The sequence below is a fragment of the Aulonocara sp. 'chitande type north' Nkhata Bay genome, linkage group LG12 (genome assembly GCF_057382095.1).
Source record: "Aulonocara sp. 'chitande type north' Nkhata Bay isolate Kocher_YH1m ecotype deep benthic linkage group LG12, A_spYH_male_GT1.1, whole genome shotgun sequence".
Classification (NCBI taxonomy): domain Eukaryota; kingdom Metazoa; phylum Chordata; class Actinopteri; order Cichliformes; family Cichlidae; genus Aulonocara; species Aulonocara sp. 'chitande type north' Nkhata Bay.
This window is the reverse complement of record NC_141355.1, coordinates 5,935,781-6,007,260: the sequence shown is the minus strand read 5'-3', so window position 1 is coordinate 6,007,260 and position 71,480 is coordinate 5,935,781. Positions and strand designations below refer to the sequence as shown.

At 41.0% G+C, this 71,480-nt stretch overlaps 3 protein-coding genes and 2 pseudogenes across 6 annotated transcripts; 2 read left to right on the top strand and 3 right to left on the bottom strand.

Annotated features, from left to right (window-relative positions):
• Nucleotides 1–10,998: 10,998 nt before the first annotated feature.
• On the bottom strand, nt 10,999–26,771 carry LOC147316806 (glutathione hydrolase 5 proenzyme-like). The gene is made up of 12 exons (XM_086313352.1): nt 25,860–26,771; nt 24,875–25,002; nt 24,693–24,800; nt 18,622–18,799; nt 18,373–18,533; nt 17,998–18,144; nt 17,733–17,863; nt 16,684–16,859; nt 16,426–16,517; nt 13,150–13,256; nt 12,870–12,980; nt 10,999–12,783 (listed from the first exon to the last, which is right to left on the bottom strand). Exons 1-12 carry the CDS (start codon nt 26,057–26,059, stop codon nt 12,646–12,648), a joined length of 1,677 nt encoding a protein of 558 aa, XP_086169478.1. The 5' UTR covers nt 26,060–26,771; the 3' UTR covers nt 10,999–12,645.
• Nucleotides 26,772–29,495: 2,724 nt separating this feature from the next.
• Nucleotides 29,496–31,249, top strand: LOC147316805 (ribosomal biogenesis protein LAS1L-like; annotated as a pseudogene).
• A 2,480-nt stretch (nt 31,250–33,729) lies between these two features.
• On the top strand, nt 33,730–41,031 carry LOC147316804 (uncharacterized). Of its 2 annotated transcripts, none has more exons than XM_086313345.1 (7): nt 33,730–34,088; nt 35,803–35,921; nt 36,004–36,192; nt 36,791–36,943; nt 38,386–38,544; nt 38,989–39,084; nt 39,163–41,031. In XM_086313345.1, the coding sequence occupies exons 4-7, from the start codon at nt 36,821–36,823 to the stop codon at nt 39,481–39,483; spliced, it is 699 nt and encodes a 232-aa protein (XP_086169471.1). In that variant the 5' UTR covers nt 33,730–34,088; nt 35,803–35,921; nt 36,004–36,192; nt 36,791–36,820; the 3' UTR covers nt 39,484–41,031. The 2 variants fall into 2 exon arrangements, with proteins under 2 accessions (XP_086169471.1, XP_086169472.1); XM_086313346.1 differs by lacking the exon at nt 33,730–34,088 and adding an exon at nt 34,109–34,810.
• Nucleotides 41,032–41,148: 117 nt separating this feature from the next.
• Nucleotides 41,149–47,259, bottom strand: LOC147316803 (uncharacterized). Of its 3 annotated transcripts, none has more exons than XM_086313341.1 (7): nt 46,901–47,259; nt 45,068–45,186; nt 44,797–44,985; nt 44,046–44,198; nt 42,445–42,603; nt 41,905–42,000; nt 41,149–41,826 (listed from the first exon to the last, which is right to left on the bottom strand). In XM_086313341.1, exons 4-7 carry the CDS (start codon nt 44,166–44,168, stop codon nt 41,506–41,508), a joined length of 699 nt encoding a protein of 232 aa, XP_086169467.1. In that variant the 5' UTR covers nt 44,169–44,198; nt 44,797–44,985; nt 45,068–45,186; nt 46,901–47,259; the 3' UTR covers nt 41,149–41,505. The 3 variants fall into 3 exon arrangements, with proteins under 3 accessions (XP_086169467.1, XP_086169469.1, XP_086169468.1); XM_086313343.1 differs by lacking the exon at nt 46,901–47,259 and adding an exon at nt 46,179–46,884; XM_086313342.1 differs by lacking the exon at nt 46,901–47,259 and having other exon boundaries at nt 45,068–45,717.
• Nucleotides 47,260–49,265: 2,006 nt separating this feature from the next.
• LOC147316802 (ribosomal biogenesis protein LAS1L-like) lies at nt 49,266–51,365 on the bottom strand (annotated as a pseudogene).
• Between the last annotated feature and the right edge of the window lie 20,115 nt (nt 51,366–71,480).

Here is a 71,480-nt window from a genome sequence, read left to right as displayed (position 1 = left end):
ATGGTGGTCAATGATCACACCAAGAAATTTTATTTCATTTACTCTTTCTAAATATACATTGTCAACACATATTTCTACTTCGATATTTTTCTTATGGTTTCCAAATAACATAAATTAGCTTTTATCTAGATTTAATGATAATTTATTTATATCAAACCACTTCTTTAATATCTTTAATCCCTGTGTGATCACCTCCAAAACCTGTGGCAATTCCACACCTGAACAAAATATATTTGTGTCATCTGCAAATATTACAAACTTTAGAATCTTCGATACTTGGCAAATATAATTTTTATACATAATAAACCTTCTGCCCCCCAGGCAGGAGGCTCAGGAGCATTAAATGCAAAACCACCAGACAGAGAAACAGCTTCATTCCAGAAACTGTGAGACTTCTCAGTCAATAATGGACAAGAACTGTTATTGTAGCATCTAATCACTACTGACATCGTCACTTTATCAATGCTAGACATCATGCCATTTGCTGCTAAAGTATTTATACCTACATTTCTATATCTATACTCCATACTGGTACTCAGGTTGTTGCACTCTATTTATTTTATTTGTATTATTTTAATACTTGCATTTATAATACTCAGGTTGCTGCACTTAATTTATTTGAAATACTTATTACTTGTTATTCTGTTTTCTTTTTATTCTGTTTCTTCGTTACTCTGTTTCTTTCGCTCCGGGACCACGTGCACGTAATTTTCGTTACACCTCATGTAAACATGTGATGCGAATGACAATAAAGAATCCATGAATTCTTTTGGACCTAATACTGATCTTTGAGGTATGTCACAAGCAACATCCATCAATTTAGATTCCTACTCATTTATTTGTACATATTGTTGCATATTCACTACATAGCTTTTTATCACTCCAAAACCACTCCCCTAAACCCATACTTTCCATTTTTTTTATTAGAATTTCATGACTGACAGTATCGAATAGGGCTGCCACAAACGTTTATTTTGATAGTCGACTAGTCACCGATTATTTTTGCGATTAGTCCACTAATCAGATCATGCAACACAGAGCTTACTGCACCAGCATGCATCTGCTCCAATATAACTATCATTAGCTTACAGCTTTAAGTGTATGTGCTAACTAAAAAATAAAGACAAGATGATAGTTTATTAAATTTTAATTAAATTTGCAGATTGTTTCGGTGAAGTTTAATAAACTCAGCCGTCTGCTCCTTGCTATCTAAAATATAACAGGGCACCGGAGTAAATTCTCAAGCATCTCACACTTCTGATGATCAGCTGTCTGCTTGACGTTTATTCAGCTGTGTAAAAACTATAACTTTAATCTCAGCCAAACCAATTTACTCAGGAACAAATAAAATACTGAAAAAAGCCAAACAATAACATTTTTAAGTTATCTAAGTGACTTGGATATCATGTTTAACCTGAGTAGCGAAAGACGGCGGTGGGTTTGAAAATGGTTTGCCAGGAGTCTGGTGTTCTCACCGGCTCTAGCGAGCCTTGAACCCCGGCTAGCTATCGAGCTAGTGGGTAACAGACGTCTCCGAAAATGTCGGGGCGCTTTTGAAAATATGTGGTGTCTTGATAAACTGAGCACATATTTGAAGTTTACACAGCTACATTCTCTCCTGAAATATGTTAAACATTTATTTTGTGACCCAGAAAGAATAATAAGAGTAATATTAAAACTAACTAGCTGCTGCCATTTTTGGAATCTTCTGTTTCAGTCCGTTATTACACTCTTAAATCCTACTACTTATTCCTGTGTCTTTTGGGATCTTACAAAGCTTCAAACGACGTGTCGACTATTAAATTAGTCTTCGACGATTTTGATAGTCGATGTAATCGTGACTAGTCGACTAATCGTGGCAGCCCTGGTATTGAACAGTTTTTTTTAATTTAAAAAAACTCCAAGTGTGTACTTCTTATTATGTAGGCAATTCACATTTGTCCACAAAACTGTCAAATCTTTTTATAAATTTTTATAAACTTTTTATAAATAGTCACTGGTCTATAATTTGCAAAGTGATGCTTTTTACCTGTTTTGTAAATTGGAATAACTTGAACAACTTTCATTTTTTCAGGAAAAAAACCTTTTTGAAAAGACAAGTTGAAAACGTATTTTAACGGTTTTCCAATACCATAAATAATCAGCAACTCTCTTACTGTTACAACATCAATGTCATTCCAATCTGTACTGGTTTTGTTCTTAAGTCCTCTAACGATGTCATATATTTCATTCTCTTCCACTGCTCTTAGAAACACTGAGCTTCTATTCCTTTCAATATTTTCACCAGTGTTCCTTTCTATTCCATCGGCCTTTATTTCCTCTGCCAGTTTTGGCCCCATATTTACGAAGAATTCATTAAAACCATTTGCTTTCTCTTTCATTTTGTTAATGCTTTTTGTCCCTTCTATAAAGTACCCAGGGTAATCATTGTTCCTTGATTCATTTTTGATTGTACTGTTTATGACATTCCATATACCTTTTGTGTTTTCTTTATTGTGTTCTAACCTTTTAATAAAATATTATATATATATATAAGATATAGGGTGTTCTTTTTTTCCTGGCATTTTGCAGTCCTTTAGTCATCCATGGTCTTCCTGCATAGTTGTGTTTCCTGTTGATTTCAATCACCTGGCAGTTTTTACCAAGTAATGTGTTACTAATGTGTGTTTAATGTGTTCTTAAAAATGCTTCATAAGGTTTATTAACTTCTTCGTGTTCATAAACATGAACATGAAGAAGTTTCTTGCTTTAAAAGTTAATTTTTAAGACAGTTAAATGTCTTCTCTGTTCGAATTCTTTTGTAAATAATCTTGTGTTCATTTCTGTTAATTTTATAATGGCAATTATAAGATGCAAAGACTGGTAAATGGTCACTTATATCATTGATTATCATTGATTGATTATCATCTCCTTACAGGAAATAAAACTTACTTCCTAGCTTTCAGAAAAAAACATCTCCGATTGGCTTAGAGTATCAAAGATAATACAGCACTTAAAAAACACATAGAATTTACACTACACTTAACTAACGATTAGCTTGCTATGCTAACGTAGTGAGTCAACTCACCGGAAATGAACAGGGATCATAAAAGAGGTACATCGGCATCAACCAAAAATGTCCGCATTTCCCAACAAGCGGAAGAGTAAAATCCTTTTTTTTTTTTTACAAGAAATAGGGAAAAATTCCTGGTGAGTTGCTCCGACCAGCATTTGTAGCCTTAACGTTGTTCTCCTTCGCGATAACGATTCAAGTTCACAAGCACTACACAATCTCAGAGTGCCACCTACTGACATTCTTTGGGAACTGCAGTTAATTTCATGATGCAATTTTAGGTGGGTTACATAGTTCATGCATTTATTACTTCTAGGCTGGACGACTGTAATTCATTATTATCAGGATGTCCTAAAACTCCCTGACAAGCCTTCAGTTAATCCAAAATGCTGCAGCAAGAGTACTGGCAGGGACTAGAAAGAGAGAGCAAATTTCTCCGATATTGGCTTCCCTCCATTGACTCCCTGTTAAATCCAGAATTGAATTCAAAATCCTGCTTTTTGCATACAAGGTCTTAAATAATAAGGCCCCATCTTATCTTAATGACCTTATAGTACCGAATCACCCCATTAGAACACTTCCCTCTCGCATTGCAAGCTTACTTTTTGTTCCTAGAGTATTTAAAAGTAGAATGGGAGGGAGAGTTCTTCAGTTTTCAGGCCCCTCTTCCATGGAACCAGCTTCCAGTTTGGATTTGGGAGACAGACACTATCTCTATTTTAAGATTAGTCTTAAAACTTTCCTTTCTGAAGCATATAGTTAGAGCTGGATCAGGTGACCCTGAATCCTCCCTTAGTTATGCTGCAATAGGTGTAGGCTGCTAAGGGATTCCCATGATGCACTGAGTGTTTCTTCTTCAGATTCACATGGACCAAATTCAAATTCAAATTCAAATTTTTATTTGTCACGTACACAGTCATACACAGTACGATATGTAGTGAAATGCTTTGACAACTGCTCGTGACCTAAAGAAAACAAAAAAGGAAAAGGCTATGAATAAGATAGGAAATAAATATGAAAAATTAAAAAGGGTAAATTTAACTAGGAAGGAATAAAATATAAATTAAGGTTAAAAATGAAATAACTGTACAACACACTGGGAAAGAATAAGATAAAATATATAAATTAAATTGAAAATAAAATAACTGTACAACAAAATACACAATATAGAACTATATAAGAATGTATGAACAAAATACACAAGAAGTATAAATAAATATATACACAATAACAGCAGCAGTGATTTAAGTGATGAAGTGAAAACAATGTCCAGAATGTCCAGTGTGTGTGTAAGAACTATATGTGTGGGTCAGTACTGTGTGGTGGTGTGATTGAGAGACCGTATCGCCTGCGGGAAGAAGCTCCTCCTCAGTCTCTCTGTGTTGGTCTTCAGGGAGCGGAATCGCTTTCCTGACCTCAACAGAGAGAACAGTCCGTTGTTGGGATGGCTGAGGTCCTTCACGATCTTCCTGGCCTTGGTCCAGCACCGCCTGCTGTAGATTGAGTGCAGGTCAGGGAGCTCGGAGCGGATGGTGCGCTCAGCTGATCGCACAACCCTCTGTAGAGCTCGTCTGTCCTGCATGGTGCTGTTCCCGAACCAGGTTAAGATGTTTCCCGTCAGGATGCTCTCTATGGTGCACGAGTAAAAGTTCCTGAGCACCTTGGAGGGCAGTTGGAAGTCTCTCAAGCGTCTGAGGTGGTAGAGACGCTGACGGGCCTTTTTCACCACGGAGTTGATGTGACAGGACCATGACAGGTCCTGCGTGATGTGAACTCCGAGGTATTTGAAGCTGTCCACTCTCTCCACTGGGCACTCGTTGATGACGGGGGTCTGGTAGTTCCTCTCCTGCTTAGTGCTGAAGTCCACTATCAGCTCCTTTGTCTTACTGACGTTTAGAAGGAGGTTGTTCCTCTGGCACCAGTTCTCCAGATTCCTAATCTCCTTCAGGTAGGCCGTCTCGTTGTTATCAGAGATCAGGCCCACCACGACGGTGTCGTCAGCAAACTTGATGATGGTGGTGGAGCTGGTAGTGGCCACGCAGTCATATGTGTACAGAGAGTACAGCAGGGGGCTCAGAACACACCCCTGGGGGGCTCCAGTGCTGAGAGTGGTGGAGGCTGAGACATGTCCGCCCATCCTTACTGCCTGTGGTCTGCCAGTTAGGAAGTTGGAGATCCACTGACACATAGATGAGCTGAGTCCCAGATGCTCCAGCTTGGTGGTGAGTGTGGAGGGAATTATGGTGTTAAATGCAGAGCTGTAGTCTATGAAGAGCATTTTAACATAATTCCCCCTTCTAGTGTCCAAGTGAGTGAGTGATGTGTGGAGGAGATGAGAGATGGCATCGTCTGTGGAACGATTTGGACGGTAAGCGAACTGTAGTGGGTCCAGTGTGTCTGGTAGTGAAGAAATGATGAAGTCTCTGACCAGGCGTTCAAAACACTTCATCACTACTGAGGTGAGGGCTACAGGGCGATAGTCACCAGATTGGACACCAGGGATCAGACATCAGTTATAACAGCATCTGTCACCAGATTGAAGAGGGTCTCAAAGAACAGTTTAATGATGCCGAAATTGTGATGTCTGTCATGATATAAAACCTGGTAATTTCAAAGACGTGCTAATGAACAATGATGAAATGACTGTAGAGGACAGTAGAAAGTAGAGCTCAAAGTGTCATGGTCTGGAGTCTGGTGACTCCATGTTCATGTTTTGTGTTTATTAATATTTAGAGTTTTCAGGTTTGTTGTTGTTTTTTCCAGTGTTTAGGTGTTCTCTGTGCTTCCTTTGTGTTTCTTGTGTTCATCTCATTTTACTTTGACGGTCCCGTGTCTCATGTCAGCGTGTCTAGTTTTGTTTTCCCTTGAATGTTATGTCTTATTACTCCCAGCGGTGCTCCTAGCCCTGGGTTTCTCTCTATCAGTGTCGCGTCGTCCCCTCACCACTCCTATGTGTATGCGTTTTTCCTTCCGAGTTCCCTAGCTCTGTTAGCATTTAGTTTCGAGTTTTGGTTTGTTTTTTGCAAGTGTTTTTTCATGGTGTTTTGCAAGTGCAATAAAGCAGCCTCCTTTGGTTAACACTTTGAGTTCGAGTCCTGCATTTGGGTCTACATCCTGCCTGCCACACAGCCGTATCATGACAGAACAATGTGACCAAACAATGGACCCAAAAGTGGCTGGATCATCCTGAGGAGAAGTATTGCTTGGTTTCCGGTCTCCCCTGGCTACTGAGTTCCCTTCATCCGCTTATACAGGATTTTCTCCTTAACACTTTGCATCTTCACTCACCAACTGCAACCAATCACCTGCCACCTCCGCCGGAGGATTTGCTGCCTGGCCTGCCGGAGGACTTGCTGCATGAACTGCTGGACGTAATGTTACCATTAGCAACTTTGACATAGAGGCATGTGGCTCAAGTCACTTCCATTAATATTTATGTGGCGGGGTGTGGTCAGTGGTGCAGCTGCGGCAAGGTGGACACACCTGAGTAGCATCAGTGATCATCTGTATTAAAAGGCTGTATTGGGTCTTGAGTGTTGTTGTTAGTAGTGTGTATGTTCGGCTGCAAGCTGAAAGGCTGCAGCCGTGTCTCTAAAAACACCAGCCACCAGCCAGGTGATAGTACCTGATACCTGGTACTTTTTTAGTACCTACTCCGTCAGGGTTCCAAGAGATTTGAGGTGATGCCCAACAGTGTGAGCATTCATCCATCCACCTATCATCCAGTAGAGTTAGAAGTCTCGCCTGTATGGGCAGTTAGCTGCCAGTGTCCATCCCAATTATCAGACTCAAGCACCCACCAACCATCTGGGACCAGCACCATTCTTTAGCAGCACAAAAACCCATCATAACATCATTCCAGTATTTTTTTTTTTAAATTTATTTATTTGATTAGCATTCAAATCTCTCAATGAATACAGAATAAAGATCTACCACAAAGTAAGAATGCACGAGATGAGGCTAATCAAAAAGGTACTGGCTGAAGCACATGCTTATTATGCCAAGCCTTTTAACAAAAGATCATTTAGCATGCAGCTCATGTAGATAGAGCTCGAAGCAAAAGAGTAAAACAAAACAAACAAACAAAAGAACAAAACAAAACAAGTATAAACCTCATTCCTCCCTTGCATACCAGCCATCATACATAACTGCACAAAAGAGAATGTAAAACTCCTTCTATTCCAGCCCCACCAGTTAAACTCACAGAAAGATTGCAAGTGTCATGGATGCACCAGATATCCGTCGTGGGGATGTGGGGACTTTTGCGAATTTTGTGCTGCAGATTTGTGCTCTTGTTGGTATACTGAAGACCCTTGGTCTGGATGGTTAAGTGAAACTGATTTGCGGTTCTCACATGTCATGACTCCTTAGTAAGCTGCCAGCTGAAATGAGGTTTGAGTTTTGGAGACACATGTGACTGGTTGAAGCTGAAAACATGGAAACATTTAGATACTTGGTAAGTTTATAGCAAAAGGACAGAGAGAGGACCATCCAGAAATCAGCACCTGAAAGAGTCAAAGCCAGTAACACGCACAGCCACTATACTCCATGGCACAGAGAATCTGCTGGCAAAGCAGTCTATTGAGCTACTGAACTGCAAATCGTCTGCTCAGAGCAAGAAAGGCCCACTGAAAGCCTACTGTCCATACTGCAATACAGAGGACTAACATTCAAATCCTTTGATAAGGTTCAAATCATAGACTGGGTTAAGACAAACCAACATTGCTGGTGATGTGAAAGATCACATCTAGCAGTACAGTGCAACCTGAAGAAAGTGTGCACCATACATCAAGTCAAACATCTCGGGATCCTACAGGAGGTCAACATCAAGAGTGTGAAGGAAGGTACTTTCCTGGTGAGCTCTGCCACCGAAGTCCTCCAACTAGACAAACCTTCAGACCTCTCCTGTGTTCTGCTTAAAGTGATCAAAGTCCTACTGAAACATGGAGACATGACACTGGACACTTATGCTGTCTTGCATGATGGCTCTGACTGCACCATGCTACGTTCATCTTCAGCTTAGCAGCTAGGATTAACAGGCACTCCTGAGGACCTTTCCATGAGAACTAGCAAATATTTCATGCCTTCACTACTTAGCGTTTTGATTTAGCTCAACATTCATATCCAGCTACTTTCCTCAAGCAATCTACAGACTTCTCGAGTATTTACGCCTACAAACCTTCAGCCAAGTTTCGCAGCTGCACCTTATAAACCCTGCAGAACCTGTGCACTTTGAATCACTAGGGGGGACAGCTGCAAGGGTTGGACACTGCAAGACACAGCAAAGACTCTTGAGTCACAGCTAGAGCTGCAACTGTGCCTCCTGCAGCCCCCTATCTGTTGAGCTTCAGAGGCGTGTTGAAAAACAGTGGCAAGTTGACATTCTACCATAAAAAAGTGAAAAGGAGGTAACAATGTCCAAGGAGGATCAGAAAGCCCTTTAGATACTGCCAAACCCTTGTTGAGGAGAAAGGATATGCCATTTTTCCAAGCAACCCAAGAGGCAATATTGCCAAACTATAAGAGTATAGAGAAACATCTAAGCAATGGGTGCTGCAAACAATGCAGAAATTGAAAAACTGGTAAGCTGTGGTGTTGTAGCCAAACTGCAACCGGATGTTACCTCCCAAGAGCAAAGGGAGATGGTAAATACTTCATCACATGGTCCAGCGCAATGGCAAAAATAGAATGGTCTTGAACTGCTCCTTTCATTACAAGGAACTTAATTTGAACAAGACTCTATTGCCTGTCTTGAGTCCTTCCCCGGTTGGAGTGCGCTTCAAGGAGCACAGCATCAGTGATGTAGGGGCATGTTTCACCAGGTGTGCCTACTCTCCAAAGACAAACAATTCTTGAGGTTTCTTTGGTGCATAAACAGAGATGAGCCCCCATCCATACATGGATAGCAGGTCCTTCCATTTGGGAGTACCTGTAGACCATGTTGTGCATCTTTTGCTTTTCAACCTGCTATCAACATGTCGTCCTACACAGCAAACCCACAGAGGATGTAAGGTTTTTAATCCATCAGACAGTGATTCTATGTAGACAATTATCTGAAAAACTGTTTCATCAGTTAAAACTGGGGTGAAGCGCACCAAAGGGTTGGATTTAGTTGTGATCATGTGATCTGTGTGTTTTGAAAGGCATTCTTTTCTATAAGCTTCTGCCGCTTCATAAAGTTTCCTACGGAGCCCCGCAGGGGACATGGGAGAAAAAAAAATTAAGACGGACTTTTGCGAGATCTCGCAAAACAAACTCGGGATCTCGCAAAACTTTTAGCCGCATTCTAAAAGGTGTTCCACCCGGCTGTAGTTGGTCGAGACCTACTACAGCCGGGTGGAACACCGCTTTCCTGGCACATCGTGCCTCGACCTCCTGGTTGGCTTCGAGCCGGCGTCCGAAGAATGCGGCTAAAAGTTTTGCGAGATCTCGCCGGAGTTTGTTTTGCGAGATTTCGCAAAAGTTTTGCGAGATCTCGCAAAAGTCCGTCTTAATTTTTTTTTCTCCCATGTCCCCTGCGGGGCTCCGTAGTTTCCGACTTGTGATTTCCATAAGGGAAATTTGGATGCAATCCAACAATAAAAACAAGGCAGACATTAAAAACTGAAGAAAAGAATTTATTGTACACAAAGCTGACAGTTTCAAAACAAAACATATCCAGTTTAAGTCCAGGTTATCTATTCCTATCAGTAAAACACATAAAACAACTAAAAAGTTCAAGGTCAAATTTATTTATATAGCACATTTCCATTGATTACTGTGGATATATTTCATGGAGCCTCTCGACAATGGTGAAGCCCAAACTTAAGAAGAACGACGCGAGCGATGTAGGCCTCGAAGCCTCTTCAGACTCTGGTCTGGTGTGCCCCCCCGCCTGCACTGGAAAAGGATGAATGCGAGCCGTCGAATAAAGCGCTACTAACCGCTATAACTAGCTTACGTTCAGAGATAAATTCCATCAAGTCTGAATTGTGCGCTACACTGGACACTCGCAGATTAGAGATTTCTACCACCATAAGAGGCGAGATATCATCCTTGAACCAGAGCATCCAGGCCTCAATTTCGGACATAAAAAGCGATGTGGCCAGGCATGATAACACTTTAACTGAACTGCAGGCCTGTGCCTCAAACCACTCTGACACCATCGCCACTCTCAAGGCCACTGTGGAGCGTTTGTCTACAGAGTTAAAGAAGTTAGATGAGAAATGTGAAGATCTTGAGGCACGCTCCAGGAGGAATAATGTAAGAATCGCGGGAATACCAGAGGGCACAGAGGGAGTTTGTTTCACAACTTTTGGCGGAGGCGCTACCTCTCCAGGAGAAGCTACTTATCGATCGAGCACAACGTGTATCGACGAGTGAATCGCCAACGTCCCAAACAAAGTGATCCTCCTCGGCCCATCATCTTGAGATTGCTCTACTACAGGGGTCGGCAAGCCTGGGCACACATGCCACGGCTGGGTTAACTGATAGCACGACCATAGCTGGACTGGCCAGCGGGCATTTATTTGCCCGGTGGGCCGATGTGATATTTAATTTTTATGGGCCGATGATTTTTTTTTTTTTTTTTTTTGTAACGGTATAAACAATGAAAGGTGGTGGATTGGCCAGATGCTGGTCGTTGTGTAAAAATAACCCAGGATATACAGGAGGAGGAGAGACCCAAGGCGGTGAACTGAACTTCAGGTAAGAAGTTATGAACTGCAGTCTATCTGGGTCAGATATAATCCAAGTTTAGATGTTGTTTATTTTCGTTGTGCTGACTTTTTACAGTCAGTTACAATCAGTAGCGGTTTTAGATAAGGAGCGACACGGGCAGTTGCCCGGGGCGGCATCGTGGTGGGGGGCGGCATCACGGGCATCGGCAAAAAAAAAAAAAAATTCTCGTACTCATGCTGCCCCGACGTCAGCCAGCGCATATTGGGAATGGTACAGGCACCGATCGGTTTTCTATCGCCCATTTGCTGGGAGTAAGGGCGCCCTCCGTTTGCGAGGTGCGCCTGCTGCTTGCGGCGCAGAGAGGAGAGGGCGGGGCGGCGGGGGATTTTCTGACCGGCTGGAGCAGCATCTAATAACCATCTCGCAAAGTAAAACAAAATAAAAACAAACCAACAAACACAAACACACCAGACATCATGATACAGATTTATAATTTGCGCCTGCTCGCTGCTGAAGTCAAAGTAAACTTTATTGTCATCTCCGCTACATACAGTCCAGTATATAGAGAGACGAGACGACAAGGCTCCAGTTACAGCAGTGCAAGTAAACAAACAATATATATAAGAAGAGTAAGAAAACAAATGTACACTTTAGGACCAGGGGTAAAGGGATCAATAACAATTTAAAATTTATAGTTTGATGATTTAAAGTCTCACACACAAGCCGTCGAAAGGGGAGGGGGGCCGGCTGCTTCCAAATAGAGCACATTTCATTTATAATGTTGTAAATCCAAGCCCATTATGTATTCATGATTTGAATCCTGGGTTGTGTGAAATCTCAGAAATGCACCCTAGACAAAGTGAATCTGTGAACTAAGGTGTAGGTGTGTTAGATCATGTTGTGGTGATCCTTGGGTTGGGGGAAGGGTGTTCATATTGGAGTGCAAAATTAAAACCAATGGAAGATGGACAAGAAAAGTTCAAAGCCATCAGGTCCTCAGTTTAGAAAAAAGAGAAAAGAAGAGGAGGAGAAACGAGCAAAAGATGCAGGTAAGCAGATGTGTCATTGAATAATGGCAGGTCATCCTGAAACAATCAGAATCAGAATACTTTATTAATCATAAACAGACAGGAGCTCAGACAGATACTGAGGTAAAAAGAAAACCTGCCTCACAAACTGCTTGTCAGATTAACTTTTACCCTGAGCACATCAGCAGAATTACCCACACTTTATAAGAGCAAAAACATAGCAGGATTAATGAAGCTCAAAATCTTAATATGAAAACTAAATATAAAAACATAATAATAAAAAACATTGGGTGGGGGCTGGGGGGTTAAACTACAAATCAATTGATAGATAACTTAGGGCTGCCCTAAAGTGTACCCTACTTTATCTCCCTTCTGGACTATCCAGTGGGCTAAAACCTACAAAGTAAACATGAATTTGATGAGACTTGAAAATATGAATTGTTTACTATAACCAAAGATTTCTGCAGTCAGTCTCAACCTGCTGGCCTGCTTTTTAGAAAGAATGCAGGTCAAAGAAACAGGCATGGGCTTCACATTTTGACCTGAAAGCTGTTTCCTTGTTTAGTCAATTCTATATGTATCAAAACCCAAAATAAACAAATATTTAGAAGGTCATATTGATTGTAAAAAAATTGAGGCGGATATCAACAGCAATCTCTACTTTTTAAAAAAATTACATTTCTAGTTTTTACAGTGCTATCTTTGCACATTTTTGCATGAAATTTGGGATTTAACTGATCTGATCGTTGCATTATGTTTTCAATATTACAAACTTTTTATACACATGAGCAAAGCATGAATGATCTATCAGTTAACAGACGAATATAGATTTACCAATGTTGTAGCTACAGCAGTGTCCATAACCTTAAGACCATGCTGTATAACTGACATCACTGACTCTTGGTCTCAGTAACCAGCAGCTTTGCCTTTTTTCCTTTCATCAGACCATGCAGAGATACAGCTGCCCGCCTTTTCCACAGCGTTAACTGTGTTGTAGAATTTTGCTATTTTATGTCCCAGAGCTTCAAGACCATCAACTACATCCTGCAGGGCAAAGAGGAGAGAGACTCAGATGGAACAAGAGAAGTAGAACTTATTAATTTATCATTTAAATACATTGAATAAATTACCTTTTCAAGCTTGGGTTCAGGTTTTACTTCACTTTTAGAGTCTACAAGAACAACAGGCGTAATAATTGCCTCCTTAAGGCTCTTTCCAAACCAAAGGTGGTTCATGAGCGCCTTGGAGAGAAAAAAAAATGAGATGAGAAAGTGATGATTACAGGATAAATTAGGGTGAAGAATCTTGTTGCTATGATGCAAGCTTTAACAGCAAAGACCAGCATCAGTCCACATCAATTTATTTTATTTAATATGTAACGGCACCTTTGTGTGTACCATGCATACATACCGAGGCCACAGCCGGTGGAATCGTTTCAGAACCAGACCCTCCAATCACCAGCGTCTTCGACGGAGACTTCAGCACAGAAGGGGCCATATTGGAGGGAGGCCGCTCCCCTGAGAAATACAACAAAGACCTTGAATGACAAAACTAGAAAACAGAAATCAGTCTGTACACACATATCTGTGCATAAATCATTTACACAAATGTTTCATACACGAATCAGTTACTGTATTTTCATGCAGTATTTTCATACCTGAATTTTTTATACTCTACAACAGGGGTGTCAAACTCCAGGCCTCAAGGGCCGGTGTCCTGCAGGTTTTAGATAAGACTCTGGGAGAACACACCTGAATCAAATGATTAGTTCATTACCAGGCTTCTGGAGAACTCCAAGACATGTTGGCTGTATCCCAATTCAGGGTCTGCAGCCTTAAAGGCCGCATTTCAAGGCCGATTATGTTAAAGTGAATTGTTAAATGTTTGTCATTTTTATGCTTACCATCTCTACATTGTTTTAACTCTGTGATGAAAGAAATTATTTCTTCCCCCCTCCCCAGATTCTCGAGGTTCTGGGTGGGGGCTGTAGTGTTTTATCACAGGCACATCCTTGTGAAGGTCTGTTTGATGTTGGTAAACTTCCTCCCCTTTGTATGGCTTCACTTTGTTATCTAGGGTGAACCATGAATTGGGTGTGGGGGAGACTACCCTCTTTATGACCAAGGATGTTGCTCCTGCTTTTATGCTTTTATGACCCTTTTTGGTCAGCAGGAGAACACACACATACAGTGCCTTGTCTTTGTAACCAAGGGGGGTTATGAGGGGAGGTGTTTGTAAACTATTGTTTATTGTGTGAACGTTTTCAATAAAAGGCAGCGAGAGGAGGCCATCATCGGGGTCACTCGTAAGGAGATTCGAAGTGCGTTTCTGAGATACCGACGAGGCCTCCCTTGCAAGTAAATTGATTGATCGCTGTTGCCTTGTTTTTCTTTCACGGGAATAAGTCCTGGATACAGCAGGGTCTGAGTTTAGACCCAACAGATTACGTCACAGCGACGCGACGAAGGCTGTCCCAATTCAAAGGCTGCTCGAAATGCTGCCCTCAAATGCGTCCTTCATTTCCCTGAATTTTAAGGATGTAGCAGTGTAGACTTCGTGGCCCAACATATCCCATAATGCATAGCATGGCGGTGGGTGTCGATAATTTTGCCAAAAAAAAAAAAAAAAACGGCGGATGAGGGGCGCCCGAAGAGTAAACTTTAAGTAAGTACTGAATATTATGTCACTTATTTATGTGCAAATGTTTAATAACGAAGAACATTAAACATTACTGTTGGCCACATGTCGGCAAAGTTATGTGACATTAGTGACGTTTGTGCTAACTTGGTTTTAAAGCCTTTACTTTAAAATATACGCCGTTCAATAGCTGAGCTTAATCTCACAGAGAATGATCAAAGCTCATGTAGAAACAAACAAACAAATGAACAAAAAGGTTTCTCCTTCATTCCTGTCAAACAAAGCTGTATGAAACGTTTCCAGCTGTTAGTATCATGGTTGCTAGGCAACCTGGGCAGCGCGACGGAGGCTAGACCGTCCCATTTCACAAGCCTCGCACTCCCAGCCTCAGCGGTCTTTGATTACGCGGCCCTTGTGGACCGTTAAGGCTGCGTACTTTAAGGCTGCAGACCCTGAATTGGGATACAGCCGCTGAGGAGGTAATTTATCTGTGTTTGATCAAGGACACATGTAAAATCTGCAGGACACTGGCCCTCAAAGCCTGGAGTTCGACACCTGTGCTCTACAAACAAGTTTAGAATTGCATCCGCCCATGCTTATCAACAAATGATGAAAGTGCACACACAACAAGTGAGTTATCTCTACTGAATCTGTATCAAACTAAAGTGAAATGTCTTTCAAAGTGCAGCTATTACTGAGACTCTGTCAGTGTGTTAGATTAATGTTTGAATGATGCTATGTCCAAACTGAATTATACAGAACCTTGAACACACTTGAATCAATATTATAGATCTATATATAGATTCATCCATCGATTATCTTCAGCTTATCCTTCTCAGGGTTGCAGGGGTGGTGGAGCCAATCCTAGCTACCATAGGGCGAGAGGCAGGGTAAACCGAGGTCAGGTCGCTAGCCGGATGCAGCGCTAACACAGAGAGACACTCGCATTCACACCTATGGGCAATTTAGATTCACCAATTAGCCTAACCCTACTAACTGCATGTCTTTGGACTGTGGGAGGATGCTGCAGTACCCAGAGAGAACTCACACAAACATGGGGAGAACATGCAAGCTCCACACAAGTGGGATCAAACTCAGGGCCTTCTTGCTATAAGGCAGGGGTGTCAAACTCAAATACACAGTGGGCCAAAATTCAAAACTGGAACAAAGTCGCGGGCTAACATTAATATTTATTGAAATATATTTATTCCTCCAGATATAAGAATGAATCTTTTCTTATGGACTCAAACACGTTTTGCTGAAAAACTGAATATGGAACAAGCAAAGCTTAATACTAAACAATATATCTATTAGCTGTATAATACCAGTAGGCCAGCTCTAATAGTAATTTGGTATGGCTTTGCGGGCCAAATGTAATTAGGCTCCGGGCCAAATTTGGCCCGCGGGCCAGAGTTTGACACCTATGCTATAAGGCAACACCGTGCCAGTGTGCTGTCCTCTATATAATTTTAAATGAATATAAATATCCATATACCGTCAAATCACAATGGTACATTTATATCATAAGGTTAACCCACTTCAGTAGAGAGAAACCCCCAACAATAAGAAGAGCCCCTTATGAGCAAGTACTTGGTGACAGTGTGAAGGAAAAACTTCACACAACAACACGTTGACATGGAAACAGATTTTACTACAGCAGTAGTAAAACTGTGCCTGTTCTTGAACATTCAAACATTTTAGCAGGCTATGGTATTAAACAGAAAATGCAATTTTAGTCCAAATTCACATGATGTGTTTCAGTTTGGCAAAACATCGTGGAAATGATCAACAAGTTTAGTTTTTCCATGATCAACAAAATATGATGCATCACAATGAATTATGAAATGCCATTTTCTCCTCTCATTTCCTCAATGGCACTATTTTGCCATTAATAGAAATTACTTAAAGAAATATGTCCTGTCAGGAAAATAATTTAAGGAAAAAAATTTAACTCTTTGTGGTATTAGTTTTGAAATAATCCACCTTCCTCGTCTGATTACTTGTATTTCATAAATAATAAATGTAAAAAGCATCCTACTGATCTCTTACCAGGAGAGAAGCTATCAGCTCTACCACAGAAGTCAGACAGCTGGTTGTTGAGAATGATTCCAGTGCTTGGAGAGAGGACCCCGGAGCCGAATCTGTAAACAAAAAAACTAAATTAACTACAAAGCCAAGACACTCTTTGTAGTATAGAAATAGTCTAAAAATAAGTTCCTCCATAATCTCTTAAATCTTCAGTTTCAAGAAAGAAAAATATCTGATAGCTGGTTTCTAGCAGTGAAACAGAATGATGCAGGTACTGACTCATCGTTGATGCTGCTGGTGACAGACACAGCAGATCCATCTTCAGCCAGCACAGATACATGTGTGGTGCCGATGCTGTCCAGATACAAGTTGATGCCAGGATCACGAGTCTTGTCGCTGCTGATCAAGCTTCGTTTGCTGTCTGCAAAGCTATCCTGTGTCAGTTTCTTTGCCATCTGTGTGAAATACAGAGAATTAATAAAATGAATTAATAAAACTAAATACATTGCAGAAAATACATTGCTGTCAAGAAATTTATAAAATTGGAGCCAAATGTTAACAGAATTTTGATCATTGATCCATCACTGATGTAAGATGAATGAATGAATGAATGAATACTAGAGGTTATAATATTGGTTAGTGATCAAGCTCAACATATGACTGCCAAAGATAGAGTCTCTGAAATTCAGTCATCTGTGTGAACTACAGAGTATCTGAAAACACCACATTACACAAAATTATACTTATATTTAAATACTAAGATAATAATAACAATAATATATACATACTAAATTAAAGACAAATATTAAGCCAATTTAGGTTTATGTGCTTTTAAAACTTGTATTTATATGTATATGTTTTAAAAGCTACATCACTGCTCAGAATGATGCTGAAATGAAAATGCTGAGACTCAAAGAAATTCTTACAGCACTCTACTGGTTTTCTACACCCTTAGTGCTTCTATAAGAACTTTAATTGTAAGTAGCAGCCAGGTACTGATAATCAAATGCCCCTGATTGATCATTAACAAAGGTGAACACTTCTGTAAAAGCACTTTGTTAACACAAAGTCACAATCTCAACCCAACAAATTAACCTAAAGTCCAACTGTGCAAAACTCAGAGATATTACAAAAAAACCTCAACTCATTATCAGTGTGCATAAACTGACTGTGGTGGGGTGTAGTTTGTGGATGAGCTGCAGGCAAGGGGCGGTTTGTTTTGTGTTTTGTGATGTGGTATTGTTACTTTTAATTGTTTAGTCACTTAAATAGAATCATTCTTTATGCAACAAAGCAGGTGCAAATCTGTAGGATTTTGAGATACTTACTTCATCTGAGCTGAAGTTTGGATCGCTGATATTTGTCTTTAATTCATTGGCAAATTTTAAAGCTTCAATATAACGGTGATAAAACAAAATCTTTTCATCAGTCGTCTTAGGTTCTGATTCCATTTTGTATCCTAAAAATATTTTAAAAAAAATATTTTTTTGGATTGAAAACATCAATTCTTAGTGTATCACATTTGTAAAGATTGATAAGGATCATTTTCCTATATGAATCAAACTCTACATGCTAGAAGCAACAATCAGGAACCTTTCATGATGTTGAGGATGAGGCTGAGGATGGCTCCTCCTGCAGGGGGCGGAGGGAAGTACAGTTTATACTCTCCCAAAGAAATATTCCACGCATCAGTCACTTTAGCTTCATACAATTCCAAGTCCTCCCGTGTGAGGTTTCCTCCTGAGCACGAACAGTGAAACAAATGATTCTGCTGAGCAAAAATGAACACAATGAATTTCATAATCAAGAGTTTGAATGGATCGAGACAGATCACAGTGTAGCCTGTGAGGGATCATGTTACAGTTTTCCAAAACCAATAGATTTTTGTAATTTGTAATTAGAACATTGTGCCTGGCAGACATAGAAAACGGTCAGAAAGAGAGCAGGATGAAACCCATCTGATAATACCTTCATTCTGTATGTCACTGGTTAAATTCTTTGCTATTGTTCCGTTGTAAAACACATCTGGTCCCTCGTTTGCGATCATCTCCAAAGTGTCAGCCAGTTTCTCAAATTTCACAGTATCACCGGTCTTAAGCAGGTTCCCATTTTTATCTAAATATAACTTCCTGAAAGACAAAGACAGCGAAATAAAGCTGAAACATTCATTGTTTGCTCTTTGTATTTTTGAAATCACATTGTGGGTGTTTTTCATACCGTATTGACGTATTATTAATGCGTGGGATGTGTTGACCTTGGTAGTAAGGAATAGGGAATCCTTCTCTGGCTAATTTGATGGTCGGCTGAAAGAGGTCGGCCCACGGCAACTTCCCATAAAGCCGGTGTGCCGCTTCATAACCTCGAATTTCCCCAGGAACCCCAATCCATCTGCTATCTGGTTAGATAGATAATGGATAGTCAGTGCTGGAAAGTCCCACATACATTTGCTCGTGTTTTGAGTAAACTGTAAGGTCCTGACCTTTAATGATCTGAGATGATGTCTGTTATAATTTGGTGCTTTGTAAATACTCTATTCTATTCTGCTCCATTTCAGAGGGAAATGTGTGTGTTTGTAACTGATTATGTTAGAGATAACATTTTGCATCTTACAGTTATTTTAAGTTTATTTCACTATATTTACACTATTTCTGGCTCAAAGAAGCATTTAGCATATCTTATATTTACTTTTCTTACTGTTTATGCAGCCTGTGTGCAGGAGTGTAGCACAGAACTCTGGGCCCCATAAATAAATAGTGTCTGTAGCCCCCTTTCTTTCCTTGATTCATCTTTCTCACACATATTCTAATGTCTAATTTCTTTATTTTTTAATGTCTGCCACAAGTGAACTGCTCCAACTACTCCCAGTTCTTATTGCTGTCCATCCCATACTCAAATGCTGTCAAAAGACGCTTCTTAACAGAGACTATGCTGATTCTACATATGGATCCACAGCTTCCCTTCAAAGTCAACACACTATAGACAATCAGGGAGTAATGCATGAAGGTCATTTGTACTCTGCTGACAGGAACATATGGGACAGGGACATGTGCATCCACAGCAGCCTGTGTCTCTGGCCCCACTTTAGCATCTCACAACATTTCCAGCTTCACCTCCACAGACAGATAATCTGCCAGGGAACGAGTGGAGATTAGCCAAATTAGAAACAATGACTGATAAAGATGGACTTGTGAGGAGAGTTAAGATTTGTCCTGGGGAGGAATTTACATTAATTGAAGACCAGAAAATGGGAAAGATGGGACAGCATTCTGGCAAGCTGTCTATTGTTGAACAGCCCATTCAGTAACTGATCTTGCTCTTAGAAGCTGTTTAATGCGACGATTATATCTATATCTGGCCACAACCAGGCTCTACCACAGGTCGACTGGGTCTACCTTTTTTTTCCCTGTTAGTCAGCATGTTATCCTTAGTAGCCTTTTTTCCTTTATTGATTTTATTGACAGCTTTTTGTCTACATGAGGTGCAGGAACAGTCTGCAGAACAAGGGAAATCATACTTCTTACTCCTCTCAAAGGGAACAAGGTGGGATTTTACATCTTTTAGAAGCTTCTCAAATGTGATCATCAGCAGAGATCTCATTCCATCTGATTTAACTGATTTATTTATTCCATATCACTGGTTTATTTCCCAATTCTCTCACCACCCAAAGAGATTGAGCTGTAAGAGAAATCAGTCTGTTAAACTACAAAAAAAATCTGTGAAAAGAAAATGTTTTTGTTCTTCTGCTTCTTTTATCTGGAAATACAACCTAATCCTGGTCCAGATTGCAAATGCTTGAGTACTCCTTGTGATTTTAAAGCTTGAACGGGTCTTGGTATCACTCATTTAAATGTCAGAAGTCTTCTTCCCAAACTTGATTTCATGAAAATTTGGATGAAAGAGTTATATACTGATATTCTTACATTATCAGCAAAGTGGCTTACAAAATCGGTTACTGACAAAGACATTGCAATAACGCGCTATAATCTTTTCCGTTGCGACCGCACCAGAAAGGGTGGCGGTGTTGCAATTTACGTAAAAAACAAATTCCATGTTACTGTCCAATCATCAGTATCTGTTTGTAAACAGTTTGAACTTCTTGCCCTCAAGCTCTAACTTTTGAAGGGCTATTTTATTACCATTGTGGGCTGTTATAGACCCCCCTCAGCTAGTAGTGAGGCTTTAGTTTCACTTAGTGAAAAACGATCTACTTTAGATTTTAATGAAATTGTGCTGGCTGGAGATTTCAACTGGGACTGGTTGTCTTAGGGTTAGGGTTAATTAATCTAAACTCGCTTTGTGAAACCGAAAACCCAGAGTTTTCGTTAACTCAGGGTATACTTACTCAGAGTTTGCACTAAACCGGCTTCCTGAAATAGGGCCCAGGGCTCGTCGGGGGAGCTACTTAGGAGAATGTTGGAGCTCCCACTGGCGTGGGATCATTGAGTTATCGTACCAAGTTAGTGTGTGTCAGTATATGTCAGTGCTGTTCGTATATACCTGCCGAGGGTTAGTGTTGACGGCTGCTTCTATGGTTTCCCTGCAGGAGGAAGAGTGGTCCAGAAAGGCAGCACGCACGGGGTGTGCGGAAACACAACAGCAGGGAGCACGAACACAGACGTCGGAGGGAAGCATGCACACGGGGTTCAAGGGAGCAACGGGGAGTTATTGTGTTTACAGCTTTTCACTGTAAATAAAGAGCACTGTTTGCATCGCAGAGTCTGCGTTTTGGGTCCTCCTTTCCCCACATCCCCACGGTCTGCCTGCCAGACCATGACATCAGCTCTCCAGTCTACTCAAAAAAAGGGATGCCAGAAAAACCAAATCTGAAGCGGACTGGCTGATTTTTAGACAGCTCAGAAACCGTTCAACTTCCTTAATTTAAAAGGCCAAATCAGAATTCTATCTTTCAAAAACTACTAAACATCTGAACGATCCTAAGAAATTCTGGAAAATAATAAAATCTTCTTATGGAGACATAACTACAAATGAGATGCCAGCCTTTGTCGTAAAAGACTCCTGCACCTTAATGGAGAAATGTGATATTCTAAACTGCTTTAATGAGCTTTTTCATTCTTCAGGATCTCTATTTGAATCTTTATATCCAGATTTAAAACAGCTTAATCAACAGGAGGCTCTCTCTGCAACCACTCAAACTGAATCTTTGGTCCAACCCTTCAGTTTTTCTCCACTAAATGTTTTTGAGGTCCACAGGGCTTTAAATCTGTTGGATCTAAATAAATCTGCAGGACCAGATCAACTTGATCCTTATTGTCTTAAGTTGGCTGCAGATTTTATAGCAGAACCACTAACTTACATTTTTAATCTTAGCCTCTCGAAAGTGAGATCCCTGTAATACAGAAATCTGCCTGTGTTCTCCCTTTGCTGAAAAGAGGTGATCCTTCAGATGTTAATAACTACAGGCCCATATCGAAATTGTGTGTTCTAGCAAAAGTTCTAGATTCAGAGTTTAGCTGTTCATTAGTGAACAACTGAAAGACTTTTTTGACAAAAATTCAGTTCTTTCCAACATCAGTCAGGATTCAGAAAACAACACAGCACACTAACTGCTGCTATTTAAGTGGTTAATGACATCATTGATTCAATGGACTGCAAACTTCCTCTTTTCTCCCAGTATCCAAGTATCCAAAGAAGTTCCACAGGGCTCCATATTAGAGCCATTGTTCTTTTCGCTTTACATAAACAACCTTTGTGATAATTTGTCAAATGCTGCATTTCATCTTTATGCAGATGATACAATTATCTATTGTTCATCTCCTTCACCAACCCTGCAATTTCTGCAGTCTGCCTTTGATGTTTTTCAGTCCCATTTAACCCAACTTAAGTTGGTGTTAAATCGATAGAAATACAAGTTCGTGTTATCCTCAAATGGCAAAGAGTTGTTAGCTACATCTCCTAAGATTACAACAATTCAAGGAACTGAAATTGAAATGGTCACATCTTACAAGTATCTAGGGATCATTATAAATCAGAATTTGTCATTTAAAACTCAAATTCAAAGGCTTGTGTCGAAGTTAAAACTAAAACTAAGTTTCTTTTTTAGAAATCAATCCTGTTTCTCCCTCCAAATGAGAAAACACTTGATTCATGCAACTTCTTTACCTTTAATGGATTTTGGTGACCTGCTTTTTATTTTTTAATGCATCTGCTCACTACCTAAAGAGGTTGGATACTGTGTACCATTGTGCTTTACTTTTTATTACTGGTTATGGAAATTGTGTACATCATTGTTCTTTGTATGCTGCTGCTAAATGTCCATCTTTCCATATTTGTAGACTCTCCCATTGGTTGATGTTTATCTATAAACCTCTCCTTGGGCTGGTTCCATCTTATTTATGTGTTTATATGTGTAAAAACCACAACCAATACAGCCTTCATTCGCACAATATCATACAATTGATTGGCCCAAAAATCAGAACAGAATTGGAGAAAAAGGCTTTTAATTACGCTGCCCCTGCTTCCTGGAATAATCTGCAGGAGGAACTGAAATGATCAGAATTGGTTACCTTGGGGGAGTTTAAGTCTGTCTTAAAGGAACGAGAGAATAACTCTTTTACTCAGTGTCATTGTATTTAATGTCGCTCTTAATTAGATCTGTTATTGTATATTTCTCACATGTTTGTACGGGATATTGTATTTTTTTAAATGCTATATCCTAATGTGGTACGTCTATTTTGACTTTTGTTGCCATGATGCCATGGCTCTCTTGGAAATGAAATTTTTAATCTCAATGAGATTTTTTACCTGGATAAAATAAAGGACTAATACTGTATGAAGACCTTATGTGTGGACATTCTCTGCAGACTCGATTAGAGTCTATTAGAGTTGGCTGTACCACAGTCACCTTTCATTATTCTCTGGGCTGCAATTGCTTATTAATCCTTTTTTGTCTTTTAACAAATGCATTTAATAAAGGCATTTTAATATTGGAAATTCCCCTAGGTGGCGGTGTTGCATTTTAAACATAAACATGTTGAATGGGCCAAAGCTCATTCAACAAGGACTGAGGCAAAGTGGAAAACTGTTCTAATGTCAGACAAATCAAATTTTTTTTTAGAAAATGTGGATCCTGCATTCTGGGCTAAAGAGTAAAGGGCTTTAACGTTGTTAAGTGCTGCTGTTTTTGCAGCTTGTTATCAACACTCAATTCAAAACCTCTGAAGGTATGTAATTATTTTACTGCCTATAGAATTGGCTGCTTGCACATCTGGCAATGCACCAGTGCTGAAAGGTGTACACAGGCAACTTGTGCTCCCATCGAGTTGACATCTATTTCAGCAAGACCACGCTAAACCGCATGCTGCATCTATTACAATAGCATGGCTTCACAGAAGAAGTACCTGGGTGTTAAAATGGCCTGCCTGCAGTTCAAACCTTTGACCAAGAAAAAACACATCGAGTGCATCATGAAATGACATATATGACAAAAAGGACCCAGGACTGTGGAGCAGCTATCCTTTGGCAAACAAAAATGTGGGTTTTTTGACCCAGTATTTGAATTTCTCTGGTCTTGTTATATATTTCTTTGAAGAGGTATAAGATCATTTAGGTTTTTGTTGCTGACTTTATTATTATTATTTTTTTCCAATAATTATTATTTTCAATAATTAAATAAGAATAGTTGTGCACTCTTTAGTGTATTAGAGTCTTGACTTTAATTCAGTAGATGAGGTTAGAGGTGAGGAGGAGGATGACATTTTAACAAGACACCAATCATGCTGTCTCTTTCCTCCGCTTCTTTGATGACAAGAACCCTCTCAGGTGATAAAACAAAGGTATGATCCTTCATATCTTGAGTTTGACTTGCAGATTAAGGTGCAGAATTTAAAATATATCTCTACAGATAACTGACTACACCTTTAAAACCTTTGTGTTACATCTTGTGTATCATTTGGAGAAAGACCTGTTAAGACCAGTTTGGAGAAAAACCTGACTACTTCAATCTCTCTGGTTGTTTCTGAAACTAAGGAGCATGTATTTCATGGTGTTTATGCTAGATTATTCTGATAGTGTCATATACGACACCGACTCATTGTCTTTAATATCTGCTGACAGCCAAACCCTCTGTAGTGGTTTGCTTTATCTTTTTTCTTTTCTTTTTATAGTATCCCAGTTTTGCTTTTTTGAGGAAAGCTGAATGAGGAATGACTCACAGTGTGCATTAGCAGTGACCTGTACAGAATAAATTAGCTGTGTCATAAAGGTGAGTCCAAGAGCAGATTAGACTAAAACCTTATAAATATTAGCATTATGCCAGATAAACAGCCCACCGTGCGGCCACTCCACGGTCCACTCTGTGGTGTTAGGACACGACTTAAGCAGGTCAGAGGTCACGTTGCTGGGGACAGTCTCTCTGGAGGTGATGATTTTCACTTTACCTTTGAAAAGATGACATATTACTACATTAATCCACAGCAGAGCTGAGCAAAGAGTAGCGAGGGTGTCTTGTTACCGGAGCTGTCCATCACAGTGAATATGACCCCGCCTCCAATCCCCATGCACTGTGGGTGCATGATGGAGGTGCACAGCAGCGCAGCAATGGCAGCATCTACTGCAGAGCCATTTTTCCGAAGAATGTCCCTGAAAGAGTTCATCGTTATCACTTTAGTGTTATTGTTATCATGTGTGCACAATTAATTTAATTTTAATCTTCATCAAAATTGTAATGTCCCACAATTAAATTGTCATGACAGAACAAAAAGAACATGCATACTCTCTGTCATATGGACCTGCATGAATAAACTTTCTGAATCCTTTATCATCCGCAACTGAAAATAGTTGTGGATGATTACTATACCTTTCTAATCTGACGTTGTTGTCCCTGGCTCTCTTTCTCTCTCTCTCCCTCCTGCTCTGTTCCTGTGCTACTGCCAGTGTAACTACCGCCCCTCCCCCCTCATCCCAGCGCAAAGCTCAAATGCTGAATGAAGCAAAAAAAAAGTGCAAGAGGGAGAGAGGGTGAGAGAAAGAAAAAGGTGGCCATGTCATTATGTCATTAGTTTTTCTTCTTTTATACCCTTTCTTGCCAGCCACGCTGTGGAGTACTTGGACTCGTGTGATGGAGCATTGTCCTGCATGAAAATCATGTTTTTCTTGAAGGATGCAGACTTCTTCCTGTACCACTGCTTGAAGAAGGTGTCTTCCAGAAACTGGCAGTAGGACTGGGAGGCTCGCGATAAGGAGCCGGCTTGCGTCGTTCACGTCAAAGACCCGGCTCTAAGAGCCATTTCGTTCACAACTGACACATCACTAAGGCACACACAAATTCTTTTTACACATACAAATCCTGATTTACAAGTACAAAATATTTATGACCACAATTTGAGCCCATATGTTCGCAGTTCTTGGAGATTTTTTAGCGTTTGCATTTGGATCAGTGCATAATCGTATGTGTAATGTGAAAAAAAAATGTATCAGAAGTTTCAAATGTTACTCACTTTCCAATCTCCGAACAATTCTCGGAGTCTGCGGCCACTGCAGCTTTTGAGAAACGGCAATTAGGGTCCTCGTCGTCCGACGGGGCAACCTGACCTTTACTTTTACATAACCATACCCCTAACCAAATACCACCAACTATTGCACAACCAAAAAAAAAAAAAAACAAATCCAGAAGATGGCGTGACCGTTTGGGCTGCATATTTTGGGACACCAAGAGAAGCAAGGTAGTGTCACCATAACCCCCTTGGGGCTATTAGGAGTCGTATTTGCCCCCTCAGTGTTCTTGCTGGTGCGGAAAGTACCACGCTCCTCGTCTGACTCAGACATCGCTGTTTTCTTCTCTGCGTAACCGTCAGTAGTTCACTTCCTCTGAAAGTTTACCGCTTGTTGATGATTCCCCAGACAGCACAGCTACGTGTTGCGCACATATTTCCGCTGTGTGGGCACTGATAGGCGCAGCGTGGCGCAGACGTGTTCATTGGTAAGCAGAGGTATCTGCTACGTCGTTTGACGCTGCTTCTCTCTCTCTGGCCACTCCACACAGAGAGGGGTCCGGTAGCCAGTAGCGGTTTTTGATACGGGCGGTTGCCCGGGGCGGCATCACGGGCATCGGCAAAAAAAATAAAAAAAGAATGGTCGTACTCATGCTGCCCCGACATCAGCCAGCGCATATTGGGAATGGCACAGGCACCGATCGGTTTTCTATCGCCCATTTCCTGGGAATAAGGACGCCCTTCGTTTGCGAGGTGAGCCTGCTGCTTGCGGCGCAGAGAGGAGAGGGCGGGGCGGCGGGGAAGTGTCTGGCTGGCTGGAGCAGCATCTAATAACCAACCAAAATAAAACTAAATAAAAACAAACCAACAAACACGAAAACACCAAACATTATAATACAGATTTATAATTTGCATGTTTTTCCGAAATTCAGGCGCACCGAGTCAAAGTCAAAGTCAAAGCTGCTGAAGTCAAAGTAAACTTTATACCATACCAACTTTATTTCTAAAGCACTTTAACATAAAACCAGAGTTTCACAAAGTGCTGTACATGTTAATAGCATACGTAAAGAAAATTAAAATGAGATAAAATAGATACAATAAATTGAAACATGTTAAAACAAATTGAGTCAACCCCTCTAATCAATGCCAAAGGCTTCAGCGAATAAACAGTGGCGTGTCTAGAAAATTTTTGTTGGGGGGGCCAGGTAGGGGCACAGATTTGGAGAAGGGTGGCAGATTTAATTGGCAGATAATGTTTTAAAAAAAAATTCTACCAACCCTTAACCATAATTCAATAATCCTATAAACCTAATAACCAAATGCACTTTTAACTCTTATTAGAATGAGATTTTAACCACTACGGTGCAAAGTTTTTAGATACTGCGTTGATAAAGTACAAGAGATACAATCAGTGCTTTGTCAGTGTTTACTCAGCATTCAAGGACAGCAATATTTGCATAGTATTTTTACTGACATATACTGCACATATGTTTTGGGCAAAAACATTTTTGAATATTAAAATACGAACATTTGTAGCAAACAATTGACAAATTAGCCATTCCAATGCAAAACTTTCTCTGCCTGTTAAAAAAAGAAGATAATCTTCTCACAAACTGGTGTTTGATTTTGAAACAGGAAAAAAGTGGAGAAACAACTGAAAAGACTAATATTTGAATAAAACCTGAAAGCAAGTAAATACTTTCTATGCTGCCTTATGGTAAACTTTGGTAATATTGATAAAGAACAACACTGGCTGATGATGAAATACATTCAGCTGGCATGGTGACACTGCCAGTATAACCTGCAGGGCTGGACTGGGACAGAAAATCGGGCATTTTGACTACAGACCGACCCACCAGGTATTAAAGCCATAAAGCCTTTGAATGAAAACAAACCCTGTTGTGACAGTGATGTACAGTCTTTTTGGTATATGTATGATTTCTATACATTTTACGCCAGATAAAAACTTTGGTTGTAAGATTTAGATAATTATTTAATAAAAGCTAGATATTTTAAATGAGAATAGGAAAGAAAAGTATTTCTTTGTGCCCCCTTTCCCTGTTAATGCCCTACCTGGCCCCCTGGCAAAACTTTGCTAGACCCGCCCCTGCACAGTTACCAGCTGTCAGCTACATAAAAAAGGATCCTGGTGGGTGGTCTTCACGTTTCCCTCTCACCAGATATCCAAACCGACATCATGACCAGCAGCTTTACAGCTGTGGCTCCAGCAAACATCAGCTGATACTAGAAATTAATATTAAATAAATTCTAACAACAGCCGATCAAGCTTAAACGTGCTGCTGTTGTTTAGCGCGACATCTGCTGGTTTCGTCTTTCTGGCGCAAAGTGGGCGATAAACAAACAAGAGAGAAAAGCCGATCAGCTGATCATCGATCAGTTTCATGATTGAAGTAGCAACAGGAGAGGGAGGATGAGAGAAGAGGCAGCTGTGCAGCGTAAAGACAGAATAAATCCAGCTTTGTGTCTTTTTCCATTCTAGCTGAAGTTCGGGACAAACTGCGTCTCTTCTCAGCTCAACACGAAACGTGTAATATTTTCTCTGATTGAGGGACCATTCCATTTTTTTAAGGAGCCGTTGGCAACTCTACTAACTAACCTTATGAATAAAATAAAGTTCACTATCAGTAACATCATAGCAACCGAACAGCTGTATAAAAACTCCAAGCTGGCTAGAACGCCGTATGAGTTATTGCAACTGACAGTAAAAAGTCAGCACAACGAAAATAAACTCCACCTAAACTTAGTTCATATCTGACCCAGAGAGACTGCAGGTCATAACTTCTTACCTGAAGTTCAGTTCACCTGACACTCGGACTGGCGGCTGCCTCGGGGCTCTCCTCCTGCCTCCCCTTCCCTCATCCACCTGCTGCCTCTGTGGAAGCCCCGCCATAGCCACCACCAAACAACGGAGTTATTTCTACACATCGACCTGCATCTGGCCAATCCACCACCTCTCATTGTTCATGCCGTTACAAAAAAAATAAAAAATAAGTCAAATAAGCCCGATGGCCAGTCCAGCTATGTTAACCTGTAACCAAATCTGCAGCTCCATACAGCAATGTTACGACTTAGATTACATCTTATAACTCATAACTCTTATGTTAGCTCCCCTCTGTAGCATACTGTCTGAAATATTCCACGGCTGCAATAATTCTTTAAGTGTTATTTTTTCCTTGGTATTCTAATTTCGCCGAAGTTTACTAAACTCAACAAACTTAATATTACTTACCGGGACATTTATTCTGTCCTCATTTTCTTTCACCGAAAAATTGTTTCCTGCAGTGACGTCTTTCGTGCTTGGCTCTCCTACCTTTGCTAACGTGATGCACATAGCGCAGAAGCCGATGCTGCATTCACTTACACTCGGATATCTGAGCGTCACCGTGAAAACATAATCGGACATTTGATATTTGATTGAATTTTATTGTTTTGCCTTTGGGGTGGCACCTGGGGTGGCCAGTCTGGTTGGGGGGGTGGCCTGTGCCCCCCCAGGCCACCCCGCTGGACACGCCAATGACCATAGCCAAAGAAAGCTCGTTTATGACCAGCATCATGTAAATAAGCGCTCTGTAGAACCATCGCTCCATCCTCCAATCCAGCAGGTGGCGTCAGCGTGCCCGCAGGGTGAACGTCAGCCACAAACGAAGCCGAAGAAAACGTTAGCGTCATTTCCTGGTTGCTGTGCGACAAGCAACTGTAAAACTCGAAGCTCTGAACGCGGTCCTCTGTCATATAAATCTGCGAGTGGTCTCTGCGTGAGGCGAGCGGCTTTTCCCGGTGAGTGAGAGATTGAGCGTGAGGTCCGGAGCGCGCACAATGAATAAAAAGGGCTCTGAGAAAACACGCCATGTGGTAGCCTGGCTTAACAAAGCGGAGTGGGATCAGGTTCGGGACTACCTTTACTCGATGGACTCCTCTCTGCAGAGGTTTGCGTTAGAGAGGATATCGGCTTGGAGGGCCAGGTGCGCTGATAGTTTTCCCGTGGCCCTGGACTGCACAGCAGACCTCGTGCGCTGCCAGGTGCGGGACCGGTCCGGACAGCTTACCGGAGATGACTTGACCCTGATGTACGGGACGGCCCTGGTAAGATTTGTTAATCTTATCACGGATCGCCAGCAGGGGAGAAAGGCCCAGCCGCTGAGGCAACTGGCTGGAAACTTGAACATCCCCGAGTGGGTGGTGGATCTGAGGCACGAAATCATGCGTGGGACTCTTCCTTCTTTGAAATGGTGCCGAAAGGGATGTAAGGTGGCCCTGGAGTGGCTCCAGCAGGAGTTTTGGTCCAGACAGCTGGGAGGAGGCCCCGATGAGCAGCTCGTTGCCAGGCAGAAAGAAGTGGATGCCTGCAGAAACGCTCGGGAGCTGCTGATCTCTTTTCAGAAGGACCAGTACCAAGCTTTTGATGATGGGTCTCCTGAAGACAAGGGGAAGAGCTTGTGGCAGGCCCCCTTAGCAGACATGAGTTCGTTGCTGGGTGAGATCAAGCAGTTTGCACTGGGGTCCAGGGAGCTGTTGATTGATGTGCTGCTGGAAGACGGTTTTCTTGTTCCTACCATGGAGCAGCTGGAAGCATTAGGCTGTGCAACATCTGACAGTGCCAGTCCCACTGAGCCCAGAGTCCCACAAACCTTCCTGCGCTTTTGGCTGCCCCTGCTAAAGATGCTTAACTCTTCGTCTTTCATTCACCTCTTCCTGGAGAAGCTCTTTGTGGAACTGAAGCTGCTCAGCAAAGAGCCCAACGGTCACAGGTGTTTCTATATTTCTGCATGGATTTCAGAAGTCTTCCTCTGCAACAACAACAAATTTGAATATCATTTTGAGACAAGGTTGCAGAAGAAAGCCAGAATGAAGGACAGGATTTTCATCGACCGCATCAAGCTGAGGTGGCAGCAGCTTCTCTCTGCATGTCTGGATGCCCCCTGCATCAGCACACCTCACCTGATCCAGCTAGTCCTGGATGACATGGAGCATCCCCCCCCTCAGGAAACCAGAGAGAAGCTGTTCCAGCTCTGCTCCATCTACACACAGACAGAGCGCTCAGAGGCCAGCACACCTCTGCAGCAGCAGCAGCCCATATATACTGTGAGTATGCTGCTGGACCAGATGCAACACTCCTCACCGATGGACTCGGAGAGAAGTGAGGAGCGCAAATGGGCAGACGTGCAGGCTGAAAGAGCACTTGCCCTCAGACACGTAGCAGCATCCCCGGGGCCTCGGCTCCAGCCCGGCCAGCTGAGGGCCTCCTCTGGAGCAACAGCGAGCTCAACAAACTGAAATGTGGACTGAAGCTTTTTTAAGTTACTTGTGTTATTTTTGTTACTTGTGTTATTTTTTGTTTTATGTTAAATGGTAAATGTTTTATGTTAAGCACAAGATTGTTGTTGTTGTTGTCATTCCAGCCTCCGCTGACTCTTGTTGTGCTAGAAGCAGTTTTGAAGCAAAAATACAATATTCAGAAGACAAAATGTTGTGGGAGCTTTAACCATGAGCACAGTGCAGGTTCAGCAGTTGTGATTGTTTCTGTCCAGTCGAGCTCGTTAACTAAACATGTTGGCAGAAGCAGAAATAAAACTTTCAGAAGACAAAATGTTCTGATTTAAAGAAGGACCAAAGGAAGGAAAGCATAGGTTTTGATTAAGTCTGATAAACTAGAATTATAAGGTATTGTTACATTAAAAGGAGCAAAATGAAATAAAAAGGCTATATCAAAAACAGGTTATAACATAGGAAATGTGAGGTTTTAAAATGAAGTTAGTGTCAGCGTTTTAAGAGAGTGGTAAAATGATGAGTAACGTTGAAGAATATATATAAATACAAGTCTATAAGTCAAGAACATAATTAGGATAAGGCTTTTGATTAAAGAGTCCCAACTATGATAAGTTAGGGAGATGCAGGAAAAGGTGTTTTGTTTCCTTTGCAGAAGATCTCGGCGACCACAGGGGGTGAGGATCCTGGAGGCCCGAGGCTGGATGGACCACAAGAGAGGGTCAGAGCGAGGACACAATGTATTGCGACCTCTGGTGTACCAGAGGTCGAGAGAGGGAGTGTGGAGCAGGGAAATTATTTTACTGCTATTGTTAAATAATCGTCATCGTCACCATTGCATTAATAATATAATCTGCAGCATTGATATTGCATTCAGAGGTTTAAACAGTGTGTGTCTTTCAGAAAGACTAAGTTGCAGAAAGTTTGCATTAATGAAAGCAGAGTCTAAGTTATTCTGAGGAGCAGGTTAGACGAGGCTATTTGATGAGCCTCTGGTCTGGTGGAAGGTCAGAAGTGCAACGGGTGAGATGAGAGAGCATTTGAGGACGACATATACACACACACACTTAGTTAGAGAGAATCATTTATAGGTGAGAGGTTAGTTATGTTTACTCGCAACTGTGAAAGAGGAACAGTTTCTTGTTGTCTCGGCAAGAAAGAGGAAATACCTGGTGTGAATACGTATGAATGGACGGTGACTGGACGGACGAACTGAACTAAGGTTGGACCAACTGGACACTGAGGTAAAGACTGGACTAAGGCTAAGCACATGACTGATGACTGTTCTGTTTTAAGTTCATTTTCATGACATAGATTGGATCATGAGTGGGGAAAACTGAGCATTTTTAGTTTTGTACATTATTTTGACACATGAAATGTGTCAAAATAAAGGGGGGATTTAAGGTTTAAGTTGAAATGGGTTTAGGATCATTTTAGGACTTTTGGGGTGTTTGATGATTTAGATATGGTAAAACTGAGGCAGACATTGTTATTTTCATGTTTAAGTTGAAGGATTAAAATGAACTGAATCCTGGTTAGAAGATAAACTCTTTACACACATAAAGAGCATTTAGATTAGGGCTGAACGATATATCGCATTTGCGATAATATCGCGACATGATCAAGTGCAATTTTCTAACCGCAAAGGCTGCGATTATATTATACAATTCATGGGCTGCATCCTCCTGAGGCCGCATTTGTAGACCGATTACGTCACAGCGACGCGCCGAAGGCTGTCCAAATTACTACCATATCCCAGAATTCATAGCGCGGCCCAGCCAAACTCCAGTTTCCAGCAATGGCGGCCGCTACTAAGTTTTAAAATTACTCATACTAATCTTTCTGGGTCACAAAATAAACTTTTAACATATTTTCAGGCGAGAAAGTAGTTGTGTAAACATCAAATATCTGCTCGGTTTATCAAGATATCCCATATTTGCAAAAGTGCTTCGACGTTTTCAGAGGCGTCTGCTACCCACCAGCTCGACAGCTAGCCGGGAGCTCGAGGGTTACTGATGCGGCCGAGAACGGCACAACTCCCGGCACATCATTTTCAGATCACCGCGGAGTTTCGCTGCTCGGGTTAAACGTAATATATAAGTCACTTAGACAACCTAAAAATGTTATTGTTGGGCTTTTTTCAGTGTTTTGTTTGTTCGTGAGTAAATCGGTTTGGCTGAGATTAAAGTTATTAGATTAGATAAAATAAAACTTTATTAATCCCCCGGGTGGGTTCCTCCTTGGTTTTCACACAGCTGACTAAACGTCAAACAGAAAACTTATTAAACAGAAGTATGAGACAGTGAGAATTTACACCAGTGTCTGGTTATATTTTAGATAGCAAGAAGCAGACGGCCGAGTTTATTAAACTCCACCGAGACAGCGGTGACGCTAATCAGAAGGCTAGACCGTCCAATTTCACGCCTTTAAATTTTAAAGGCGTGTTTGTGTGTGTGTTTATACAATTGCTATTATGTTTGCACTTTATGTGTAATGTTACTGACTGCAGAGATCAGTAAGATGTGTGTATTTTTTATTTATTAGTTTTATTTATTTAATATTATTTTTTAATTGAATGACTGTCTCACTGTAAAAAATCAAACTTGCAGTTGTTGAGCTTACAGTCATTTCTTTCACAATTCAACAATAAAAGTTCAGTTGGCCCATAAACTCAAATACATTAAGGGTTTCAACTAATCATTTAACGTTTTGGAGCAAAAGTTGGTCTCAGATGAAATTTATTGCTGGCAAAATGAATGAATTCAAGTTTTACATGAGTTGAAGCTGTTGGCGCCTTTCTGTGCCTGAGTACGCATGCGCATCTCATATTTTTGGATGCTACGGGGTCTACTTTGCGCTTTTGCAAGGACTGAAAGCCACCTGCCCGTCTGCCTTAATGAGAACGTGAGGCTAGGAGCTGGATAGATCGTTCATCTCAAGTTTCTAAAGGCAAGTAATGTTTCTTTTATTATATCAGACAGTATATGTTTGAACAGTCTCAATTTGTCTGTTAGAAATATCACAACTGAAGTTCTTCGTATTTTTCCGAAACTTAGCATAGCATTACTTTCTTGGCTAAGAAGCCTTGTGGCTTATGGGTATGTGTTTACTATATCATTTAAGATTCCATGTCACAAACCAATGAAAATCCGACAAACTTCGCTACTAAAGAGGCGCGCTCATATCTGACAAGCCTCCGCGACACCCCCTATGCGTATTTCATGAAGTGCAGTCTGTGGCCGCCATACCACCGAACGAAACAAAATAGGCTGGCTCACTCATGACCAACGGCAGCAACCCCCCGCCGCTATTTAAATAAAATAAAATAAAATAAAGTTCGGGGGCGCCTGCTGCCATGTTGTTTAATTTGTTCGAATCACATCTAGCCAATAAAATGTGTGCTTTAGTTTCTGTGTGAACGGGGTGGTGGAGTCCTCATGGCCAGCGAGCTCCACTAAATGAAATATGAGATGTGACAATATAGTTTATATCGATATAGTCTACATTATCATTATACTCGTGGAGCCGCAAGTTTGCCTCTCTTTCGTCCACTTTTGTCTCTACGCTGTGTTACTCCGCCTCTCTCCTTCACTGAACACAACTCCCCCTCCCCCATCGCTTCACCTGCAGGCAACGACAAGATGGACACGGCAGCTATCAAAGAGGAGCTGGTCGGTAAAAAGAAAACATTTGAAGATGACTATTTTAGTGCTGTCAGCGTAAAGTTAATGCCATAACTGCATTAACGGGGCAAATCTCCGTTAACTAGTTACCGCGGATCACCCCGTGCGTGGGGCTGGGTGGCGTTAGTGAGCTAACCGGGCTAACGCGTTGACGCACGGCCTAAAATCCTTTCATCTCAAAAATCGACAGTCTGCCTTATGTATGAATTCTGGTTGTGCTTACTGACCTCGAACCAATTTTATGTGGTACACAGCTTAAAAAAATATGTCAAAAAATGTTTTGGTACGACTTTGGTAAGCTATGAAGCTGCACTGCTTGATGGATTGTTGGAGCATTACGGCTACCGAGGAGCCTCGCAGAGTGATACGTACTCTGCTTCAACATAATATTACCATATTATGTGTGTAAGGACCATAAATGGCACCTGTAAGAGACACGGTTACAAAGAGAATTTCAAACTCCAGGCTGTCAGTTGCGCAGTAGAACTTGGAAACAGAGCAGCTGCAAAATCTGTCTTTGTTATTATGCTCAGCATCTTTTATTTTACATTTTGACTGCACAATTGTGAGCTTTTTGTTATGCACAAAACAACATTGTTTTGGTTTATTTATGGAGCACCATTAATAAATGCACTGATAATTTAAACAGATGCTTCAGGAGTTTTATCCCACTCATACTCTCAATCCAATGTTTGTCATTCTAAGTTGTAAAACCAATCACACAAAATTATCCTTGGCTTACATAATACATCCCAGTATACTGTTGGTGCATTCCATGTAGAATACAATTTGTTAATAATAAATTAAATAAATTAAACATTTGATGTAATGTATGTTTTGTAAATTATTTGTTTTACTGTGTTTCACATGGCATTTTACAAGGCAGAATCAGCTCACTTTAGTGAGCCAAAAAAATTCTTAAGTAATGTCAGGAAGCTGGTATTTTATTTTAAAACTAATTGCTATTTTTATTTATTTAGAGAATTAAAAGCCAACTCCAGACCACTGCTTGTCCTGATTTATGAGGGACTGATGAGGAGTTGGTAAGGAGAGGAATCAGAACAGGAGTGCCTGCCCCCCGCCCCAAACACATTATCAGGTAATGTAACTTTGGTAATTTGAGATTAATTCAGGTTTCTTTTGAATTGTTGACACTGTCCTCTCCTCTCTTCTCATTATAGCTTTTGTATGCAGTGCCAGTTCTGCTCTTTTGTCTGTTCAAGCCAAGAAGTACTCTTAAGACATCACCAGCTACGACATAGAAGAGGATTTCATTTGCCCTGTGTTTACAGTGACTGCGTCTGTTCGTTCAGGACACGAGGGGCATTGAAGTCTCACCTCAGCAGATCACACAACAGGGCTAAGAAAAGGCAGGAGATCTCAACATTTTTTTGTGATTTTTGTGAATTTAAGGAAAACTGCTCACAGCATACATTTATTTCACATATTTTAAGGCACTTAAAAAAAATCAGACTGTATCCTGTCCTTTCCAAAAATGTGACTATGCTACCAACAATTTAACAACCTTTACGTCACACACAAGCAGAAAGCACAAAAACTCAAAAGATATAAAAAACTGTATTAGACTGATTTCTCATGCAAATGCATGTCCTAGTGAAAGTAGCTCCCCTGATAAATCCTTAAATACCTCTCAGGAGCCAGAGACATTACCAAGTGGTTCAGGTGTAGCATCAAGTGATAAAGAGGACAATGAGTTTGTAGATTACCAATGTCTTGAACATAAAATAGCTAGACTTTTTCTATGCATGCAAACATTGTTACATGTTTCTAAAAGTGCTTTGCAGAGAATTATTGAGGAAATTAGTGACATTTTAAAATTTTCTCAGGTTCATTCATTTCAAAGAATCAAACAGGTGCTTGCTTAACAGAACATTGAGGCAGATGATGATGTAATTAAAAATATAAATGATGCACTTTTCAAAACCAACCCATTAATTATCTCAACAGAACCAAAAGGTGAAGAAGAGGGATAAGAACATGGCACTCATCACCCAAAAGATGGACATCACATTCTCTCTCAGGAGGAAAGAAGTTGTGGAGATGCAGCCCTTGGTCAAGGAAATGCAGCTCAGATGGCCAGCTCTCTTCTTGAAAGAACAGGTAAGATAATCTCTTAAATATTTAAAGGAAAACTTCCGTTTTTTTCTTCTTCCCTTTTTCCCCAGTGTGGTCTTATTTCTAAAATTGAAAACGTTCATTTATTCACCCAGAAAAATTTCAAGGCATTTGGAGTTGTTAGAAAGAAATTTTAATCCCAATGTTACGAGTCAGTCGTTTTGCAAGAGAGAGCTGAGCCACGGTTATGGGGAAAGGATTCACTGAGACAACTAAGAAATGCCTGAATTAAGCCAAAAACCACTCTGGAGGGATTTTAATCTAAGGAAATAACATTAAAATGTGTTTAAAAGCTCCAAAAAGTTGATTTTACATGATATAGGACCTTTACAATTCCTTCTGAACAACTCCAAATGCCTCGAAACTTGTCTGGGTGAGTAAATGAACGTGAGCTCCATTTCTTGTGCCCTTGAGAAGCATCTGTTTGTATCACTCCAATATCTTGTAGAAAAGGTTGAAGGCTACCGTTGAGCTAACAATGCAGAACAATAAAATATAAAAAAATACTTGGCTCTAAAAATATGAACTCTATTGAAGTGAAATCTATTTACTTGTCAACTTGCTGTGTATAATAACGGATTGCTTTTATTTCGCTCTTCTCTGGGCACCCAAAGCGCTTTATAATTCCACTACTCACTCACTCACTCTCACATTCACACATCGGTGCAGGGAAACCACAGTTGTAGCCACAGCTGCCCTGGGGTAGACTGACAGAAGTGACGCTGCCATATCGCGCCACTGGCCCCTCTGGCCAACACCAGTAAGCGGTGGGGTAAAGGGTCTTTCCCAAGGACACAACGACCAGGACAGAGAGAGCTGGGGATAGAACCAGCATCCTTCCGGTTACAGATGAGCTTCCCAACCCCCTGAACCACGGTCGCCGCAATGACTTGTCTTCACTGGGCATCTAGAATCTTTTGGTGCTGACCCTTAGCGGGCAACAGCCATGAAACTCACAGAACAGGATTGAGAAAGTCACTTACGTGTTATGAAAGTATACAAATTTGACCACAGGATGTTATTCTTACTTCATTTCTACATAACTATAAAATTAATGGAATTTTTTCAATGAATTTAAAATACAATTTATTGATTTATTTCTTTTCTGCAATACATCCTGTAACAATTGAAACCATTATTTTGTCTTATCAACATTTGATTAGGTATTCTATAGACTTACTGTAAAATCTGCCGATCAGATTTTTCTTGTTTTTTTTGTTTTTTTTTAATACGTCAGTTATAATTTGTACCACCACTACCACTAAAAGAAAAAAAAAAAATCCAATCAAGGCCTGACCAATAGATCAACCGAGACTAACTAAATGTTTTGAAATTAAGCTCTTTTAACCAAATTTGAAAACAATGTGATTTTTATATAATGTACCTTTAAAAGTTTTCTTCTATATTTTTTTTTTGTTGCTTTGTAGATTTGTGCGGAATTCTCACGCATTACCACCAAGGATCTCATGGGGACCTTCATGACTGCCCTCGACACTTACTCACTTCGGCTGATTAAGCTGTATCGAATTAGAAAAGCTGCTTTCCGCAATGACATGGATTCCCTGTTGCAGAAGTTTGATGAACAGGTAATATATAAAAATGTATTTGTGTCTGGTTTATGAGGAACCTGAAGTTCCCACTGTAACGAAAGATACTTTATTAAATATTTACTAAATTGATGTAAAAATTGTTAGTTTTCAAAAAGTGTGTCCTGAATGGGATTACAAGCTAACAAGCAGCGCTGTTTGGCAGATTGCAGGTAATGACAGACAGTTCAACTCTCATCCCACTCATGGCACTTTTTGTTATAAATGTTGTAATAAGTGTGCTACATTTGTTGCACATCAAAATTACTTAAAAAATAAATAAATAAAAAAAACTGACAAAAACATGACCAATTATCTGTAATAACTCATTTCAACATCTTATTTCTTAAGGCTGTATTTTGAGCAACAACACTTAATGTGTTTTAAAAACAAAATGGTAGGTTTATAAATGAGACTGAGTCTTATTTGATTTCCTTGTTTTAGGTCTCAAACATAGTCCAGCATCGACGAACCATCAGTTTGGAAGGGTTACCGATATTTGTTCGCGACGACGAGACCAAACTCTTCTTAACATGTCTGGTGAGTATGCAAATCTACTCAATCTTCAGTTTTGGTTTTCAGAGACTTATATGTACTGTTGTTTTTTATTTTGCATAGGATACAGATCCAGTTGAGAGGGCAACCCGAGGTGTTACGGTGGGCATCCTCACTGTTCTGGAGGACTACGTGGGACCCAACTCGCAGTCCACAGTGGTCAACACTGCCATTGTTTTGGAAGAGGACATTATTCTTGATGATCTGCCAGACCTTCCCACTGCCTTTGCCTACTTGTTTGGCCTACTTTATGGGCTCAACATGGAGTTTCCCAAAGAACTCAAGTACACATTTGAAGCTGTGCAACACATTTTTATGGAGTTGACATCTACCTGTTCCCAGAGGATAAGAAGCTTCAAAACCAAGCTCTTAACCAAAGTCTAACCTATTTGACAACATGTTCAACTCAAATGCAACTTGTGTAAAACAGAATGGCAATTTGTTTTGATTTACTGTTTTTGGGTTTCGTGGCAAGTTGCTCTGAAAAAAGTTCATTTCTGTCTTTAAGAAAACGGTAAGGTGCAGAAAGTTCTGAATCAATGTCTTCTGTTCTAACTTTACTTAATGTAGCTTGCATGGCTGATTGCAGATTTCATGTATAACATGTTATTATAAAATGTTGAAAGGTTTTATTCTAACTTGAGCTGTTTTAAAAAATTTTATAATCTGGTTTTAGGTACATTTGTATTAGTTTTATAACAAATGTGGCGCGATACTGAACTTCACAGGAAATTGGAGTGTTGATACCATTACTATTAAAAGACAAGTGGTGGAAAAATTTGTTTGAAAGTTGTTAGCTGTATGGAAACCAGGAAGTTGTTCACATCCTGCCATCTGATGTTTTGAATCTGTTTGTTAGTGACTATCTATCAAGATAGGTTTGATATTCTGTCTGACAACACCACCTTTAAAATTGGATGAGTAACATTTGTTACAAAAATTTGACTTTTTTTGTGTTTTTGGAAGGACTTTATTTGTGGCTGAATGTTGTCAGTATGTTAAAAATGGCTGATCTCAAAAGTCAACATTGTCAGTGGTGCAGTTGTGTTTGAACACAAAGTTATTTGAAAATCAACTGTGTAAACATTCATTGGTACAACAGGGAGCACCTCATGAAAACTATGAAAGATACTTTTTCTAAACTTTAGGAAATTGATTGGCAAAACAAAAAAAATGTTGTGTAAACTTTAGGAAATACGTTGCCAAAACTAAAACTAATACCTTGTGTAAACTTTAGGAAATACGTTGCCAAAACTAAAACTAATACCTTGTGTAAACTTTAGGAAATACGTTGCCAAAACAATAAAATATGAGTTGAGAAAAAGGACAATTATTAATTTTGTCAACACAAAAACATTAGCTAAAGCAACTTATCACCTAAACTTGAAATTATAAGTTATCCATCAGAACCTAAAAACGTAAATGCAGTCGGTTGCCTTGAGTTTTTAAGTTTTAGCAACGTTTTTTTTTTTACAGTGTAGTAGTTCACAGATGTCGAAAAACTGAGTGTGGTAAAGCCACTGATTTTTTTTATGTATATTTCTGCAATCTGCACATTGTACTGACTTTCATTTTAATGTTTACACCAGGGTTCCTTGTCAGCACTTTATGCTCAGATGTTTGTAAGCTAAAAATAAACTATTGTGTATGTTCAAATATACTGTTGTGATTGAAGAAGTTAAATAAAAATGTCAGTCATCAATTCATGCATCACCTCATGTCATCATAACAGAGGTCTGTCTTCCAGGAAAGAACAGTTTAAAATTAATGTAATATAGTATTGGCCATACTATATGATGTATTGCTTGTCTTTGTTTAATAATACAGAAGACAAAGACCTTAAAAAATAATCGCATATCGCATCGCAATATTGGGGCAAAAAATCGCAATTAGATTATTTTCCATAATCGTTCAGCCCTAATAGATAGTCACTAACAAACAGATTCAAAACATCAGATGGCAGGATGTGAACAACTTCCTGGTTTCCATACAGCTAACAACTTTCAAACAAATTTTTCCACCACTCGTCTTTTAATAGTAATGGTATCAACACTCCAATTTCCTGTGAAGTTCAGTATCGCGCCACATTTGTTATAAAACTAATACAAATGTACCTAAAACCAGATTATAAAATTTTTTAAAACAGCTCAAGTTAGAATAAAACCTTTCAACATTTTATAATAACATGTTATACATGAAATCTGCAATCAGCCATGCAAGCTACATTAAGTAAAGTTAGAACAGAAGACATTGATTCAGAACTTTCTGCACCTTACCGTTTTCTTAAAGACAGAAATGAACTTTTTTCAGAGCAACTTGCCACGAAACCCAAAAACAGTAAATCAAAACAAATTGCCATTCTGTTTTACACAAGTTGCATTTGAGTTGAACATGTTGTCAAATAGGTTAGACTTTGGTTAAGAGCTTGGTTTTGAAGCTTCTTATCCTCTGGGAACAGGTAGATGTCAACTCCATAAAAATGTGTTGCACAGCTTCAAATGTGTACTTGAGTTCTTTGGGAAACTCCATGTTGAGCCCATAAAGTAGGCCAAACAAGTAGGCAAAGGCAGTGGGAAGGTCTGGCAGATCATCAAGAATAATGTCCTCTTCCAAAACAATGGCAGTGTTGACCACTGTGGACTGCGAGTTGGGTCCCACGTAGTCCTCCAGAACAGTGAGGATGCCCACCGTAACACCTCGGGTTGCCCTCTCAACTGGATCTGTATCCTATGCAAAATAAAAAACAACAGTACATATAAGTCTCTGAAAACCAAAACTGAAGATTGAGTAGATTTGCATACTCACCAGACATGTTAAGAAGAGTTTGGTCTCGTCGTCGCGAACAAATATCGGTAACCCTTCCAAACTGATGGTTCGTCGATGCTGGACTATGTTTGAGACCTAAAACAAGGAAATCAAATAAGACTCAGTCTCATTTATAAACCTACCATTTTGTTTTTAAAACACATTAAGTGTTGTTGCTCAAAATACAGCCTTAAGAAATAAGATGTTGAAATGAGTTATTACAGATAATTGGTCATGTTTTTGTCAGTTTTTTTTATTTATTTATTTTTTAAGTAATTTTGATGTGCAACAAATGTAGCACACTTATTACAACATTTATAACAAAAAGTGCCATGAGTGGGATGAGAGTTGAACTGTCTGTCATTACCTGCAATCTGCCAAACAGCGCTGCTTGTTAGCTTGTAATCCCATTCAGGACACACTTTTTGAAAACTAACAATTTTTACATCAATTTAGTAAATATTTAATAAAGTATCTTTCGTTACAGTGGGAACTTCAGGTTCCTCATAAACCAGACACAAATACATTTTTATATATTACCTGTTCATCAAACTTCTGCAACAGGGAATCCATGTCATTGCGGAAAGCAGCTTTTCTAATTCGATACAGCTTAATCAGCCGAAGTGAGTAAGTGTCGAGGGCAGTCATGAAGGTCCCCATGAGATCCTTGGTGGTAATGCGTGAGAATTCCGCACAAATCTACAAAGCAACAAAAAAAAAATATAGAAGAAAACTTTTAAAGGTACATTATATAAAAATCACATTGTTTTCAAATTTGGTTAAAAGAGCTTAATTTCAAAACATTTAGTTAGTCTCGGTTGATCTATTGGTCAGGCCTTGATTGGATTTTTTTTTTTTCTTTTAGTGGTAGTGGTGGTACAAATTATAACTGACGTATTAAAAAAAAACAAAAAAAACAAGAAAAATCTGATCGGCAGATTTTACAGTAAGTCTATAGAATACCTAATCAAATGTTGATAAGACAAAATAATGGTTTCAATTGTTACAGGATGTATTGCAGAAAAGAAATAAATCAATAAATTGTATTTTAAATTCATTGAAAAAATTCCATTAATTTTATAGTTATGTAGAAATGAAGTAAGAATAACATCCTGTGGTCAAATTTGTATACTTTCATAACACGTAAGTGACTTTCTCAATCCTGTTCTGTGAGTTTCATGGCTGTTGCCCGCTAAGGGTCAGCACCAAAAGATTCTAGATGCCCAGTGAAGACAAGTCATTGCGGCGACCGTGGTTCAGGGGGTTGGGAAGCTCATCTGTAACCGGAAGGATGCTGGTTCTATCCCCAGCTCTCTCTGTCCTGGTCGTTGTGTCCTTGGGAAAGACCCTTTACCCCACCGCTTACTGGTGTTGGCCAGAGGGGCCAGTGGCGCGATATGGCAGCGTCACTTCTGTCAGTCTACCCCAGGGCAGCTGTGGCTACAACTGTGGTTTCCCTGCACCGATGTGTGAATGTGAGAGTGAGTGAGTGAGTAGTGGAATTATAAAGCGCTTTGGGTGCCCAGAGAAGAGCGAAATAAAAGCAATCCGTTATTATACACAGCAAGTTGACAAGTAAATAGATTTCACTTCAATAGAGTTCATATTTTTAGAGCCAAGTATTTTTTTATATTTTATTGTTCTGCATTGTTAGCTCAACGGTAGCCTTCAACCTTTTCTACAAGATATTGGAGTGATACAAACAGATGCTTCTCAAGGGCACAAGAAATGGAGCTCACGTTCATTTACTCACCCAGACAAGTTTCGAGGCATTTGGAGTTGTTCAGAAGGAATTGTAAAGGTCCTATATCATGTAAAATCAACTTTTTGGAGCTTTTAAACACATTTTAATGTTATTTCCTTAGATTAAAATCCCTCCAGAGTGGTTTTTGGCTTAATTCAGGCATTTCTTAGTTGTCTCAGTGAATCCTTTCCCCATAACCGTGGCTCAGCTCTCTCTTGCAAAACGACTGACTCGTAACATTGGGATTAAAATTTCTTTCTAACAACTCCAAATGCCTTGAAATTTTTCTGGGTGAATAAATGAACGTTTTCAATTTTAGAAATAAGACCACACTGGGGAAAAAGGGAAGAAGAAAAAAACGGAAGTTTTCCTTTAAATATTTAAGAGATTATCTTACCTGTTCTTTCAAGAAGAGAGCTGGCCATCTGAGCTGCATTTCCTTGACCAAGGGCTGCATCTCCACAACTTCTTTCCTCCTGAGAGAGAATGTGATGTCCATCTTTTGGGTGATGAGTGCCATGTTCTTATCCCTCTTCTTCACCTTTTGGTTCTGTTGAGATAATTAATGGGTTGGTTTTGAAAAGTGCATCATTTATATTTTTAATTACATCATCATCTGCCTCAATGTTCTGTTAAGCAAGCACCTGTTTGATTCTTTGAAATGAATGAACCTGAGAAAATTTTAAAATGTCACTAATTTCCTCAATAATTCTCTGCAAAGCACTTTTAGAAACATGTAACAATGTTTGCATGCATAGAAAAAGTCTAGCTATTTTATGTTCAAGACATTGGTAATCTACAAACTCATTGTCCTCTTTATCACTTGATGCTACACCTGAACCACTTGGTAATGTCTCTGGCTCCTGAGAGGTATTTAAGGATTTATCAGGGGAGCTACTTTCACTAGGACATGCATTTGCATGAGAAATCAGTCTAATACAGTTTTTTATATCTTTTGAGTTTTTGTGCTTTCTGCTTGTGTGTGACGTAAAGGTTGTTAAATTGTTGGTAGCATAGTCACATTTTTGGAAAGGACAGGATACAGTCTGATTTTTTTTAAGTGCCTTAAAATATGTGAAATAAATGTATGCTGTGAGCAGTTTTCCTTAAATTCACAAAAATCACAAAAAAATGTTGAGATCTCCTGCCTTTTCTTAGCCCTGTTGTGTGATCTGCTGAGGTGAGACTTCAATGCCCCTCGTGTCCTGAACGAACAGACGCAGTCACTGTAAACACAGGGCAAATGAAATCCTCTTCTATGTCGTAGCTGGTGATGTCTTAAGAGTACTTCTTGGCTTGAACAGACAAAAGAGCAGAACTGGCACTGCATACAAAAGCTATAATGAGAAGAGAGGAGAGGACAGTGTCAACAATTCAAAAGAAACCTGAATTAATCTCAAATTACCAAAGTTACATTACCTGATAATGTGTTTGGGGCGGGGGGCAGGCACTCCTGTTCTGATTCCTCTCCTTACCAACTCCTCATCAGTCCCTCATAAATCAGGACAAGCAGTGGTCTGGAGTTGGCTTTTAATTCTCTAAATAAATAAAAATAGCAATTAGTTTTAAAATAAAATACCAGCTTCCTGACATTACTTAAGAATTTTTTTGGCTCACTAAAGTGAGCTGATTCTGCCTTGTAAAATGCCATGTGAAACACAGTAAAACAAATAATTTACAAAACATACATTACATCAAATGTTTAATTTATTTAATTTATTATTAACAAATTGTATTCTACATGGAATGCACCAACAGTATACTGGGATGTATTATGTAAGCCAAGGATAATTTTGTGTGATTGGTTTTACAACTTAGAATGACAAACATTGGATTGAGAGTATGAGTGGGATAAAACTCCTGAAGCATCTGTTTAAATTATCAGTGCATTTATTAATGGTGCTCCATAAATAAACCAAAACAATGTTGTTTTGTGCATAACAAAAAGCTCACAATTGTGCAGTCAAAATGTAAAATAAAAGATGCTGAGCATAATAACAAAGACAGATTTTGCAGCTGCTCTGTTTCCAAGTTCTACTGCGCAACTGACAGCCTGGAGTTTGAAATTCTCTTTGTAACCGTGTCTCTTACAGGTGCCATTTATGGTCCTTACACACATAATATGGTAATATTATGTTGAAGCAGAGTACGTATCACTCTGCGAGGCTCCTCGGTAGCCGTAATGCTCCAACAATCCATCAAGCAGTGCAGCTTCATAGCTTACCAAAGTCGTACCAAAACATTTTTTGACATATTTTTTTAAGCTGTGTACCACATAAAATTGGTTCGAGGTCAGTAAGCACAACCAGAATTCATACATAAGGCAGACTGTCGATTTTTGAGATGAAAGGATTTTAGGCCGTGCGTCAACGCGTTAGCCCGGTTAGCTCACTAACGCCACCCAGCCCCACGCACGGGGTGATCCGCGGTAACTAGTTAACGGAGATTTGCCCCGTTAATGCAGTTATGGCATTAACTTTACGCTGACAGCACTAAAATAGTCATCTTCAAATGTTTTCTTTTTACCGACCAGCTCCTCTTTGATAGCTGCCGTGTCCATCTTGTCGTTGCCTGCAGGTGAAGCGATGGGGGAGGGGGAGTTGTGTTCAGTGAAGGAGAGAGGCGGAGTAACACAGCGTAGAGACAAAAGTGGACGAAAGAGAGGCAAACTTGCGGCTCCACGAGTATAATGATAATGTAGACTATATCGATATAAACTATATTGTCACATCTCATATTTCATTTAGTGGAGCTCGCTGGCCATGAGGACTCCACCACCCCGTTCACACAGAAACTAAAGCACACATTTTATTGGCTAGATGTGATTCGAACAAATTAAACAACATGGCAGCAGGCGCCCCCGAACTTTATTTTATTTTATTTTATTTAAATAGCGGCGGGGGGTTGCTGCCGTTGGTCATGAGTGAGCCAGCCTATTTTGTTTCGTTCGGTGGTATGGCGGCCACAGACTGCACTTCATGAAATACGCATAGGGGGTGTCGCGGAGGCTTGTCAGATATGAGCGCGCCTCTTTAGTAGCGAAGTTTGTCGGATTTTCATTGGTTTGTGACATGGAATCTTAAATGATATAGTAAACACATACCCATAAGCCACAAGGCTTCTTAGCCAAGAAAGTAATGCTATGCTAAGTTTCGGAAAAATACGAAGAACTTCAGTTGTGATATTTCTAACAGACAAATTGAGACTGTTCAAACATATACTGTCTGATATAATAAAAGAAACATTACTTGCCTTTAGAAACTTGAGATGAACGATCTATCCAGCTCCTAGCCTCACGTTCTCATTAAGGCAGACGGGCAGGTGGCTTTCAGTCCTTGCAAAAGCGCAAAGTAGACCCCGTAGCATCCAAAAATATGAGATGCGCATGCGTACTCAGGCACAGAAAGGCGCCAACAGCTTCAACTCATGTAAAACTTGAATTCATTCATTTTGCCAGCAATAAATTTCATCTGAGACCAACTTTTGCTCCAAAACGTTAAATGATTAGTTGAAACCCTTAATGTATTTGAGTTTATGGGCCAACTGAACTTTTATTGTTGAATTGTGAAAGAAATGACTGTAAGCTCAACAACTGCAAGTTTGATTTTTTACAGTGAGACAGTCATTCAATTAAAAAATAATATTAAATAAATAAAACTAATAAATAAAAAATACACACATCTTACTGATCTCTGCAGTCAGTAACATTACACATAAAGTGCAAACATAATAGCAATTGTATAAACACACACACAAACACGCCTTTAAAATTTAAAGGCGTGAAATTGGACGGTCTAGCCTTCTGATTAGCGTCACCGCTGTCTCGGTGGAGTTTAATAAACTCGGCCGTCTGCTTCTTGCTATCTAAAATATAACCAGACACTGGTGTAAATTCTCACTGTCTCATACTTCTGTTTAATAAGTTTTCTGTTTGACGTTTAGTCAGCTGTGTGAAAACCAAGGAGGAACCCACCCGGGGGATTAATAAAGTTTTATTTTATCTAATCTAATAACTTTAATCTCAGCCAAACCGATTTACTCACGAACAAACAAAACACTGAAAAAAGCCCAACAATAACATTTTTAGGTTGTCTAAGTGACTTATATATTACGTTTAACCCGAGCAGCGAAACTCCGCGGTGATCTGAAAATGATGTGCCGGGAGTTGTGCCGTTCTCGGCCGCATCAGTAACCCTCGAGCTCCCGGCTAGCTGTCGAGCTGGTGGGTAGCAGACGCCTCTGAAAACGTCGAAGCACTTTTGCAAATATGGGATATCTTGATAAACCGAGCAGATATTTGATGTTTACACAACTACTTTCTCGCCTGAAAATATGTTAAAAGTTTATTTTGTGACCCAGAAAGATTAGTATGAGTAATTTTAAAACTTAGTAGCGGCCGCCATTGCTGGAAACTGGAGTTTGGCTGGGCCGCGCTATGAATTCTGGGATATGGTAGTAATTTGGACAGCCTTCGGCGCGTCGCTGTGACGTAATCGGTCTACAAATGCGGCCTCAGGAGGATGCAGCCCATGAATTGTATAATATAATCGCAGCCTTTGCGGTTAGAAAATTGCACTTGATCATGTCGCGATATTATCGCAAATGCGATATATCGTTCAGCCCTAATCTAAATGCTCTTTATGTGTGTAAAGAGTTTATCTTCTAACCAGGATTCAGTTCATTTTAATCCTTCAACTTAAACATGAAAATAACAATGTCTGCCTCAGTTTTACCATATCTAAATCATCAAACACCCCAAAAGTCCTAAAATGATCCTAAACCCATTTCAACTTAAACCTTAAATCCCCCCTTTATTTTGACACATTTCATGTGTCAAAATAATGTACAAAACTAAAAATGCTCAGTTTTCCCCACTCATGATCCAATCTATGTCATGAAAATGAACTTAAAACAGAACAGTCATCAGTCATGTGCTTAGCCTTAGTCCAGTCTTTACCTCAGTGTCCAGTTGGTCCAACCTTAGTTCAGTTCGTCCGTCCAGTCACCGTCCATTCATACGTATTCACACCAGGTATTTCCTCTTTCTTGCCGAGACAACAAGAAACTGTTCCTCTTTCACAGTTGCGAGTAAACATAACTAACCTCTCACCTATAAATGATTCTCTCTAACTAAGTGTGTGTGTGTATATGTCGTCCTCAAATGCTCTCTCATCTCACCCGTTGCACTTCTGACCTTCCACCAGACCAGAGGCTCATCAAATAGCCTCGTCTAACCTGCTCCTCAGAATAACTTAGACTCTGCTTTCATTAATGCAAACTTTCTGCAACTTAGTCTTTCTGAAAGACACACACTGTTTAAACCTCTGAATGCAATATCAATGCTGCAGATTATATTATTAATGCAATGGTGACGATGACGATTATTTAACAATAGCAGTAAAATAATTTCCCTGCTCCACACTCCCTCTCTCGACCTCTGGTACACCAGAGGTCGCAATACATTGTGTCCTCGCTCTGACCCTCTCTTGTGGTCCATCCAGCCTCGGGCCTCCAGGATCCTCACCCCCTGTGGTCGCCGAGATCTTCTGCAAAGGAAACAAAACACCTTTTCCTGCATCTCCCTAACTTATCATAGTTGGGACTCTTTAATCAAAAGCCTTATCCTAATTATGTTCTTGACTTATAGACTTGTATTTATATATATTCTTCAACGTTACTCATCATTTTACCACTCTCTTAAAACGCTGACACTAACTTCATTTTAAAACCTCACATTTCCTATGTTATAACCTGTTTTTGATATAGCCTTTTTATTTCATTTTGCTCCTTTTAATGTAACAATACCTTATAATTCTAGTTTATCAGACTTAATCAAAACCTATGCTTTCCTTCCTTTGGTCCTTCTTTAAATCAGAACATTTTGTCTTCTGAAAGTTTTATTTCTGCTTCTGCCAACATGTTTAGTTAACGAGCTCGACTGGACAGAAACAATCACAACTGCTGAACCTGCACTGTGCTCATGGTTAAAATTCCACAACATTTTGTCTTCTGAATATTGTATTTTTGCTTCAAAACTGCTTCTAGCACAACAAGAGTCAGCGGAGGCTGGAATGACAACAACAACAACAATCTTGTGCTTAACATAAAACATTTACCATTTAACATAAAACAAAAAATAACACAAGTAACAAAAATAACACAAGTAACTTAAAAAAGCTTCAGTCCACATTTCAGTTTGTTGAGCTCGCTGTTGCTCCAGAGGAGGCCCTCAGCTGGCCGGGCTGGAGCCGAGGCCCCGGGGATGCTGCTACGTGTCTGAGGGCAAGTGCTCTTTCAGCCTGCACGTCTGCCCATTTGCGCTCCTCACTTCTCTCCGAGTCCATCGGTGAGGAGTGTTGCATCTGGTCCAGCAGCATACTCACAGTATATATGGGCTGCTGCTGCTGCAGAGGTGTGCTGGCCTCTGAGCGCTCTGTCTGTGTGTAGATGGAGCAGAGCTGGAACAGCTTCTCTCTGGTTTCCTGAGGGGGGGGATGCTCCATGTCATCCAGGACTAGCTGGATCAGGTGAGGTGTGCTGATGCAGGGGGCATCCAGACATGCAGAGAGAAGCTGCTGCCACCTCAGCTTGATGCGGTCGATGAAAATCCTGTCCTTCATTCTGGCTTTCTTCTGCAACCTTGTCTCAAAATGATATTCAAATTTGTTGTTGTTGCAGAGGAAGACTTCTGAAATCCATGCAGAAATATAGAAACACCTGTGACCGTTGGGCTCTTTGCTGAGCAGCTTCAGTTCCACAAAGAGCTTCTCCAGGAAGAGGTGAATGAAAGACGAAGAGTTAAGCATCTTTAGCAGGGGCAGCCAAAAGCGCAGGAAGGTTTGTGGGACTCTGGGCTCAGTGGGACTGGCACTGTCAGATGTTGCACAGCCTAATGCTTCCAGCTGCTCCATGGTAGGAACAAGAAAACCGTCTTCCAGCAGCACATCAATCAACAGCTCCCTGGACCCCAGTGCAAACTGCTTGATCTCACCCAGCAACGAACTCATGTCTGCTAAGGGGGCCTGCCACAAGCTCTTCCCCTTGTCTTCAGGAGACCCATCATCAAAAGCTTGGTACTGGTCCTTCTGAAAAGAGATCAGCAGCAAAGAAGGAAGAGTCCCACGCATGATTTCGTGCCTCAGATCCACCACCCACTCGGGGATGTTCAAGTTTCCAGCCAGTTGCCTCAGCGGCTGGGCCTTTCTCCCCTGCTGGCGATCCGTGATAAGATTAACAAATCTTACCAGGGCCGTCCCGTACATCAGGGTCAAGTCATCTCCGGTAAGCTGTCCGGACCGGTCCCGCACCTGGCAGCGCACGAGGTCTGCTGTGCAGTCCACGGCCACGGGAAAACTATCAGCGCACCTGGCCCTCCAAGCCGATATCCTCTCTAACGCAAACCTCTGCAGAGAGGAGTCCATCGAGTAAAGGTAGTCCCGAACCTGATCCCACTCCGCTTTGTTAAGCCAGGCTACCACATGGCGTGTTTTCTCAGAGCCCTTTTTATTCATTGTGCGCGCTCCGGACCTCACGCTCAATCTCTCACTCACCGGGAAAAGCCGCTCGCCTCACGCAGAGACCACTCGCAGATTTATATGACAGAGGACCGCGTTCAGAGCTTCGAGTTTTACAGTTGCTTGTCGCACAGCAACCAGGAAATGACGCTAACGTTTTCTTCGGCTTCGTTTGTGGCTGACGTTCACCCTGCGGGCACGCTGACGCCACCTGCTGGATTGGAGGATGGAGCGATGGTTCTACAGAGCGCTTATTTACATGATGCTGGTCATAAACGAGCTTTCTTTGGCTATGGTCAATGGCGTGTCCAGCGGGGTGGCCTGGGGGGGCACAGGCCACCCCCCCAACCAGACTGGCCACCCCAGGTGCCACCCCAAAGGCAAAACAATAAAATTCAATCAAATATCAAATGTCCGATTATGTTTTCACGGTGACGCTCAGATATCCGAGTGTAAGTGAATGCAGCATCGGCTTCTGCGCTATGTGCATCACGTTAGCAAAGGTAGGAGAGCCAAGCACGAAAGACGTCACTGCAGGAAACAATTTTTCGGTGAAAGAAAATGAGGACAGAATAAATGTCCCGGTAAGTAATATTAAGTTTGTTGAGTTTAGTAAACTTCGGCGAAATTAGAATACCAAGGAAAAAATAACACTTAAAGAATTATTGCAGCCGTGGAATATTTCAGACAGTATGCTACAGAGGGGAGCTAACATAAGAGTTATGAGTTATGAGTTATAAGATGTAATCTAAGTCGTAACATTGCTGTATGGAGCTGCAGATTTGGTTGCAGGTTAACATAGCTGGACTGGCCATCGGGCTTATTTGACTTATTTTTTATTTATTTTTGTAAGGGCATGAACAATGAGAGGTGGTGGATTGGCCAGATGCAGGTCGATGTGTAGAAATAACTCCGTTGTTTGGTGGTGGCTATGGCGGGGCTTCCACAGAGGCAGCAGGTGGATGAGGGAAGGGGAGGCAGGAGGAGAGCCCCGAGGCAGCCGCCAGTCCGAGTGTCAGGTGAACTGAACTTCAGGTAAGAAGTTATGACCTGCAGTCTATCTGGGTCAGATATGAACTAAGTTTAGGTGGAGTTTATTTTCGTTGTGCTGACTTTTTACTGTCAGTTGCAATAACTCATACTGCGTTCTAGCCAGCTTGGAGTTTTTATACAGCTGTTCGGTTGCTATGATGTTACTGATAGTGAACTTTATTTTATTCATAAGGTTAGTTAGTAGAGTTGCCAACGGCTCCTTAAAAAAATGGAATGGTCCCTCAATCAGAGAAAATATTACACGTTTCGTATTGAGCTGAGAAGAGACGCAGTTTGTCCCGAACTTCAGCTAGAATAGAAAAAGACACAAAGCTGGATTTATTCTGTCTTTACGCTGCACAGCTGCCTCTTCTCTCATCCTCCCTCTCCTGTTGCTACTTCAATCATGAAACTGATCGATGATCAGCTGATCGGCTTTTCTCTCTTGTTTGTTTATCGCCCACTTTGCGCCAGAAAGACGAAACCAGCAGATGTCGCGCTAAACAACAGCAGCACGTTTAAGCTTGATCGGCTGTTGTTAGAATTTATTTAATATTAATTTCTAGTATCAGCTGATGTTTGCTGGAGCCACAGCTGTAAAGCTGCTGGTCATGATGTCGGTTTGGATATCTGGTGAGAGGGAAACGTGAAGACCACCCACCAGGATCCTTTTTTATGTAGCTGACAGCTGGTAACTGTGCAGGGGCGGGTCTAGCAAAGTTTTGCCAGGGGGCCAGGTAGGGCATTAACAGGGAAAGGGGGCACAAAGAAATACTTTTCTTTCCTATTCTCATTTAAAATATCTAGCTTTTATTAAATAATTATCTAAATCTTACAACCAAAGTTTTTATCTGGCGTAAAATGTATAGAAATCATACATATACCAAAAAGACTGTACATCACTGTCACAACAGGGTTTGTTTTCATTCAAAGGCTTTATGGCTTTAATACCTGGTGGGTCGGTCTGTAGTCAAAATGCCCGATTTTCTGTCCCAGTCCAGCCCTGCAGGTTATACTGGCAGTGTCACCATGCCAGCTGAATGTATTTCATCATCAGCCAGTGTTGTTCTTTATCAATATTACCAAAGTTTACCATAAGGCAGCATAGAAAGTATTTACTTGCTTTCAGGTTTTATTCAAATATTAGTCTTTTCAGTTGTTTCTCCACTTTTTTCCTGTTTCAAAATCAAACACCAGTTTGTGAGAAGATTATCTTCTTTTTTTAACAGGCAGAGAAAGTTTTGCATTGGAATGGCTAATTTGTCAATTGTTTGCTACAAATGTTCGTATTTTAATATTCAAAAATGTTTTTGCCCAAAACATATGTGCAGTATATGTCAGTAAAAATACTATGCAAATATTGCTGTCCTTGAATGCTGAGTAAACACTGACAAAGCACTGATTGTATCTCTTGTACTTTATCAACGCAGTATCTAAAAACTTTGCACCGTAGTGGTTAAAATCTCATTCTAATAAGAGTTAAAAGTGCATTTGGTTATTAGGTTTATAGGATTATTGAATTATGGTTAAGGGTTGGTAGAATTTTTTTTTAAAACATTATCTGCCAATTAAATCTGCCACCCTTCTCCAAATCTGTGCCCCTACCTGGCCCCCCCAACAAAAATTTTCTAGACACGCCACTGTACCTGTGTAGTTGGTGCACTGTCCCACAACATCACTCATGCTCAAGATTTACACAGGGCCAGATACCTACATTCAAGCTACCTTCTCGTAACAGCACAGTGATACAGAATTTTAGGATTTGTTTTAATAATGCACAAAAGTATTACAACTTAACTCTTAAAAATGTTAATCAAGAAACTGGGTTTTATGACGTGCAGCATGTCATAGCACGTAAAGCACGTGCAGTGCTTTAATTTGCTTCTCTTGCTATCTATGCATTTTTTCTCAGTAGCCGATTTCTGATACCTTCACAGGTGTTGAATAAACAAATGTTTGACCCTCACACAGAGCGGCTGTGCACGTCAAATAATGAGAAGTGCCACAACTTCCAATGTGTTAATAATGGACTGGATTTATATAGCGCTTTTCAAGGCACCCAAAGCGCTTTACAATGCCACTATTCAGTCACTGGTGAAGGCAACTACGGTTGTAGCCACAGCTGCCCTGGGGCAGACTGACAGAAGCGAGGCTGCCATATCGCGCCATCACCAGTAGGCGGTAGGGTAAAGTGTCTTGCCCAAGGACACAACGACCAGGACAGAGAGCCCAGGGATCGAACCGGCAACCTTCCGGTTACAGATGTGCTTCCCAACTCCCTGAGCCACAGTTGCCCTCAACTTCACTTGCAGCACAGGTGGTGGACTTTAAAGAAGGGTAACAAGATTGAATACACGGTTGTGCAACAATGCTGATGAAGTGAAGAAGCTTCTCGGATGAGAGGTGAAACGTCTTCAAGCAACTTAAAGAAGTCCAGACGCTTTTCTTTACAAGCTCCTTTGACTACGATGACCTGAATGACTGAGAACCTTCACAGACAACAATGCTGATTCTGTAGTTTATTGTATGACACCGTTATGTTTCCTTTACATGAACTGTGGGCAGTAGTAGCACTGATGTTGGTCGCTATGGTATTTGTAACTGTGGGTGTTCCTGTAGGGCTACGCGTGAGAATTCACAAATGTGCTGTTGCAACTTCCTCAAAAGCTGCAGTTGCTGCAGCCTCTGAGAAATACTCACAGATTGATAGGTATGTTATGGAGCCTCGCAAGGCACATTGAAGAAAAAAAATTTGAACATGTATTTTGCGAGATGAAGATAGTGCTCAGTGGAAGGGGAAACACTCGTGGCTAGGTGTACTTTGATCTGGTGGTCTTTGTTGCATTCATTAACAACCAGCTGCAGTACTCTGTACAGCTTTACAGATACTGATGGAAGCATGATAAATGCAAAGAAAAAAACTCTCAAGATCTTGCGAAACATTTGTGGGATCTTGCAAAAGTAAGTTTTGACAGAATTTGTTCTGTTTAGTGTGGTGCACAATAGCAATTTTCTAAGATCACACTTTAGCAATAAATTGACTTTGTGAAGTCCTTTATCATTCTTATTGTCATGGGCATATCCTATTATCTTTTTTCTATACATTAGATTTTATTTGTTGTCCCGTATACCAATTTGTCATTCTTTGTGAAATGCAGATGCATAAAACAGTTCTATGCAAAACATGCATGCTACTTTCATGCTGCACATTCTACAACAAACACTTATTTTGTCGTGAATAAAACTTATAACTAAAAAATTAAAAAACAACCCTCTTAAGGTAAGGAAATCACAAAAAGTTTAATCTATGCCTCTGGACATACATATTGTCAGTGGAAGAAACTCATCCATCCTCCTGACCCGCTTCTTGAAGATGGGAATCACCACCTCGGTCCGCCAATCCAGAGGTACCCCTAATCTCCATGCAACATTGTAGAAACGTGTCAACCAGGACAGCCCTATAACATCCAGAGCCTTCAGTTACTCAGGGCAAACCTTTTCCACCCCAAGGAGTTGTAGTTTATTACAATAAAAACAGTCAAAACAGCACTGGTCAGAAGGCAACAAGAATTAAAATATTACAATATAAAAATAAATGCTAAAAATAAAATTCTAGAAAGAATTCATGATGCACGAGAATGTGTGAGAATACAGATGGGGACCTCTGCCAGGCGCTCCAAGTGCACCCTCACGTTTAGGCACCCCAGATCTGTCCAACATCCTTTCCTACGACCTGATCCAACGCACCACCAGGTGTTCATCAGTTGACAGCTCAGCATCTCTCTTCACCCAACTCTCCAGAACATACAGCCACAGATCTGATGATATGATTACAAATTCAATGACTGTTCTCGCCTCTATGCAGATGCTCCATGTTTATCTCTGTAAGAAAGTTGTGGAGGAGAATCTGTTCCTGTGTGGTGTGTGATCGTAAGCTCTGGATTTTCCTGTCGAACTTACCTTTACAATGGAGATTCACCCTATAGCTGTCAGTGATCATGGTCCTGTATCTTTAACACTAATGCACAAGAATAATACTACGCCAAGAAAAAACTGGAGATTTAATATATCACTACTTAAAGATGAAGACTTTATTAAATATTTTAAAAAAGAGTGGACTTCATATTTGGACTATAATGACACTCCCGAAACATCAGCTTCTGTTCTATGGGAAGCAGGGAAAGCTGTGATGAGAGGTAAAATAATTTCTTTCTCATCACATAAAAAGAAAAAAGAAAACAAAAATATTCAGGAAAAAAACATCAAATCACTAGAAGAAGCCTACGCGTCCCACCAAGATCAGGAAACATTGAACAAAATACGCAAAACAAAACTAGAATTAAATGAGATAATTGATAAAAAAAAAAAAAATTCTTAGTACAAAGACTACACCTACAAAATTATGAACATGGTAATAAATCCGGTCAATTTCTAGCAAACCAGCTAAAAATAAATAAAGAAAAAACAACTATATGTGCTGTTCAAGATTCATCTGGGAACACAATATATGAACCGATACAAATAAACAGCATTTTCAGGGATTTCTATAAAATGTTGTATTCACCACAAATAAACCCATCTAAAAAAGAAATTGATCAGTTTTTGGACAACATAGCTCTTCCAAAATTATTGGACACTCAAGCAATGGCACTGGATTCACCACTGACACCAGGTGAACTCCAGGAAGTCCTGATAAGTATGCCCAATAATAAGGCTCCAGGTCCAGACGGCTTTCCTGCAGAATTCTACAAAGAATTCTGGTCGATTCTAGCACCAGTTTTCTACAGAACGTTGTTGGAAATTAAAGAAAAGGGCAGACTTCCATCAAATATGAATTCTGCAAACATTAATCTCCTGCTAAAACCAGGCAAAGACCCTGTATATCCCTCAAGCTATCGTCCAATATCCCTTATAAACTTAGACCTTAAAATAATCTGCAAAGCTCTCTCAAAGAGACTGGAGAAAATAACCCCCTCTTAATTCATCCTGACCAAACTGGTTTCATAAAAGGTAGGCACTCATCAACAAATACACGTAGATTACTTAATTTGATAGACTACTCATACAGTAAAAACCTAGAAACTACAATATTCTCTTTAGAGGCAGAAAAAGCATTTGACAGAGTTAACTGGAAATTTCTATTTGCAACTTTACACAAATTTGGTTTTGGATCCTCTTTCATAAACTGGTTAAAATATTATATAATTCCCCAACAGCTTGTGTTAGAACAAATGACCAGACATCCTCCAGCTTCTGTCTCTTGAGGGGCACCAGGCAGGGATGCCCACTCTCCCCTTCACTGTTTGCAATTTTTATTGAACCACTAGCAGCAGCAATTAGACAGAATTCAGTAATTAAGGGCATAAAATGCAAGAACGTGGAACATAAAATCAGCCTTTATGCGGATGATGTGTTACTCTTTCTCCAAAATTCACAAACCAATATCTCTGGGGTGATTGAATTGATAAACTCTTTTGCAAGAATATCAGATTACTCAATTAAATGGTCAAAATCTACAGTCCTACCGATTAATTGCTCCCTCCATAATTCCTCTTCTACACCACTGCAATCAGGAAATATAAAATATTTAGGTATTAATGTTTCTCCCAAGCTTGCAGATCTAACTAAATTAAACCATATCCCACTTTTAAAGAAGGTAGAAGATGATCTGGCTAGATGGAAATGTCTACCCATATCACTCATGGGAAGGGTTGCCGCTATAAAAATGATGGTCTTACCAAAAATAAATTATTTATTCTCAATGATCCCAACTAAACCGCCACAAGATCAGGTTCAGATCTCTAGATTCATGTATGTCCAAATTCCTTTGGAAAAATAAACCCCCACGTATAAGCTTAAAAACACTACAAAAGACCAAGGATAAAGGAGGAATAGAACTGCCTAACTTTCAGCACTACTTCTTAGCCAACAGGCTTCAGTTTATCTCAGGATGGCTAAAACATACCCTCTTAGATGAACCTTGGCTAGATGTAGAACAAGCACTCTGCAATAATCTAGAGATCTCAGACCTACCATTTATCAGCTCAAACATCCAACGACATGAATGCTTTAAAAGCATCAACATCAGCTCTTCTCTGACAGCATGGTGGGAGTTTCTAACATTGACGGCGTCTTCATTAATCCCATGCAAACGTACACCTATCTGGAACAACCCTGACATATTACAAAACAATAATATGATAAACTTTTCAGATTGGAGTGGTAAAGGAATCAAATATTTAGAACATATACTAGAAGGAACAGAATTTATTTCATTTGACGGACTAGTTACACAATATGGGATCAACAAGAAAAGATTTTTAGAATATCAACAAATTAAATCCATAGTAAAAAAGAAATTTAAACCGGGTCAAGTTGAACTACAAACACCACCAAGTGTGGTTCAATTTCTTACTCTTAAAACCCCCAAATTACTATCCAAAATATACAGAATGCTTTCTAAAACAGATGAATCAATATCACTTCCTATTGCAAAATGGGAAGCGGATTTATCAGTTAACTTAGACCTAAACTTCTGGTCTCAGATTTGCTTAAAAACCTTTCATCTAATTAGAAATCCCAGTCTTCAATTAATTCAATACAAAATATTACATAGAGTGCACTATACAGGTCATCGGATGTTCAAGATGGGCTTTACGTCTACCAACAACTGCTCACACTGCCAAACCAATTCACCGGACAATTATATCCACGCTCTTTGGTTCTGTCCACCAGTTCAGAAGTTTTGGTGCGAGATATGTGAAGACTTATCGAAGTGTCTGAAATGTAACATTCCAACTTCCCCCTTAGTGTGTTTGTTGGGCAGCTTAGATAATGTCACTTCAGAAAAGAATATCGCCCATATGGTTTTCACTGCCCTATGCATAGCCAAGAAAACAGTCCTCATGAACTGGAAAAATAAAAATAATCTTAATTCTAACCAATATAGAAATTATCTATTAGATTACATTAGTCTTGATACAGCCTCTGCCACCACATCAGATCAATTGCTCTGGGCTCCATCACCTAGTGGGGGTGGGGGGGGGGTCATAGTTTGGTCCCGCCTTCACTGTTGTGATTGGTGTGGGGGTAGGGACAGGCTTAGGGCGTCGGGGGGTTCCCCGGAGGCATCTTCCTTGGGGGGCTCAACCCGGGGTAGCGGTCATGTCCGGTTAGGGGCTCTGTTGGCTCTCAGGTGACTGTTTCCTCGCGGCTGCGTGCAGCGGGGCTAGGGGAGGGTCTGTGCTGACGGACGTGGGTTACTGACCTGGTAGCCTGGCTGCCCCTGGGTGGGTCCGGGATGGGCGTGAGGTTCTGGGGGCGCTCCGTCTCTGGGCTGGGGCCCGGGCCGGGCCTCGGGGGCTTGAGTCCTGGTTGGTGTGTTGCCGGGGTTGTTGGCGGGTGGGTGCATGGGGGCCCATCCCTGGAGCAGGGTGCCGCCGGTGCATCGAGCCACCTGGGGGGCTCTTCAAGTGGTGGGGGAGATTGTCACATCTTGCAGGAACTTTCCTCTCTTCAGGAACTCTCTCTGCAGGAGGGGGAGATACAGGAGAGGTGGAGGAAGATCTCAGCCTGTGTGTTTATTGTCTTATGTAGTCTGGAAGATGAGTGGATGGTGGGGTGGGTGCAGTTTTCTCTGTGGTGGGGTTGGGTGGACTGTCCCGGGCTCTGTGGGGCCGGGCGGCGCTGCTGCACTGGGCCCCGGTCTGGATGGGCCTGGGCCCCCTTTCCCTGGCGGGTCGCGGAGTATGGGGGTGCCTACTGGGGTCAGCGGGGGAGCTGGCCCCAGGGAGGGGTCACTTGCCCCTCCCTTCCTTCCCTCCCCATCTCCAGCTGCCTCCCTCTTCCCGCTCCACCACAACCACCCACACATGCAGGACCTTGGAGTAGGGGTATGTCACCAGGGTGCAGAGGAGGCTACCCCCCCCCCCCCCCCCCCCCCCTCTGTCCCCTTCTGGCTGCCTCTGCCTCAATTTTATCCCACAACTTAGACATTCACATTACTCACACTCTCATTACACATACATATAGGATCTTGGGGGTGGGCACGATACACGGAATCCAAATTACCATCAGGGTGTACACCTCACCCCTGGCGTTGTTGCCCACCTCTCAATTTTAAATACACGTAGACATTGAGGGCTAGCAGGAGGGACTATGCGCTTACCTGCTGCTCTCTGGCAGGTAGCTCCATGCCCTCCTGGGTTTTAAATGCACCTTAGAACACACATGCATCAACACTACAATGAGCGGGTGGAGGGAGGTTTGGAGTCGTCTCTCACCCCCGTTCTCTGCGGCCTGCTGGAGCGGGGGGGCTAGGTGGAGGAGTTGGCCTTCCGACTGCGGTCTGGAGTGTGGGGCCTTCCTGCTGCTGCGGAGTCGGGGCAGTCTGCCTCCCCCCACCGCAGGGAAAAGGGTAACACCACCTGGGTCTGGGTGCAGTTCCCCCCTCCAGGGGCAAGGGTACCTAGACCCGGTTCGTAGAGTACGCTTGGGGAGTGTGATCGTGTGTACAGCGTCTCTTCATGTCTGTCTCCACGTTGGTTGAGTGTGGAGTAAGTGCATATGAGAGCATGAGGGTGGGAATGGATGTTTGTTTATTTTATTTATTTTTATTTTATTTAAGTATTTATTGTCATTGTCAGAGAACAATGAAATTGCGTTTGGGGCTTCCGTACAACCCGTAAATAAAATAATGAAGAAAATAATAAATACCCCTTAAAACCCAAGTGTAAATATTTAACCCAGTGTGACTCCAGTGCAATAAGACAGTCCTTAGCAACAACATAAGAACATGACAAGTAATGTTCATAAGAAATTCAGACAAAGACCTGAGAAACATGACAAAGTATAACAATGCAACCCATTCAATATTATTGTACTGTGAGATATGATGTCAGATATAATAGTTATCTATTTAAGAAAGAGGCAGGAGGGGGAAAGAGAATAAAGATATGATGCACCAGACCAGTTCAGTGCTATTAAGAAGTTGGATATGGTTATTGTCCGTGAGAGGGGGGCAGAGAGTTCAGGAGCCTCACAGCCTGTGGATACAGGCTGTTGGCCAGGTAAAAAAAAACAACAACAACTAAACTGTATCAGAAGTTTTAGGCCGAAGCCCATCATGTGCAATCCTGACTGTAAACAGCACAGTAATTAATTTACAAACAGGACGTAAACAACACTGGAGTAGCATCAAGTGAGGGTTAGATGTGTTTATTTTTATATATGGTGTATCTGTGTGTGCCTGTATGTCTGTGTCTATATGTCAGGTTGGGTGTCAGACGCCACCTCTCTGAGGACATCTCAGGCCCTCCAAGGTTTGGAGGCCTATCTCCTGTAACATGGTAGACTAATGTGCCTGTGTTAATTCAGCTCCATATTATTGTGTGAAGTTGCACTGGGTTGGGAGTGGTTTTGTGTGTGTGTCACATTTTTGGTGAGCCAATGGCTGGAATGGGGTTGGACTAATTAGAGGCAGGTGTACTTGATTGCACTGATACACTGGTCTACTTATAGCCCACACTACAAACACTGCTGTGTCGTTTTGTCTCTCTGTGCAGGTATGTAATGTGATGAAATCAGATATGTTTGGGATGAATGGATTTTGTGCTATGAATTCTATAGTGAAAGTGTCGTTTTGTCTCTCTGTGCAGGCCAGGGCCTATTATATGCCACAGCCTAAAGGTAGCAGAGTTGCAGAGGCTGGAGTGACCACTGGCTATATGCTTGCAGGGTGGTGGGTCTCCAAGGACAACTTCTAACCCTGTTACAGGCAACACGTGGAGTGCAACTGGCCGTGTGGCATAGCTGGCTCTGGCCTTGGGACTGTGTGTTTTTTATACAATTCATAAATGGGACACTGGACTGTTTTATCTTTTATCTCTTGATATATTTTTTTGTCAATAAATTATCTTTTAGAATTTTATTGACTGTCATCTTTTTGCCCACGACAGAGACGGTTGGTCAGACCTAGAATCTTTCTTTGGGTGTGTTACATCTCCCCCCGACCACCACTTCCCCTGCCGGTGGCGGACTCCCTCAGACATCGGTGCGTTGGTGGTTCTTTGTGTCCGGGGATGGGCGTCCGGGTACACACCGGCTCACTCCTTGGCGGCCGCTTATCGGGGCCTGGAGCCTGGGGCTCGCTCGGGCCACTTCGGAGGTGGGGTGCCCCCGGCCTCTCGGCCTGGGGCTCGGTCACTCAGGCACGGCTGGCTGCCAACTCCCCCTGGCTTCTGCTCCGCGGCTGCTGAGTGAGCCCTCATCTGGGACTCTCCTCAGCTCTTTCTGGGACAGTGGCGCGGCTGCCCCTCTGTTGGTCTTCCTTGGTCTCTTGTATTCTGGGGGCCTCTGGATGTCTGGAGTTTTGATCTCCTCCATACCTGCTTCATGCCCTGGAGGACGGGGCTGTGGCCCCCCCACACCCTCTAGCAGATCATTACATGAAGGAACCTTTTAAAAAAAAAAACAAAAAACAAGCGCGTCCATGCTCACAGGTGTACACACGGGTGATCACACCCACAAACTACACCCTTTTTGGCTCCTACCTCAAAGCACACTGTGTTCTGTTGATCTTATGTGCTGCACAATAATGTTTAACATTTAGTATTTACTGTCATATTCCCATATATCATTGTGATGTTGTTTATTCTATTACTCTTGTTCTCTTCTGCTTGTTTTCTTTTTTCTTTCTCAGCAGGTGATCCAGGTGATTGATATATGCATTTTTTTTCTTTTTTTTTTTTTCCTGCTCATTCTGTTGGTTTTTGTTTTTTGCCCTTCTCCCCCGTCCCTCTTCTCAGCTGTTTTTCCTTCCCTCTTTCTTTCTCCCCTTCTTTCCCCCAGTCAAGTCTGTCCCGTATTCAGTAAGTGAAAATAAAATAAACAATAAAAGGTGAATCAAATGGACCATTACGGCAAGGCTGGGATGGTCAATTTGGTAAAGTAAATCCGTTGGGCATCTTTCTTTGCCTTTAGACAACAATTCTGATGACAAAAGAGCCAAACGGGACAGGCAAAAAACAAAAAAAACAATGGACTTTGCAAACAAATACTGTAGATTTTCCTTGCTTAAAGATTTTGTAAATAGCTATTTTTTTCATATGCACTGTAATTGAGCCTGCCCCCACTGTAAATGAGATCTAGTCAGGTTTCAGAACTCACAGCACAGAAACGGCTTTAGTGAAGGTTACAAATGTTTCCTCTTACAGTGGACTCGGTGTGTACTTGTCCTGCTAGACCTCAGTGCAGCTTTCGATACTGTCGACCATAATATTTTATTAGTACGATTAGAGCGTGCTGTAGGGATTACAGGTACTGCGCTGCAGTGGTTTGTATCACATCTACAATATATTTATGTAAATGAAGAGTCCTCTTCACACACTAGGGTTTATTATGGCATTCCACAGGGTTCTGTGCCAATTCTGTTTACATTATACACGCTTCCCTTAGGCAGTATAATCAAAAGGCATATCATATATTTTCACTGCTATGCAGATGACACACAATTTTATGAATCCATGAAGCCAGATAACACACAGCAATTGTTTAAACTGCAGGAATGTCTTAAAGACATAAATACCTGGAAGACCTCTAACTTTCTGCTTCTAAATGCAAATAAAACTGAGGTTATTGTACTTGGCCCAGAAAATCTTAGAAATATGGTATCTAACCAGATTCTTACTCTGGATGGCATTACCTTGGCCTCCAGTAACACTGTGAGGAACCTTGGAGTCATTTTTGACCAGGAAATGCCCTTCAATATTTCTCCTATATTGGCTTCCTTCATTGGCTCCCTGTTAAATCCAGAATTGGATTCAAAATCCTGCTCCTCACATACAAGGTCTTAAACAATCAGACCCCATCTTATTTCAATAACCTTATAGTACCATATCACCCCATTAGAGCACTTCCTTCTTGCACTGCAGGCTTACTTGTTGTTCCTAAAGTATTTAAAAGTAGAATGGGAGGCAGAGCCTTCAGTTTTCAGGTCCCTCTTCTGTGGAACCAGCTTGGTCAGGTGACCCTGAATCCTTGATTAGTTATGCTGCAGAGCAATACTGGAATAGCACATGGAAAAAGACACAACACATAACAACAATGTCCAGTGGCTAGTGGAGATAAGAGCACATTACAGCGACCTCCCTGAACTAGCTCCAGTGACCATGACAGTGACAGACATCCAAGAAAGAGCCTCGAGCATGAAGTGTTAGACAGCACCAGGCCCTGGTATGATTTCTGCCCAGTGGCTAAAGAAGCTAACTGCACTCCATGAGCACCTGGCTGCACAAATAAACCTGCTGCTGTTGGATGACACACAAGGGCAGACAGGCCTGATCCCCAATCCGATTGTTCAGTCTGACGTTACTAGCCGTGTCTGGGTTTAAACTCCGCTGCAGGTCCATATATCAAACGATCACTATGGCATTACTGAGAGTTGAAAAACTGTCTAAAGTCTTTCATCTTTAATAAAATGATCAGCGTTCTGCTCTACCAGGTGTAACAATTGAGTTTAACATCCAGGCATCCATGAAAACGGAATTTATGACATTTAACGGAGTTAGAAGTTAGCAGGGAGTTAGCTCGCTAGCTTCTATCTAAATACAATATAGCATGTCCTGACTGCGGGGTTTTGGAAACAAATTAAAACGTACAGCTCTGCTATCACTTCCTGTCGTGGTCTGGGTGGTTTTCCACAGCATCGGCTCCTCCCTACTGGGTGGAGTCTTTGTTGTTCCTCACCTGATGGCAATCGTACCAGCAGTATTTATGACCGGCGCACTCAACTGGTCTTCGCCAGATTATCTGCCAACTTTAGTCAGTTCTCGGCCTCATATCCGTTCCTTGGTGACTCATCGTGTGTATTAACCGTATCTCTGTTTTTCTCGTCAGCCTGTGAAACCCACCTACCAAGTTCTCCTGGATACCAGTTTGCTGCCGCCGGTAATCCCTCTCCGTTTTGGAACTGCCATTCTCTCCTGCCTGCCTCCCTGCATTGCATACAGCACCCACCTGGACCTCTCCTGCCTCCCCCCTCCACGCAACCCCACCTGCAAGCTTGTAAGACAGCTCTGTGTACTATCCTTAGATTCACTCACAACCCTCTGTGGGATTCCCCTGACTGCTCTCTCCTCTGTTTCAGTGCCCTGGCCCGCCACAGTTTCCCCTGCCCAGTACCTGCACCCAGTTATCCCTGCCATCTAGTTATCATCACAGTATTTTCTCTCGCCTCAGACATCTAGTTTATGTTCATTGATTCTAGTCTGCACTTTCTGTTAGCCTCTGAGCATTGTAAAATAAAATCTCTTTTCGTTACACCTCACCCCTGGCCTCCGGTTTTGAATCTGCACTTGAGTCCATCCCATTTCCACGGGCCACTGTGCCATGACAGTGGCCAGATTATACTGGATTACACTTCCAGCATAAATGAAGACAGAAAACTAAACAGCAGTGACGTTTGTAGGATTACTGAAGTTGGGCTAGCTGGTATATAATGATGTGCTACGTGACCGCTAGCGACACAGCTATGTTAGCATAATATAAACAAGCTAACTTTTTTTCCACTCGATAAAAGTTAACATGAGTGTTCTCGGTGGTCAGGAACAAATGTAATTGCATGGCAGGATGCTGTAAAAGGACCAAACTTCAGCCAGGAGAACAACTGAGATAATCCATCCACATATGAGGTTAGTCATTCATATACTGCTGCATGGGATGGGCTGTAGTTACATCCTAAGGTTTTAAAAACTGAGCTTAAATGAATGATTAGTGGTAATAAAAGCCGAGGGAGGTCAACAGTGATCACTGATTGTTTTAGGAGCTTTTTGAGATCAAATAGAAGAAAATACATAACGTTAAACATGTTAACAACACAAAAGCCATATTAAACGCAGACTACTTTAGACCCGGAAGTAGGATTCGTCGCGTCATCACTGAACAACCGGATAATCTCCAGAAGGAATTGGTCCCATCCAGCATCCAGGCAATAACTTGCCTCAGTACAGCTGGAAGCTACTATTAAGTATCATTGCAGTTAAGATGCACACATGAAAACATTACTGTTGGCCACATGTCAACAGAGTTATGTGACATTAGTGATGTTTGTACTTTCAACGTTCACTTTGTTTTAAAGCCTTTACTTTAAAATATACGCCGCTCAATAGTTGATCTTAATCTTACAGAGAATGTGACATTTTATGGATAATTAAAGTCAGTCATATATCCACAAACAAAACAAGCTGAAAGTCAGTGATGCTGCTCGGTTTGCAGTCCTGAATATCACAGCACAAGCAGGATTCACTGCACTGTTAATGTTAGCTATGTTATATTGCTGCCTCTGTTCGCTGGTGTCGAGCCAAAGGGACTTTAACGTGTGTTTGAACGAGCTGACGGTTCACTCGTTAAGCTGAAAGAAAGATGCTTTAATCACAGCAGTCACACGTGTGTCCACTGTACCATCTGGAACTCTTCTTGTTTAGCACTCGTAATAACACAAACACTAAATCCTCCTTCTCTTGTGCTGTTTTGTAGCAGTGTGTACACCTGAGACTGTCACCTGTCTGTCTGTCCTGCACTCTCTCTCTGTTTCTTTCTCTCTGATTGTGGAATAAAAGTATGAACATGTATTTATAAGTTACACTTGTGTTTGAATCCTGCAGCTTATCACACATTTGATTTCCATGTGTGACAACTGCAAGTGTCCAGAGTGAGGACAGACTGAGGGACCCACTGCTGCACATCATCTGTGAGGCTTTGCATCCCTGATGATCCACCAGGACAAACTCAGCAGTGTGTGAGGAAGAGGAGGAGGAAGAGCCAGCAGCAGCTGACAGATGGAGAGAATAGACAGACTGTTCCCTGTTTGTGAAGGACTGCTAGAAAAGTTTAAAATCACTAATTGTCTGTCCTGAATCAGTCTTATTAGGTAATGTTCAAATAATGTTATCATCCCAGTGTTTTCAGTGTGGGAGAAAGTACTCAGGGCCTTCAAGTTACACACTATGAAAGGCAGAAACAAGTTTGATATTCAGAAACCTAAAGTGTTTATCATAAATGTCCATGTTTGTTTCAGTTCAATGAAGCTTTGAGTATTTTGGATTAGTAGTACTGCTGTGTTTGTTGCATCATATTGCTGTAATTGATAAATATGCTTTATATATCCTGAGGTAAGTTGATCTATAGTGTTACATCATATTCTATAAGGATGTTATGTGTTTGTTTACTTTCTGCTCAGTTTGACCCATTTAGCAGAAGTCAGCCTGTTTAAGGCTCTGATATCTATTCTGTATGACTTAAAGCAGTTATGACATGGTATGATTTTCTCACCCAATAAAGGAATATTTCATATATCAGTCTACTCTTCATTCTATCAGAAACGGTTATCACAGCTCATAAATTTGCTTTTTACACATATATAAGCATTGAGCCAAATTTAGTAATGCCAACATATTAAAAGAACAATATTTGCCTCTTATAATACATCTATAGATACACTGTCAAAGATACTTGTCTTTGAGTGAAGATTTAAGGTAATAGGACATATAAATAAATGCAACTTGAATCTTTACTGAAGCTCAGTATTTGACAAGGAGTTCAAACTCACTGCTGTAATAACTAATCATGATTAATATAATAACTATAATATTGGCCATATTATATTTACATTATCACAGTGAGACTTTAAACTCATGAACAACATGAGCTAATTGTTATTTACTAGCTAATCTTAAATGACTGCTCAGTACAGAAATGAAGCCCAACAATCATGTTTTACAGTCCTGTGGTCTCAGCCTCAGATACTTATTAAATCACACAGAGGTCATATAGAAACGAATGTACAAAATATGTTCTCCTTCATTTCTGTCAAACAAAGCTGTATGGAACATTTCCAGCTTTTAGTGTCATGGTTGCTAGGCAACCTGGGCGACAGAGGCTTTAACAAGCCTACAAGCCTCTCACTTGAGGACCGTTAAGGCTGCGTACTTTAAGGCTGCAGAACCTGAATTTGGATACAGCCAGAGTAAGGCAATAGCTGAGGAGTCAGCAAATTAGGAAGAACTAGACCCAGGTAATCAATATCTATGCCCTGCCCGCGATCAGATACCCTTTTGAGAGAATAAGCTGGCCAAAAAATGAGACAGAAGCCAGTGACATCCAAACAAGAAATTTATCTACCATGCATCAAAGGGTTTCAATCCAAATCCAGCACCCTGAGACTTTACACTAAGGAGAAGGAAGTAGGCCGAGGACTAGTGAGTGTCAAAAACATTGTCCAAGATGAAACAACAGGGATCATATGTTGCATATATATATATATTAGAGATGGCATGATACCACTTTTTTATGTCCGATACCAATATCATAAATTTGGATATCTCAGATGTCCGATACCAATATGAATCCGATATAGTGTGTTTTAATCAATAAAACTGTTTTTTTAATATCTTGCTGCATTTTGTATAAGTTCATACTCAAGTTTGAATAAACAACAACACTAAAGCTATTCTGTTATACTTGTATGTAAAAAATTCACTGCACCCAAAATATTTCATAGCAATACTGATCAATCTAATATACTCGATCCTTCCTATTCTGGTATTTTAAAGAGTATTAAGCAACCTAACTAATAGACTTGCAAACTCCCAGCAAAAAAAAATAGGGAACCACCCCCCACCCTCCACCTCATGATGCTTAATCGACGTAATCAACTTTAATTTGATGCAGTGTGGGGGAAAAAATGCACAGAAATAAATTATTTTTCAAGAATAATTAAATAGATTCAACATCTTTCTTCAACAGAACTGCAGACTGCAGAGATGGTACCTTCCCAAAGGAAAAAGTAGTATAGCTTACTAGGGCAGCGGTCCCCAACCCCCAGGCCTCGGACAGGTACCGGTCCGTGAGTCGTTTGGTACTGGGCCGCGAGAGTTGAGGTTCAGGTGTGAAATGTATAGTTTTCAGGGTTTTTATTGGTTTTCAGCGTTATTTTGTTATAGTTTTTATCGTTTACTCGGTCTTCCTGGGTCTTTTCACGTGTGTTATGAATAAATTGTCTTTTTTTCGGTACCGGTACTAGTTTTATTTTGTTGTATTTATCCGCGACACCTTAAAGGCCGGTCCATGAAAATATTGTCGGGCATAAACCGGTCGGTGGCGCAAAAAAGGTTGGGGACCGCTGTACTAGCGTATATTAGACTTAACAGTTACCATATACAGTAATGGACTTCTATATATTTTACATAAGATTAAAACATTGGGTGTAAGATTCAGATAATTATTTATTAAAAGCTAGACATTTTAAATGTCTAGCTTTTCCTGTTCCCTGTTCATGCCCTATCAGCCCCCCTGGCTACACTTTGCTAGATCCGCCCCTGCACAGTTACCAGCCGTCAGCTACGTAGAAAAAGATCCTGGTGTAGAAAGTAATATTAAATACATTCTAACAACAGCTTATCAAGCTTAAACGTGCTGCTGTTGTTCAGCCGCTGGTTTCCTCTTTCTGGAGCGAAGTGGGGCAAAAACAAACAAGAGAGACGGACTCCGACAGAAAAGCCGATCAGCTGATCATTAATCAGTTTCATGATTGAAGTAGCAGCAAGGAGAGGCACTCGCTCCATATATCGGTTGTTAAGCTTAACGTGGGAATGCTTTACAAACATTCAGAGATGAACTTACACACTTGCTTTACTTCTCTCTGAGATAACTTCATCCCAGATGAAATGCTGGTTTGGTAGCGAGGCTACAAATACGCTCAGCCGCTCTATCACGTGAGCATCTCCAATATCCGATTCAGTATTTTACGTCAGTATTGGACCGATACCGTATCGGTCCGAACTTTTCTTGTCCATCTTCCATTGGTTTTAATTTTGCACTCCAGTATGAACACAAATCCCCCAACCCAAGGATCACCACGACATAACCTAACAGACCTACACCTTAGTTCACAGATTCACTTTGTCTAGGGTTCATTTCTGAGATTTCACACAACCCAGGATTCAAATCATGAACACATAATGGGCTTGGATTTACAACATTATGAATGAAATGTGCTCTATTTGGAAGCAGCCGGCCCCCTCCCCTTTCGATGGGTGTGTGTGAGACTTTAAATCATCAAACTGTAAATTTTAAATTGTTATTGATCCCTTTACCCCTGGTCCTAAAGTGTATATTTATTTTCTTACTCTTCTTATATATATTGTTTGTTTACTTGCACTGCTGTAACAGGAGCCTCGTTGTCTCGTCTCTCTATATACTGGACTGTAGCGGAGATGACAATAAAGTTTACTTTGACTTCAGCAGCTTTGACTTTGACTTTGACTCGGTGCGCCTGAATTTCGGAAAAACATGCAAATTATAAATCTGTATTATAATGTTTGGTGTTTTCGTGTTTGTTGGTTTGTTTTTATTTAGTTTTATTTTGGTTGGTTATTAGATGCTGCTCCAGCCAGCCAGACACTTCCCCGCCGCCCCGCCCTCTCCTCTCTGCGCCGCAAGCAGCAGGCTCACCTCGCAAACGAAGGGCGTCCTTATTCCCAGGAAATGGGCGATAGAAAACCGATCGGTGCCTGTGCCATTCCCAATATGCGCTGGCTGATGTCGGGGCAGCATGAGTACGACCATTCTTTTTTTATTTTTTTTGCCGATGCCCGTGATGCCGCCCCGGGCAACCGCCCGTGTCGCCCGTATCAAAAACCGCTACTGGCTACCGGACCCCTCTCTGTGTGGAGTGGCCAGAGAGAGAGAAGCAGCGTCAAACGACGTAGCAGATACCTCTGCTTACCAATGAACACGTCTGCGCCACGCTGCGCCTATCAGTGCCCACACAGCGGAAATATGTGCGCAACACGTAGCTGTGCTGTCTGGGGAATCATCAACAAGCGGTAAACTTTCAGAGGAAGTGAACTACTGACGGTTACGCAGAGAAGAAAACAGCGATGTCTGAGTTAGACGAGGAGCGTGGTACTTTCCGCACCAGCAAGAACACTGAGGGGGCAAATACGACTCCTAATAGCCCCAAGGGGGTTATGGTGACACTACCTTGCTTCTCTTGGTGTCCCAAAATATGCAGCCCAAACGGTCACGCCATCTTCTGGATTTGTTTTTTTTTTTTTTGGTTGTGCAATAGTTGGTGGTATTTGGTTAGGGGCAGAGGTGGGACCAAGTCATTGTTTTGCAAGTCTCAAGTAAGTCTCAAGTCTTTATCCTCAAGTCTCAAGTCAAGTCTCAAGTAATGTCAGGCAAGTCAGAGTCGAGTCTCAAGTCACTGGTGTAAAAGTCCGAGTCAA

Coding starts and splice junctions, on each gene's coding strand:
- LOC147316804 (XM_086313345.1), top strand. CDS start 36,821: ATGGCACTCATCACCCAAAAGATGGACATCACATTCTCTCTCAGGAGG. Junction 38,545..38,988: donor TGCAGAAGTTTGATGAACAG/GTAATATATAAA, acceptor TCCTTGTTTTAG/GTCTCAAACATAGTCCAGCA. Junction 39,085..39,162: donor AACTCTTCTTAACATGTCTG/GTGAGTATGCAA, acceptor TATTTTGCATAG/GATACAGATCCAGTTGAGAG.
- LOC147316806 (XM_086313352.1), bottom strand. CDS start 26,059: ATGCAGCCCAAACGGTCACGCCATCTTCTGGATTTGTTTTTTTTTTTT. Junction 25,003..25,859: donor AATTGTTCGGAGATTGGAAA/GTGAGTAACATT, acceptor GAACTCTTTCAG/GGACATTCTTCGGAAAAATG. Junction 18,145..18,372: donor CAGTGACATACAGAATGAAG/GTATTATCAGAT, acceptor GTTCGTGCTCAG/GAGGAAACCTCACACGGGAG.
- LOC147316803 (XM_086313341.1), bottom strand. CDS start 44,168: ATGGCACTCATCACCCAAAAGATGGACATCACATTCTCTCTCAGGAGG. Junction 42,001..42,444: donor TGCAGAAGTTTGATGAACAG/GTAATATATAAA, acceptor TCCTTGTTTTAG/GTCTCAAACATAGTCCAGCA. Junction 41,827..41,904: donor AACTCTTCTTAACATGTCTG/GTGAGTATGCAA, acceptor TATTTTGCATAG/GATACAGATCCAGTTGAGAG.